At 41.7% G+C, this 69,555-nt stretch overlaps 2 protein-coding genes across 2 annotated transcripts in view; one reads left to right on the plus strand and one right to left on the minus strand.

Moving 5' to 3' along the window:
• Positions 1 to 15,658: 15,658 nt before the first annotated feature.
• Positions 15,659 to 50,699, minus strand: SNCG (synuclein gamma). Its single transcript, XM_070753933.1, has 5 exons — positions 50,466 to 50,699; positions 36,162 to 36,203; positions 33,713 to 33,840; positions 19,715 to 19,792; positions 15,659 to 16,015 (listed from the first exon to the last, which is right to left on the minus strand). Exons 1-5 carry the CDS (start codon positions 50,584 to 50,586, stop codon positions 16,001 to 16,003), a joined length of 384 nt encoding a protein of 127 aa, XP_070610034.1. The 5' UTR covers positions 50,587 to 50,699; the 3' UTR covers positions 15,659 to 16,000.
• A 14,478-nt stretch (positions 50,700 to 65,177) lies between these two features.
• MMRN2 (multimerin 2) overlaps positions 65,178 to 69,555 on the plus strand; it is a 37,879-nt gene continuing 33,501 nt past the window's right edge. The window contains exon 1 of the mRNA XM_070753934.1: positions 65,178 to 65,509. Within this exon, the coding sequence (XP_070610035.1) occupies positions 65,277 to 65,509 (233 nt within the window). The 5' untranslated portion in view covers positions 65,178 to 65,276. The remainder of the gene's footprint in view (positions 65,510 to 69,555) is intronic.

Here is a 69,555-nt window from a genome sequence, read left to right on the forward strand (position 1 = left end):
CAGTGCCTTTTAAAACTAATAAATCTTACTGTAAGGCCCAAGTTGAAAGGCTGGTCTCGGATTCCTTGTTTTTGACTTTCACTAACTAATGCAACTTTTCCAGTTCAATTATGACTGAAGGCCGGATTAGCCCTCATAAACATAGATTTTGGCACAAGGAGTTCACCAGTTATATTTTCTTAAAACAGCTTTCTCATAGAAACATAGAAACATAGAAACATAGAAGACTGACGGCAGAAAAAGACCTCATGGTCCATCTAGTCTGCCCTTATACTATTTCCTGTGTTTTATCTTAGGATGGATATATGATTATCCCAGGCATGTTTAAATTCAGTTACTGTGGATTTACCAACCACGTCTGCTGGAAGTTTGTTCCAAGGATCTACTACTCTTTCAGTGAAATAATATTTCCTCACATTGCTTTTGATCTTTCCCCCAACTAACTTCAGATTGTGTCCCCTTGTTCTTGTGTTCACTTTCCTATTAAAAACACTTCCCTCCTGAACCTTATTTAACCCTTTAACATATTTAAATAGCTTTTTTTCTTTCCCTTTCTGCTTAAGGGTTCATTTTCAGCTTCTAATGTCATTTTTATGCTAGAAAAGCAGTGATTAGGGGCAGTGGTTTGAATGCGGTATTGCAGACTAACTCACTTCTCACTCCAGCAGTTCGATCTTGGCCAGTACAAGGTTGACTCAGCCTTCCATCCTTCCAAGTGTTGTGGTTAGCTCTGGCCCAGCTCCTGCCCCAAGGACTGTGGATGTGGGGGAGACACCCACATGCTGCAGGCCTGTTTTGCCCCCGGTGGAATCTGCTGATGAAGGCTCCTCTGACCAAGAAGACATGAGTGACAGGGAGGAGGAGAGTGTGGCAGACAGCTCAGAAGGTGATCAATTATCCAGCTCCTCCTTGGATTCAGAACAAGAGTTAATGATACAGCCACGCATGCGGAGAGCGATGCATAGGCAACAACAACTGAAAGATTATTATAAAAGAAAATGAGGCCACCTGTGGTTGGGTGGGGCTGTGGTGATTAGTGAGGCTGTTTCGTGACTGCTTTACTGACTTTGACCTTTTGTGTACTGATTTTTCCCCACTTTGAAACTAAACCAGAGCAAAGGGTGTTTCACTTTGTAAAAGAAGAAGGACTGTGAATTGCCTCACAGCTGCAAGATAAGTATCACAGAACTGATAAGGGACTTGTACAAATTACCAGTTTGGTTGGAGACCAGTGCTCTTTGCTGTACCAAAAGAGGGCTTGGGTTAAGTGAATTTTCCTTATAAAGAACATTGTTTTGAATTTTCAAACGTGTGTTTGTCTGAAATTTGTACCTGTGAATTTTTGGGAGGATTCTACCAGAGAGCCCAACAGAACACCAAGGATGGTAAAATGAGGATCCAGATTGTTTGTGGCGATATGCTGATTCTGTCAACCACTTAGAGAGGGCTGTAAAAGCATTATGAAGCGGTGTATAAGTCCAAATGCTAAATTGGTAAATTGCAGTAAATGAGATCAAATGAAGTAAAGGAAATCTGTAACCAAGGAAATTGGGGGGTGGGGTCTCATGGCCACAGAACTGGGGATTATTCCCTCTTGCCTGGGAATGTCCCCGAGACCCATTGCCTGGGGATTCTGGTCCTTTTGGACCAGACCGGATCTCTCCTGCAGGGAGAGTGATGCATGGGACACCGCCAGGGGCCTGGCAGGGGCTGGCATGCCCCGCTGGATGAACTGGCTTGTCTCGCACTGGCTGTGGTGAAGCCGGACAGGCAGCCATGCCTGTTCCGACACAGCTACGGAGACTACGCAACGCTGGGATGGTAGCCGAATGATTCCATCTGGAAAGAGAGTTGGAGGAGTTACCTTCAGAGGGGAAGATGGGATTTCCTGTCTATGGTGGTAAGTGGAGAGTGCCTGAATGGTATTTTAGACTTTTGTTTCTGCGCTTGGTTGCTAGACGGAATTAAAATGGCATGAGATTGAAGAACGCAGCTATCTGTGCGGTATGGCGTTTCAGCAGAAGCTTTGAAAAGTAGCGAACTGCCCAACATTCTATTTTTTCCGAACTACCTAATTGGTTTTCTTTGAAATTCGCCTTTTGGAATTTGGAATTCTAAACTTCTGTTGTGGAATCCTTATCTTTCTTTTCTTCTATAAACAAAGAGGAACGTAAGACCGGAAGAACAAGTCAGCCCCTCCACATATCATTACTTGGAACAATGTCCATGTAGCCCAAGTCAGCCAGGGAATGGAAAGATGAGAAATCCATTTCTACTGTCAATCTAAGTTTCTTGACATTTATATTTGGGGAAACTCTGTTTAGTCCATGTTTTACGAACTAGTATCTACTTTGTAAGTCACAAAACAATTCCTTATGCCTCAAAAGACTGGCTGGAAATTGTTGCAATAATTCAGCTTTAATCTGTAACTTTAAATAGGAATGTGAAAAGACTACAGAATTCTAACTTAGAATGTTAAATAATCAAGAAGACTCAGAATTTTATGATATCTGGCAGAAGGTATATACTTGGTGGGATAAAAAGAAAAAGAGATACGCTTGTTGTTATATTACTTTGAAAATTTGAACTTAATAGTAAAAGCGTATTAGATTTTGATTATCTATAATATAAATGTAACTTCTTTTTCTCTTATCTTCTTTATTTTAGTTTGATTTAATCTACAAATTAAGAATCTCTATATCTATCCTTATAAACTTTTAGATGTGTTTTTATGTAGTGTCTTATAATAAGATCTTTCTTCTTTTTATATAATGAAGACTTCTATTTTGAGCGGAGCGACTGTAGCTCCACTAAATGTTATATGTTGTGTTTGTTATGTTTGTTTGAGAAAAATAATAATAAAAAAATAATGTTACAAAAGTCTGATGTATTGTTGGTCAAATCTGTCCAACTTGATTGTTTTTGCAATCACAACATTATTATCTAAACAAAAACAGCATGATCAACTTACTACCTAGCACAAATAAACACAAAAGGCTGTATCTTTTTTATTTGCTTCTAAGCAGATTCTGACAAAATTGGCAGGCAACATAGAATGGGAAAGAGCTTGCCAAAATTAATCAAATCAGTTCAGGGCTTTAATGGTCCTTTAAACTCTGGATTAAAAAAAGTCTGTAGACAAAAACAGAATAAAACACTTTTATTAAGTGAAGCACTAAGTTAAATGAGATATATCACCCCTACCCAAAAAAAACAATCCTGCAAAAATCACTAAAGCCAGCCATAGGAAGAATTGCTAACAGTTTGCCGACAAAAACAGGAAGAACCCCTGAACTAGCTGATATTAATTGATATTTTTTGTTGTTTGAAGAGAAGTAAATTTGGATCTTTCCTCTTAAAGGGCAGTTATATTAAAATGGGGGTTAAAAACATGAATGAGATGAGTAAAAATATAAGAAATGGACGGAAGCACTATGGTATAGATTTATTTTTTAAAAAAGCAAATAGCCAATAGAATTTTTGATAGCTAATAGCGTTTTGAACTTAAATGAGGACAGAAAACAATCTTTGAAATCCAGATGACAAAATTAGAAAAGGAGGAAGCACAAGATAAATAATGTATATCGGAACAAAATAGATATATAATTAAGAATTTTAATTAAGAATTTGGTGATTGATACTACATTGCATTATATTGAAATCTGAAGGTATGTGATTTTGTAAGGGTGGAGACAAAAAAATAAAAGTTATATCCAAAATAAGAAGAATCCTGTGGCCAAAATCTTATTAAAAACAGTCTTTCGCAGCTTGGGACAACATTGAGAATTGAGTGGGCTGGTACTGTTCACTTTATTAAGTGGACTCATATTTGAGCAACCAAAATCCAATCACTGAAATTTAATCACTACTTATTTATTTATTTATTTATTCATTCATTCATTCATTCATTCATTCATTCATTCATTCATTCATTTGCCCAATACACAATACATATGGAAGAGAACAGACATGAAGTAATATATATAAAGAAAATATGTAAAAATAGAGGAGAAGATATATGAAAGGAAGAAAATATATATGATATATGAGATAAAGGAAAGACAATTGGACAGGGGACGAAAGGCACACTAGTGCACTTATGTACGCCCCTTACTGACCTCTTAGAAACCTGGAGAGGTCAATCGTGGAGAGTCTAAGGGAGAAATGTTGGGGGTTAGGGGTTGACACTACTGAGTCCGGTAATGAGTTCCACGCTTCGACAACTCGATTGTTAAAGTCATATTTTTTTACAGTCAAGTTTGGAGCGGTTAATATTAAGTTTGAATCTGTTGTGTGCTCTTCTGTTGTTGCAGTTGTAACTGAAGTAGTCATTGACCGGTAGGACGTTGCAGCATATGATCTTGTGGGCAATACTTAAATTGTGTTTTAGGCGCCGTAGTTCTAAGCTTTCTAGACCCAGGATTGTTAGTCTATTTTCGTAGGATATTCTGTTTCTAGTGGAGGAGTGAAGGGCTCTTCTGATGAAATATCTTTGGACGTTTTCAAAGGTGTTGATGTCCGAGATGTGGTATGGGTTCCAGACAGATGAGCTGTATTCAAGGATGGGTCTGGCAAAAGTTTTGTAGGCTCTGGTGAGTAGTGTGAGATTGCCAGAGCAGAAGCTACGTAGGGTCAGGTTAACAACTCTAGAAGCCTTTTTGGCGATATTGTTGCAGTGGGCTTTGGCACTTCTTTACTTCTTTGCCGCCTGGGGTCGGAAAGGAATTGGGCGGCTCACAAATCTAATAAATTAAAACAAATTTAGGTTAAAAACAAAGGCTGGCTGCAGAGAATGATGAAATGGTAAAAGGAATGTAAAAAGAGAGAAAGGAATGTAAAAACGTCTCTAATTATCAGTTGTTTCAATAGTGTGCCGAGGTCTGGCATTCACAACTTCAATCTAGTGGAAACTCCCCAATCTTGCTCTTCTAGCAGGTATGCATAACTAGAGGTTGGCTGCATAGCTAGAGGTATCACAAGCAGGAAGAGGGAGATTGTGATCCCCTTATATAGAGCGCTGGTGAGACCACATTTGGAATCCTGTGTTCAGTTCTGGAGACCTCACCTACAAAAAGATATTGATAAAATCGAACGGGTCCAAAGACGGGCTACAAGAATGGTGGAAGGTCTTAAGCATAAAACGTATCAGGAAAGACTTCATGAACTCAATCTGTATAGTCTGGAGGACAGAAGGAAAAGGGGGGACATGATCGAAACATTTAAATATGTTAAACTGTTAAATAAGGTTCAGGAGGGAAGTGTTTTTAATAGGAAAGTGAACACAAGAACAAGGGGACACAATCTGAAGTTAGTTGGGGGAAAGATCAAAAGCAAGGTGAGAAAACATTATTTCACTGAAAGAGTAGTAGATCCTTGGAACAAACTTCCAGCAGACGTGGTTGGTAAATCCACAGTAACTGAATTTAAACATGCCTGGGATAAACATATATCCATCCTAAGATAAAATACAGGAAATAGTATAAGGGCAGACTAGATGGACCATGAGGTCTTTTTCTGCCGTCAGTCTTCTATGTTTCTATGTTTCTATGAACAAGAATGATCAAGGAAATGGAGCCCCTCCCTTATGAAACCAGGTTGCAACGCCTTGGTCTCTTCAGCCTTGAAAGATGGAGTTAAAGAGGTGACTTGATCGAAAGGTATAAAATCATGCATGGGATGGAAAAGGTGGGTAGAGAAAAATTCTTTTCTCTATTATTCTTTTCTAAAATCGTTTTATCCCTTCTATCTTCCAGACCAGGATCTCCAACCTTGGCAACTTTAAGACCTTTGGAATTCCACAGCCAGCTATTCCGAAAAAGAAAAATTCCTTTCTCTATCACACGATACTAGGACGAGGGGGCCCTCCCTAAAGCTCATAGGTAAGAAAGTGAGGACAAACCAAGGGAAATATTTCTTCACCCAGAGGGTCATTGGTTGATGTAATTCACTTCCAGAAGAGGTTGTGACAGCTGCCAGCCTGGAAAGCTTCAAGGCAGGATTAGACAGATTCATGGATGCCAAGTGGTTATTGAAACGGGCTTCCATGTGCCGCCTCTATGTTGGTTGAGGCAGACAGGATTCCCTTGAGTACCGTTTGTTGGGGGTCAAGGGAAAGGGAGGGGTTTGCCTTCTCCTTCTGCTCAAGATCCCCATGGACAATTGGTGGGCCACAGAATGCTGGACTTGATGGGCTTTGGCCTGATTCAGCAGGGCTCTTCTTAGCTTCCTCCCTTCCTTCTCTCCCTTCCTTCTCTCCCTTCCTTCTCTCCCTTATTGAAACGGATGTCCATGTGCTGCTTCTTTGTTGGTTGAGGCAGGCAGGGTTCCCTTGATGACCATTTCTGCTCAAGATCCCCCTGGACAATTGGTGGGCCACAGAATGCTGAACTTGATGGGCTTTGGCCTGATTCAGCAGGGCTCTTCTTAGCTTCCTTCCTTCCCTCCCTCCCTACCTCCTTCCTTCCTTCCTTCCTACCTTCCTCCCTTCCTTCCTCCCTTCCTTCTCTCCCTTATTGAAACGAATGTCCATTTGCTGCCTCTTTGTTGGTTGAGGCAGGCAGGGTTCCCTTGATGACCATTTCTGCTCAAGATCCCCCTGGACGGTGGGCCACAGAATGCTGGACTTAATGGGCTTTGGCCCGATTCAGCATGGTTCTTCTTAGCTTCTTATGTTCTTAACCCTGAAGGCGCTCAAAAATGACACCAGGGTTGACAAGAGGAAAGGATCTAAGACAGGCCTCAATCTAGGAAGGATTCAGAGCCATCCCACTGGGCACAACGATCCTATTGTTGAATTGAATTGCAATGCAGAGTTGGAAACGAGGCAGGATGTTGGCTAGGCCTGTTTTTTGGGGAGTAACCATGGCAATGAATGGGGCCAATGTTTATCCTGGCATACAGAAGCCGAACAAAGCCTGGCCCAGATTTTAGAACAACTAAGAAACAGACGGTGAGGTTGGAAGTGCCGTGGCTGGGAGTGTGGGTGTGGGTTGAATTCAGAAGTGGGGCACAGTATGAGTACATTTCCGGCATGGAATTCTGGGAGTTGAAGTCCAGATATCTTCAAGTTGCCAAGGTTGGGAAACACTGCCTTATAAAATGCTGCTGCTTCATGGAAACTATACCTGCTGCAGAAAAGACTATATACATTTTTGAAATCAGAACAAAAAAATGATTCAGAAAAGTACAAGGTCAACTGCGATGATTGCAAAAAATATTTTTTGTACACCTGTGTTACTGTTCTTTTAATGTCGCCACTATATTTCCTATACCTTATAATAATGATGCTGCCACGTGGAAACTATACCTGCTAGAGAAAAACTACAGTATATGCCAGGGAAACAGAAATAATTCAGCTGCATTTCCTTGTGGAGGTGTGCTCCCTCTTGTGGTTGAAAGGCAAAACTTCAAGAGATGGTTTTTCTCTCTCATGTAATTGCTACTTTTCTTAATTCTACATGTTGGATTGAATTTCTTCTTGTGTTGAAATAGCAGGGATGTAATATTTGTTTGTTTGTTTGTTTGTTTGTTTACTTACTTACTTACTTACTTACTTACATCACTCTACTAAACAAATAATTCCCTCAAAACTGTCAGACTTTTTACTAAATCTGCACTTCTATTCTACTAGTTTTTCTCATCATTCCTATCACCCATTTCCTCCCATGTTGACTGTATGACTATAACTTGTTGCGTATATCCTAAGATTTTTATTAATATTGCTTCTTCATTGCTTATTTGACCCCTATGACAATCATTAAGTGTTGTACCACATGATTCTTGACAAATGTATATTTTATTTTATGTACATTGAGAGCATATGCACCAAGACAAATTCCTTGTGTGTCCAATCACACTTGGCCAATAAAATTCTATTCTATTCTATTCTATTCTTACTTACTTACTTACTTACTTACTTACTTACTTACTTACTTACTTACTTACTTACTTAGTCCAATACACAATGAGGGTTTTAGTGGGTATATATCTATATACACATAGTATAATACATGATGAAGGTTATAGAGGAGATACTCATATATATAAGAAATAATAGAAAAGAAGATATAGGAATAGAACATATCAATGAAAAGAGATATAGGAATAGAAGAAAGATATAGGAGATATAGGAGAGCAATAGGACAGGGGACGGAAGGCACTCTAGTGCACTTGTACTCGCCCCTTACTGACCTCTTAGGAATCTGGATAGGTCAACCGTGGATAATCTAAGGGTAAAGTGTTGGGGGTTTGGGGATGACACTATGGAGTCCAGTAATGAGTTCCACGCTTCGACAACTCAGTTACTGAAGCCAAATTTTTTACAGTCAAGTTTGGAGCGGTTAATATTAAGTTTAAATCTGTTGTGTGCTCTTGTGTTGTTGTGGTTGAAGCTGAAGTAGTCGCCGACAGGCAGGACGTTGCAGCATATGATCTTGTGGGCAATACTTAGATCTTGTTTAAGGCGTCTTAGTTCTAGGCTTTCTAGGCCCAGGATTGAAAGTCTAGTCTCGTAGGGTATTCTATTTCAAGTGGAGGAATGAAGGGCTCTTCTGGTGAAGTATCTTTGGACATTTTCAGCGGTGTTGATGTCTGAGATGCATCACATATCCTGCAGAATAATAATATATACACGTTGTCAAAACTCCCCATCTATCAATGAGACAAAAACACGTTGCTTAGATCCACACATACATTGGGTCAATTGCAAAGCAGTCCTTGACTTACGGCGGCAGCTGAGCCAAGATTTCTGCTGCTAAGTGAGACAGTTGTTCAGTGAATTTTCTCCCCTTTTTATACTTAAAGGCCAATGCATGGATTTCTCCTTCGTTTCCAAGCTGCATAGGCCCGGGTAGAACACCTTGGGAGTCCCATAATAGCTTGTGTGGCTGCATTTTGCACTAACTGCAGTTTCCAAACGTTCTTTAAAGGTAGCCCTGTGATTATTGATAATTAATCAACAATGCTTGTTGGTTTCAGGTAAGCCAAAGCTGAACTTCCTTTTTTTAAAAAAAAAAAAAGTTTTTTAAAAACAAGACAGACATATAAAAACACACAAAAATAAAAGAAAAATACACCCATCAGGGATGATTTACATCCCGATTTTCATCGGATGCACATACCAAGTTGTATACGTTTTTACATCAATTGGGAACATTTTGCCTATATTCACAGTTAGTGTTGTACATTTTATCAAAGAAAAAAGAAATTTAGAGTAGGAAAAATGGAAAGAGAAAAAGACTTCCAAACCCCCCGAGAGAATCTAGTTCCAAATTAGAGAAAAATGGTAAACATATCAATCGTTGATCTTTTAAACCTTGCATTCTATTTCACTTATTTAACCGTTTCTTTGTTTAAATCAATTATAGAATTTATCCCAAACTCTATAATAATTTCAATTGTCCAATTGTCTCTCCTTTATCTCATATATCTTTTCTTCCTTTCATATATCTTCTCTTCTATTTTTATATAATTTCTTCTATCCTTTTCTTTATATATATTACTACATATCTATTCTCTTTAATATGTATTGTGTATTGGACAACTAACTAACTAACTAACTAACTAAATAAATAAATAAATAAATAAATAAATAAATAAATAAATAAATAAATATCTGTTTCTTCTTTCCCTTATAATTTTTTGGTTAACATATCCATTTCGGCACATTCAAATTTTTTAAAAATAATCATTTCTTCTTTTGGAATGTCCTCGCTTTTCCATAATTGAGCATATGTTATTCTAGCCGCTGTTAAAGCTGAACTTCCAATCCAATTCTGTTGGGTTTAGGTCAATGGTCTTTATTGCTTCATCGGCAGCATTGCCAATATTGACTTAGGCAATTGCATTACCCAAGCGGTTTATTTTGGTAAATCAGGCATGCTTTCTCACCATTTAATGCAGCAACAGACTGGCCTTTAATGGCTCAAGTCTTTCGGGCTGGAATTTCAATGAAGAGAAAAGAGCAAATAGTCATTGCAGATTGGGAATTGAACATTAGGTACAGGCCAGATTCAAGGGAATTGGAGACACACATATACACACACACAACTGACAGGTTAATGGCTCAGAAGAGATAAGAAATAAACATGGTAAACTGAACTAAGCCAAATAAGCAGGTTGAACTAAAAAGTTGCAGCGTTTAAGCTAGAAAAGTATATGGTTGTGACATAAATTGGGGATTCTACAGTGAAAGTTTGGATCTAAATTGGATTCAACTGTTTGAAAAATATTGTGTAGTATCCCCTGGCAATATTACTTCAGTGATTCATGATAAACAAAAAAATACTATTTTTTTTTTTGCAGAATACACCTGGATACATGCACGAAGTTCAAACAGTACGGTGGTACCTCTACTTACGAACTTAATTCGTTCTGTGTCCAGGTTCTTAAGTAGAAAAGTTTGTAAGAAGAAGCAATTTTTCCCATAGGAATCAATCTAAAAACAAATAATGTGTGCTATTGGGGAAACCACAGGGATGGTGGAGGCCCTGATTCCTCCCAGGAGATTCCTAGAGGGGCCCCACGGAGGCTTCTCCCCACCTTTTCCGTCCCTATTTCCTCCCAGGAGATTCCTAGAGAGGCTTCTCCCCGCCTTTTCCGGCCCTGTTTTCTCCCAGGAGATTCTTAGAGAGGCCCCACGGAGGCTTCTCCCTGCCTTTTCTGGCCCTGTTTTCTCCCAGGAGATTCCTAGAGAGGCCCCACCGAGGCTAAACCGATACAGACTTCAAAGGATAATTAGAACTGCAGAAAAAACAATTGCTGCCAACCTGCCTTCCATTGAGGACCTGTGTACTGCACAAGTCAAAAAGAGGGCGGGGAAAATATTTACTGACCCCTCACATCCTGGACACAAACTGTTTCAACTCCTACCCTCAAAACGTCGCTACAGAGCACTACACACCAAGACAACTAGACACAAGAGCAATTTTCCCCCGAACGCCATCACTCTACTAAACAAATAATTCCCTCAACACTGACAAACTATTTACTAAGTCAGCACTTCTATTTCTACTAGTTTTTCTCATCATTCCTATCACTCATTTCCTCCCATTTAGGATTGTATGACTGTAACTTGTTGCTTGTACCCTAAGATTTTTATTAATATTTATTGTTTCTTCATTGCTTATTTGACCCCTGTGACAATCATTAAGTGTTGTACCACATGATTCTTGACAAATGTATATTTTTCTTTTATGTACGCTGAGAGCATCTGCACCAAGACAAATTCCTTGTATGTCGAATCACACTTGGCCAATAAAAAATCCTATTCTATTCTATTCTATTCTATTCTACGGAGAGGGGTGGCATAGAAATCCAATTAATAATAATAATAATAATAATAATAATAATAATAATAATAATAATAATAATTCCCAAATTCTGCCTGCGCAGAAAGCAAAAAGAGGGCCAAAAGTTTGAAAAAAATATGGCGCCATGCGATGGACGAGTGAAGAATGAACCATGCAAATTGTGCAATTGACGGGGCCACTACTGAAACGGCGCCCCCTAGCGCACCAGTAGGAGCCCACCACTGGTGTTGAGATGTTCTTGGATGCCTCTGAAAATACATTCAGTAACAATATTCGATTGGGAGAATCTATAGTTTTTATTTTCTCGTCTCCTGGAGCTCACATGCTATAAATATTTCCGGGACCGCCTTCTGCTGCACGAATCCCAGCGACCGTTTAGGTCCCACAGAGTTGGCCTTCTCCGGGTCCCGTCGACTAAACAATGTCGTTTGGTGGGCCCCAGGGGAAGAGTCTTCTCTGTGACGGCCCTGACCCTCTGGAATCAACTCCCCCCCGGATATCAGGGTTGCCCCCACCCTCCTTGCCTTTCGTAAGCTCCTTAAAACCCACCTCTGTCGCCAGGCATGGGGGAATTGAGACTTTCCCTTCCCCCTAGGCTTATAAAATGTATGTCTGTTTGTATGATTGGTCTCTTAAATTGGGGTTTTTAAAATTACTTTTTATATTAGATTTGTTATATTTGTCTTTTTTTACTGCTGTTAGCCACCCCGAGTCTGCGGAGAGGGGCGGAATACAAATCTAATTAATAATAATAATAATAATAATAATAATAATAATAATAATAATAATAATATAATAATAATAATAATAATAATTTCCAAGGCTTCAGTTCTATGTGCCTTTTCACAATTACTACCTCACCCTTCTAAAAACAGGATGCTTTCCGGTTGTTCTTACTGCCTTCCCTTTCCATCGACCCTTAGATGAACATTCGCCGTTCGTCTTCCTGCCTGGAAATTTGGACTACAATAAAAGTTTCCATGAATCCGTTGAGGAAGTTTCTCCTACAGCTTTCTCCCAATGAGCTGACTCTTCTGGCCACAGCAGGCCTCCCCAGAGGGAGCAAGCGACAACTTGTGTGTCCTCACGTCGTCATTAAAAGGTCACGAACTGCAAGCGCGCATCTTAAAAGCATGGAAGAGAGGTCGTTCCAATCATTTAAGGCAGTGTTTCCCAACCTTGGCAACTTGAAGATATTTGGACTTCAACTCCCAGCATTCCCCAGCTGGCTGGGGAATTCTGGGAGTTGAAGTCCAAATATCTTCAAGTTGCCAAGGTTGGGAAACACTGATTTAAGGGATGAGGGCATTGCTAAAAGGAAAATTATTAAATGAGATGGCAACTGTATTTTGTATTTCTATATGATTAAAGAATTGGAAACCAAGACTTACGAAGAGAGACTGATGGAACTGGGCATGGATAGCCTAGAGAAAAGGAGGGCCAGAGTGGACATGATAGCAGTCTACAAGTATACGAGGGGAGAGGAGAGGAGGGGATCACTTTATTCTCCAGGGCACCAGAGGGCCGGACGAGCAACAACTGCTGGAAGCTGACCAAGGAGAGATTCAACATGGAGATAAGGAGGAACTTCCTGACGGTCAGAGCGATCAACCAATGGAACAACCTACCAGCGGACGTTGTGAACTCCAACACTCTGGATATTTTTAAGAGAAGATTGAACTGCCACTTGACTGGTGTGCTATAGGGTTCCTGCTTGGGCAGGGGGTTGAACTTGATGGCCTTCATGGTCCCTTTCAACTCTAACAATAAATAGTGTCCTTTCACTATTATTCATTCCCCCAAGTCCCCATAGTCCAGTGAGGGCAAACCTTTTTTTACCTCGGGTGCCAAAAGAACACACATGTACCCTATCACACATGCACAAGTGCCCACACTCATAATTCAATGCCTGGGGAGGGCAAAAACAGCTTCTCCCGCCTCCCAGAGGCCCTCTGGAGGCTAAAAATGGCCTGTTTCCCAACTTCTGGTGCGGCCAGTAGGCTCGTGTTTCACCCTCCCCAGGCTCCAAAGGCTTCCCTGGAACCAGGGGAGGGTAAAAACGCCCTCCCCTATCCCCCCGGAGGCCCTCTGGAAGCCAAAATCGCCCTCCCAGAGTCTCTGTTGGAGCCAAAAATCAGCTGACCAGCACACACATGCATGTTGGAGCTGACCTAGGGCAACATCTCACGTGCTACCAGATATGGCTCCGCGCGCCACTTGTGGCACCCGTGCCATAGGTTCATCCAATGATGGAAAACCTATGGCACACATTTCATAAGTGGCATGTAGAGCCATCACTCCGAGCATGCCAGCCATCACCCTTTGCTCTTCCAGGCTCCGGAGTGCTGGTCAGCTGGAGACCAGAAGAGCAGTACAGTGTTCCCTCGATTTTCGTGGGGGATGCGTTCCGAGACCGCCTGCGAAAGTCGAATTTCCGCGAAGTAGAGATGCGGAAGTAAATACACTATTTTGGGCTATGAACAGTATCACAAGTCTTCCCTTAACCCTTTAAATCCCTAAATTACAATTTTCCATTCCCTTAACAACCATTTAGATTATTACTCACCATGTTTATTTATTAAAGTTTATTTAAAAAAAATATTTATTAAAGGCGGACGAAAGTTTGGCGATGACATATGACATCATCGGGTGAGAATAACCGTGGTATAGGGGGAAAAACCGTGAAGTATTTTTTTAATTAATATTTTTGAAAAACCATGGTATAGACTTTCCGTGAAGTTCGAACCCGTGAAAATCGAGGGAACACTGTAATTTAAAAAAACATATCAAATACCAGAATTCTTTTAAAAAACATTAAAATTTGTCAAGTTTTGATTGATTTGAACATGTTCAAACATTATGATGCCAAAAAGTCAAGTGTTTCCATTTTTCTGTCCACCCCCTACATTTATTTATTAGAATAGAAAGAGACCTGGCGGGTCATCTAGTCCAACCCCCTGCTCAAGCAGGTGACCCTACACCACCCCAGCCCTATGGCAGTTCAATCTCCTCTTGAATGTGGCATTCACAACCTATCATACTGCATATTGTTATAATTATTTCAGCCACAACTATGGAAACAGGCCGGCTGCCCATCAGATGTAAAGATTATTAATAAAATACTGGAATGTGCTTAAATGTACAAATTGACAATGGAACTACATGAAAGAGATGAATCAAACTACTACAAAGTTTGGAGTAGATGGTATATCTGGTTGGAAAATAGAAATACAAATTAGATAATAACATATGAGTATCTACAGGAGTGGACAAAAAAATGAAAACACCTTGAAAATCCAGATTTGGAATTGAGATTTGTGAAGCTCCCTTCGAACAGTTTTTGTGGAAACTGGGTTCTGTTGGTGTCTATTGAGCTCTGCAGTGATTTTAGGAGCTGTGGTTTTGCAATCCGCTCTCACAATTCGCTTTAGAGTCCGACGGTGTCTCTCAGACAACTTCGACTTTCGACCAGACCTGTGCTTGGCTGAGGACATTTTCCCTTCTCTTTCAAAAGCAGTCATTACTTTTGAGACATGACCTCTTGAAACGCCAAACATTCGGGCACTTTCTGTTACACTAGCGCCTGCCATTCGAGCACCAACAATTTGGCCTCTTTGAAAGTCTGAGAGGTCTGCCCTTTCTAGAAGGTTATAACCAATTTCCTTAAATTTCCGTAAACAAAAAAGGTAGTTTAAAAAACCATATCAAATAACAGAAGAGCCTTCTCTGTGGTGGCCCCGACTCTCTGGAACCAACTCCCCCCAGGTATCAGAGTTGCCCCCACCCTCCTTGCCTTTCGCAAGCTCCTTAAAACCCACCTCTGTCGTCAGGCATGGGGGAATTGAAATTTTCCCTTCCCCCCTAGGGTTATAGAATTTATACATGGTATGTTTGTATGTATGATTGGTTCTTTAAATTGGGGTTTTTTAAGATTATTTTTAATATTAGATTTGTTTACATTGTCTTTTTTATTGTTGTTAGCCACCCCGAATCTTCGGAGAGGGGCGGCATACAAATGTAATAAATAGACAGATAGATAGATAGATAGATAGATAGATAGATAGATAGATAGATGATAGATAGATGATAGATAGATAGATAGAAAGATGATAGATAGATAGATAGATAGATAGATAGATGATAGATAGATAAACAAACAAACAAACAAACAAACAAACAAAATTAAAAAAACACATTAAAATATATCAAGTTTATTTGATGCCCAAAAGTCGAATGTTTCCATTTTTTTGTCCACCCCCCTATGTAAGAAAATGCCCCCAAAAAGAGAAGAACAAGGACTTAGTTGAAACAAGATTTTATTTTGTCTCTTTAAAAAAAAAATATGTCCACCCTATCTAGGGAAACCAAGTGCTGCTGCTGCTAATGAGCTGAAAGGCATGAATCGGTGATTCCAACTCACAAGGGTGTGAAATGGCTGGGAAAACCACACTTTGGAAGATGGGCAAAGCAGGAAGCCAACAAAAGACACACAAGTGCAGAGAATTGCAACCGAGAGTTTTGCCACCCAGCTAGGGTATGTGAGAATTAGGATACGTGAGCGTTTGGCGTGCTGCAGGAAGTTAGTTTAGGAATTGGAGAAGAATTTTTCCCTGCTGCTGCATCCTCTAATAGGTCTGCATTTATTCCTGGTCGTCTCACTTTTCAAAATGTAGTAGGAGTTCTGGAGAAGGTTAATTTCCTTCCATCTGAGAAGAAAAAAAAAGCAAGAAAACAAGTTAATTTACCTTTCCCAAAAGCCACCCATTCCACTCCGGTGTGGATATCAAAATATGGCTGCCCAGTAGAGCCTCCAGTATAAACTCCAGTGAGTTTTTAATTTGTTTAATTGGATTTGTATGCCGCCCCTCTCCAAGGACTCGGGGCGTGTTGTGGTTAGCTCTGGCCCAGCTCCTGTCCCAAGGACTGTGGATGTGGGGGAGACATCCACATGCTGCAGGCCTGTTTTGCCCCGGTGGAATCTGATGATGAAGGCTCCTCTGACCAAGAAGACATGAGTGACAGGGAGGAGGAGAGTGGGGCAGACAGCTCAGAAGGAGATCAATTATCTAGCTCCTCCTTGGATTCAGAACAAGAGTTAATGATACAGCCACACATGCTGAGAGTGAGGCATAGGCAATAAAAACTGGGAGATTATTATCAAAGAAAATGAGGCCACCTGTGGTTGGGTGGGGCTGTGTTAATTAGTGAGGCTGCTATAAAGAGCAGCCTATGGGTTTGGCCATTGTGGAGGATTATCTGATCATTGTGTTTCATGACTGATTTACTGACTTTGACCTTTTGTGTGCTGATTTTTCCCTGCTTTGAACCTAAACCAGAGCAAAGGGTGTTTCACTTTGTGAAAGAAGGACTTTGAATTTATTTATTATTTATTTATTATTTGGATTTGTATGCCGCCCCTCTCCGAAGACTCACAGCTGCAAGCTAAGTATCACAGAACTGATAAGGGACTTGTACAAATTACCAGTTTGTTTGGAGACGAGTGCTCTTGGCTGTACCAAAAGAGGGCTTGGTTTAAGTGAATTTTCATTATAAAGAACATTGTTTTGAATTTTCAAACGTGTGTGTGTCTGAAATTTGTACTTGTGAATTTTTGGGAGGAGTCTACCAGAGAGCCCGACAGAACAGGGCGGCTCACAACATATACAAAGACACAACAGCATAGTAATCCAATCAATATCCATAAAAATAATTTTAAAAATAATCTTTAAAAGTTCTAACTTTGAAAAATTCCATTAGCATTCATTCAATAAAATCATACTAAAAACATTCATAGGTTAGGGAAAAGATCTAGTAACCCTAGGTGGCAAAGATGAGTTTTTAAACTCTTTCAAAAGGCGAGGAGGGTGGTGGCAGTGCGAATCTCCAGGGGGGAGCTGATTCCAGAGGGCCGGGCCCCCCACAGAGAAGGCTCTTCCCCTAGGTCCCACCAGCCACGATTGTTTGGCTGACGGGACCCTAAGGAGACCAACTCTGCGGGACCTCACTGGTCGCTGAGATTCAACTGTGGATTGCGGACCCTCTCTGAGGGGGTCAGTAATCCCCCCCCCAGGGTAATGGACAGATAGATGGGATTATCCTTGGGAGGCAAAACCCACAACCACTCCGTCTTGTTGGGAATCTTAATTATTTGGTGCAGTATAAACATATAATTAAGACTGCCACTATCAAGTAGATACTCCAATTAAGACTGAATTTATGCTTGTATTTATCTGTTTTTTATATTCTCTAATTGATAAAATTGGTTATAAGGGTTTTTAGTCTGTTTTGAGATTTGTACCAAAAGGGAAGAGGGCACTATGGCTTTGATATTAAGATTATTAAGATTATTAAGATTATTAAGATTATTAAGATTATTAAGATTATTAAGATTATTAAGATTATTAAGATTATTAAGATTATTAAGATTATTAAGATTATTATTATTATTATTATTATTATTAATTAGATTTGTATGTTTTTTTAATTAATAGTTTAAGGAATATTAATGATGGACTTAATTAGAGCTTAATGGAGTTTATCTAGATGATGAAATTAGAAAGAATGGAAAAGGGGGTGTGATGATAACTGAAATTAAATAGATGTGATTTAAGAATGCATAATTTGATTGCATAAGATTTTCTTACTCAAGACTATTTTATTGTAATAAAATAGAAGGTATATTGTTTTTTGTATGTTATGATGTGGAGAAAAAATTAAAAAAAATTACTTAAAAAAAAGACTGCCACCACTGTTACGGGCAATGATAACAAGTCCTCGGAGAGGGGTGGCATATAAATCCAATAAACAAACAAACAAACAAACAAAAACAAACAAACAAACAAGAAAAACAATGCACCTATTATGCCATTTGCATTATTTGCAGGTGCCTCGCGCATTTCCGAGTCTTCGGAGTCTTCGGAGAGGGGCGGCATACAAATCTAATAAATTATTATTATTATTATTATAAAATTATTTCCATATTTCTTGAAAGTCCATATTAAGCAAGGCTTAGAATTAATTACCGCAAATGCATTTAAACAACAATAATGAGAGCTTTGTAAAAAACATGACATTATTAAAATGACTGCACAAGTTGAGATTTATATGCGCATGTAAATAAATGCATCCATGCTTTAATGAAGCTGGGGGAAAGGCCATTCTTAGCTATTAACATACTTAACGCAAAGGAATTCTACTAAACCCAACTCAGGAAATGACTTGCCCTTATTATTAATGTTAAGCTAAAACAATATCATTAATTAATGATTCCATTAATAACTGTTGATCCCTGTGGGGGTTAGACAATTATATTGTATTGTTCTTCTTTTTTATGTGTTGTAAGCGGCCCGGAGTCCTCGGAGAGAGATGGGATAGAAATCCAATTAAACAAACAAATAAAAAGACAGACAGACAAACAAATAAATATTGGACTATATCTGGAGGGTAATGAGTGGCTGAAGACAAATAATAATTTTCAATCCATTTTCCACTCTTAATTTTCACTCACAATATCAAAATTGTGTAGAAATTGGGATAATAATTTAATTTAATAATTTAATTTTAATTAAATTTTTAATTTTAATTTTATAATTTCTGACAGTCTCAAAATGGGTGAGCAGTGTGGTCGGGCGGTAGGGAAAGCAAGTAGGATGCTTGGCTGCATAGCTAGAGGTATAACAAGCAGGAAGAGGGAGATTATGATCCCCTTGTATAGAGCGCTGGTGAGACCCCATTTGGAATACTGTGTCCATTTCTGGAGACCTCACCTACAAAAAGATATTGACAAAATTGAACGGGTCCAAAGACGGGCTACAAGAATGGTGGAAGGTCTGAAGCATAAAACGTATCAGGAAAGACTTCATGAACTCAATCTGTCTAGTCTGGAGGACAGAAGGAAAAGGGGGGACATGATCGAAACATTTAAATATATTAAAGGGTTAAATAAGGTTCAGGAGGGAAGTGTTTTTAATAGGAAAGTGAACACAAGAACAAGGGGACACAATCTGAAGTTAGTTGGGGGAAAGATCAAAAGCAATGTGAGAAAATATTATTTTACTGAAAGAGTAGTAGATCCTTGGAACAAACTTCCAGCAGACGTGGTTGGTAAATCCACAGTAACTGAATTTAAACATGCCTGGGATAAACATATATCCATTGTAAGATAAAATACAGGAAATAGAATAAGGGCAGACGAGATGGACCATGAGGTCTTTTTCTGCCGTCAGTCTTCTATGTTTCTATGTTTCTATAATTTAATCAAAGAAAGGGTAATCAACTCAGAAATGGAAGGAAATAAAGCTTTGAGGACTTATTTATGATCTTGGATTGTTTTTTGGGGACACTCCCTGACATCTTTTTGTTCCCACCGAATCAAAGATTCTGGGGCTACCCAAGCTGAGATTTACCTCTATGGCTTCCACCGGGATTTCTTCTCCTCCAACCCCAGCAGGTTGGTCTTCGTGTTGATCTGGATGAAGATCGTCCTACGGAACACACAGGAACAGAGCAAAGTATCATCAGATGCAGTGAAGGAACGCAATATTTTTTACTACAACGCTGCGGGCGTGGCTTGTTTTGTGGGTGTGGCTTGCTGGCCATGTGACCAGATAGGAGTGGCTTGATGATCATGTGACTGAAGGTGGCTTAAAGGCAGTGAAGGGCTACAATTTCTTTTACTACCACGCTATGGGTGTGGCTTATTTTGTGGGTGTGGCTTGCTGGACATGTGACCAGGTGGGAGTGGCTTGATGATCATGTGACAGGGGGAGTGGCTTAAAGGTCATGTGACTGGCTTAAAGGTGGCCAACTTGATGTCACTCATGACGAGGATTAGGATTAGGGTGCCTGGCCTCTCCTTGCCTCAAAGAGATACAATTTCCCCATGTATTTACTATTACTGAACATCCAAAATAACCTATTTAATTCTATGTATATATGCCATATGTGTACATACATGTTACACACAGGCACACAAAAATATACTTTGTCTACTATATAAACTGTATTTACACACTTTATGTATGTAATTCTAAAATTATACACATTCAACCTCATTTACTGCGATAGGAAAAACATACCCAGAGCCCAGAAGGGAAAAAACACACGGGCGCACAAAAAAATACATTATCTACTGTATAAACTGTATTTACACACTTTATGTATGTAATTCTAAAATTACACACATTCAACTTCATTTACTGTGATAAGAAAAACATACCCAGAGCCCAGAAGGGGAAAAACACACGGGCACACAAAAATATACATTATCTACTACATAAACTGTATTTACACACTTTATGTATGTAATTCTAAAATTACACACATTCAACTTCATTTACTGTGATAAGAAAAACATACCCAGAGCCCAGAAGGGAAAAAACACACGGGCACACAAAAATATACATTATCTACTATATAAACTTTATGTGTATGTACACACACGCACACACAGCTTTTCTAAAATTATACACATTCAACCTCATTTACTGCGATAGGAAAAACATGCCCAGAAAGGGAAAAAAACATTGAACATTTTTCTACCAGTTCTGCATATTTGTCCAAATTTTTTCTACTGGTTCTGCGTACCTGACCATACCTGTAGGCGCCCATCACTAAAGATGCCACAAGGACCAGAAGTCAAGGTTTCCCATTCTGTCCAGCTTCCAGATGTGTAAATGTCTATGGAGATTCTCAGTCATGGTTGTCCTAAAAATGCTTTTTCGAGAGGCAACTGGACGTCCCGGCTTTACTTTGAAGAAGTTTTGTTTCTCATCTCAACCCATCCAGTCAGAGCGGAAGAAGCGTCTTGGATGAGAAGCAAAACCTCTTCAAGGAAAAACCAGAAAGTCCAGTTGCCTTTTGAAAAAAAAGCACCTTCCAAATGTGAATGGACTACAGTTCCCAGATTGCTCAGCCAGGGTTGAGTACATTGCATCTGCCTGGACTGAGTTGAAATATGAAGAGTATTCTTCTGCCTCAATGACCAAGCACATTAAGGACTGAAAACCTTACTCAAGTTCCAAACTATTTGCTATATATCGCACGCAACAACACAAGAGCACACAACAGATTCAAGCTTAATACTAACTATTAATATTAAAATATTAACTATTTGCTATATATCACAGGCAACAACACAAGAGCACACAACAGATTCAAGCTTAATATTAACTATTAATATTAAAATATTAACTATTTGCTACCGTATATATCGCACGCAACAACACAAGAGCACACAACAGATTCAAGCTTAATATTAACCGCGCCAAACTTGACTGTAAAAAATATGACTTTAGCAATCGAATTGTTGAAGCGTGGAACTCACTACCGGACTCTGTAGTATCATCCCCTAACCCCCAACACTTTACCTTTAGACTATCTATGGTTGACCTCACCAGGTTCCTAACAAGGGGCACCAGAGTGCACCAGAGTGCCTACCGTCCCCTGTCCTATAGTCGCTCCTATATCTCCTATATCTTCTCTTCTATGTCTTCTATCCCTTCTATCTCTTATATTTCTTATATCTTTTATATCTTTTCTGCTATTCTCTCTAGTTATATTTTACTCTCTTTGATACATTCTACTCGTATATATCTTCTATAACCTTCATTCTGTATTATTGTATATTGGACAAAACAAACAAATAAATAAATAAATAGACAGACATACAATCAATGCAGATCATACGCTGCAACGTCCTACCGGTCAATGACTACTTCAGCTTCAACCGCAACAACACAAGAGCATGCAACAGATTCAAACTTAATATTAACCACTCCAAACTTGACTGTAAAAAGTATGACTTTAACAATCGAGTTGTTGAAGCGTGGAACTCATTACCGGACTCAATAGTGTCAACCCCTAACCTCCAACATTTCTCCCTTAAACTATCCACGATTGACCTCTCCAGGTTCCTAAGAGGCCAGCAAGGGGCATACATAAGTGCACTAGTGTGCCTTTCGTCCCCTGTCCAATTGTCTTTCCTTTCTCTCATATATCATATATATATTCTTTCTTTCATATATCTTCTCCTCTATTTTTACATATTATCTTTATATATATTACTTCATGTCTATTCTCTTCCATATGTATTTGTGTATGGGACAAATGAATGAATGAATAAACAAACAAACAAACAAACAAACAAACAAACAAACAAATAAATATAATCTTCCATCTCATCCTTGCTAAACTTCAAACTCGATTTTGGATGCAAGCTGGTCTCTTGCTTCCTTCTGAGTTTGTTCGCTTTTTAATTTTATTTCCCATACGACAGCTATGATACATGAAGTTCATTATTTACATTTATTTATTTATTTTATTTATTCGTTTATTTTGTCAAAACATGTACAAGATAGCAGGTATTGCTATGAACCTAAACATAAGTAAAGTGGTACAGGTAAATAGGACAATAGGATAGTACAACAGGTTCGGTAGGCACGCTGATGTCCTTATGTACGCCCCTTACAGACCTCTTAGGAATGGGGTGAGGTCAACTGTACACAGTCTAAACTTAAAGTTTTTGGGGTTTGGGGAAGAAACCACAGAGTCAGGTAGTGAATTCCAAGCATTGATCACTGAAGTAGTATTTTCTGCAGTCGAGTTTTGAGCGATTTACATCGAGTTTGAATCGACTGTGTGTTTGTATGTTATTGCAGTTGAAACTGAAGTATTCATTGACAGGTAGGACTTTGTGGCTTTTATGAACTACATTTAGGTCAGATCGAAAACAAGGTAGCTCTAAGCAAATTTAAGCCCAAAATTTCAAGTCTGGTGGAATAAGGTATTCTGTTGGGTTCAGACGAGTGGAGGACTCTTCTCGTGAATATTTCTGGACTCTCTCGATTGTATTAAGGTCCGATATGCGGTGCGGGTTCCAGACAGATGAGCTGTATTCGAGAATTGGTCTGGCAAATGTTTTGTATGCTCTGGTTAAGCAGTGTAATATTGCCAGAGAAGAAGCTACGCAAGATTAGATCAACAACTCTTAGTACCTTTTTGGCAATGTTGTTACAATGGGCTCAGGCACGTAGGTCCTTAGATATGAGTACTCCAAGGTCTTAAATTAGAATAGAATAGAATTTTATTGGCCAAGTGTGATTGGACACACAAGGAATTTGTCTTGGTGCATATGCTCTCAGCCTACATAAAATAAAATATACATTTGTCAAGAATAATGTGGTACAACACTTAATGATTGTCATAGGGGTCAAATAAGCAATGAAGAAGCAATATTAATAAAAATCTTAGGATATAAGCAACAAGTTAAACCCTACAGTCAACATGGGAGGAAATGGGTGATAGGAATGATGAGAAAAAATAGTAGAATAGAAGTGCAGATTTAGTAGAAAGTCTGACAGTGTTGAGGGAATTATTTGTTTAGCAGAGTGATGGCGTTCGGGAAAAAACTGTTCTTGTGTCTAGTTGTCTTGGTGTGCAGTGCTCTATAGCGATGTTTTGAGGGTAGGAGTTGAAACAGTTTGTGTCCAGGATGTGAGGGGTCAGTAAATATTTTCCCCACCCTCTTTTTGACTCGTGCAGTATACAGGTCCTCAATGGAAGGCAGGTTGGCAGCCATTGTTTTTTCTGCAGTTCTGATTATCCTCTGAAGTCTGTGTCGGTCCTGTTGGGTTGCAGCACCAAACCAGACAGTTATAGAGGTGCAGATGACAGACTCAATGATTCCTCTGTAGAACTGTATCAGCAGCTCCTTGGGCAGTTTGAGCTTCCTGAGCTGGCGCAGAAAGAACATTCTTTGTTGTGCTTTTTTGATGATGTTTTTTGATGTTAGGTGACCATTTTAGGTCTTGAAATTTGAAGGTCTCTACTGTTGATACTGTGTTGTCTAGTATTGTGAGAGATGGAAGGGTGGAAGGGTTTCTCCTAAAGTCTACCACCATTTCTACTGTTTTGAGTGTGTTCAGTTCTAGATTGTTCTGGTCACACCGCAAGGATAGCTGTTCAACTTCCCATCTGTATGCGGATTCATCATTGTCTCGAATGAGTCCGATCACTGTTGTATCATCTGCAAACTTCAGTAGTTTAACAGATGGATTGTTTGAGATGCAGTTATTAGTGTATAGAGATAAGAGAATGTCCGATATGCGGTGCGGGTTCCAGACAGGTAAGCTGTATTCGAGAATTGGTCTGGCAAATGTTTTGTATGCTCTGGTTAAGCAGTGTAATATTGCCAGAGAAGAAGCTACGCAAGATTAGATCAACAACTCTTAGTGCCTTTTGGGCAATGTTGTTACAATGGGCTCAGGCATGTAGGTCCTTAGATATGAGTACTCCAAGGTCTTAAATTAGGAATGTAAACTAAGAAAGGGATTGATTTAGCTCTTCCCCTTTCACTTCCCTGCGCTGCCTCCTCACCCACGATTTATCCATGAATGAGGCAAGTGTATGTTTAAGATGCAAACAATTGTCTGTCTGTTTCCTCGGCCTGCAGGAAAACTTCAAACTCATCTCTAATTATGAATGGTGGCTTAAGAATCACATCCTCTGTTTGTTTCTCTTGGATCTGCAGCATCCATGACTTCATGGCTCTCTGACTCATCGGCTATTTTTAACCAGGCAGGAAAGGAGCATCTTGAGACTTGATTATTGCTACTTTCTTTCTGAATCGGAACACAATTACAGGAAGAAGACGTGTTGGGCTGTGTGTGTTTCTTCTCTCTCCAAGCCAATATAAATTTTACAGCTTTGACCTATCGAGAGGCACAAAACGTGGACACAGCCACTCTCAAAATCAAGAACGCCAACCCAAAGCCAACCAGCTTAAGTCTTCAAACTTCAAACTTGGCAACTTTAGGACTTGCAGACTTCAACTCCCAGAATAGAGGTCTTCACACTTGGCAACTTTAAGACTTGTGGACTTCAACTCCCAGAATAGAGGTCTTCACACTTGGCAACTTTAAGACTTGCAGACTTCAACTCCCAGAATAGAGGTCTTCACACTTGGCAACTTTAAGACTTGTGGACTTCAACTCCCAGAATAGAGGTCTTCACACTTGGCAACTTTAAGACTTGCGGACTTCAACTCCCAGAATAGAGGTCTTCACACTTGGCAACTTTAAGACTTGCAGACTTCAACTCCCAGAATAGAGGTCTTCACACTTGGCAACTTTAAGACTTGTGGACTTCAACTCCCAGAATAGAGGTCTTCACACTTGGCAACTTTAAGACTTGCAGACTTCAACTCCCAGAATAGAGGTCTTCAAACTTGGCAACTTTAAGACTTGCGGACTTCAACTCCCAGAATAGAGGTCTTCAAACTTGGCAACTTTAAGACTTGCGGACTTCAACTCCCAGAATAGAGGTCTTCACACTTGGCAACTTTAAGACTTGCGGACTTCAACTACCAGAATAGAGGTCTTCACACTTGGCAACTTTAAGACTTGTGGACTTCAACTCCCAGAATAGAGGTCTTCACACTTGGCAACTTTAAGACTTGCGGACTTCAACTCCCAGAATAGAGGTCTTCAAATTTGGCAACTTTAAGACTTGCGGACTTCAACTACCAGAATAGAGGTCTTCACACTTGGCAACTTTAAGACTTGCAGACTTCAACTCCCAGAATAGAGGTCTTCACACTTGGCAACTTTAAGACTTGCAGACTTCAACTACCAGAATAGAGGTCTTCAAACTTGGCAACTTTAAGACTTGCAGACTTCAACTACCAGAATAGAGGTCTTCAAACTTGGCAACTTTAAGACTTGCAGACTTCAACTACCAGAATAGAGGTCTTCAAACTTGGCAACTTTAAGACTTGCGGACTTCAACTCCCAGAATAGAGGTCTTCACACTTGGCAACTTTAAGACTTGCAGACTTCAACTCCCAGAATAGAGGTCTTCAAACTTGGCAACTTTAAGACTTGCGGACTTCAACTCCCAGAATAGAGGTCTTCAAACTTGGCAACTTTAAGACTTGCGGACTTCAACTACCAGAATAGAGGTCTTCACACTTGGCAACTTTAAGACTTGCGGACTTCAACTCCCAGAATAGAGGTCTTCAAACTTGGCAACTTTAAGACTTGCAGACTTCAACTCCCAGAATAGAGGTCTTCAAACTTGGCAACTTTAAGACTTGTGGACTTCAAGAGGTCTTCAACTTTGGCAACTTTAGGACTTGCAGACTTCAACTCCCAGAATAGAGGTCTTCAAACTTGGCAACTTTAAGACTTGTGGACTTCAAGAGGTCTTCAACTTTGGCAACTTTAGGACTTGCAGACTTCAACTCCCAGAATAGAGGTCTTCAAACTTGGCAACTTTAAGACTTGTGGACTTCAAGAGGTCTTCAAACTTGGCAACTTTAAGACTTGCAGACTTCAACTCCCAGAATAGAGGTCTTCAAACTTGGCAACTTTAAGACTTGTGGACTTCAAGAGGTCTTCAACTTTGGCAACTTTAGGACTTGCAGACTTCAACTCCCAGAATAGAGGTCTTCAAACTTGGCAACTTTAAGACTTGCAGACTTCAACTCCCAGAATAGAGGTCTTCAAACTTGGCAACTTTAAGACTTGCAGACTTCAACTCCCAGAATAGAGGTCTTCAAACTTGGCAACTTTAAGACTTGTGGACTTCAAGAGGTCTTCAACTTTGGCAACTTTAGGACTTGCAGACTTCAACTCCCAGAATAGAGGTCTTCAAACTTGGCAACTTTAAGACTTGCAGACTTCAACTCCCAGAATAGAGGTCTTCAAACTTGGCAACTTTAAGACTTGCAGACTTCAACTCCCAGAATAGAGGTCTTCAAACTTGGCAACTTTAAGACTTGCGGACTTCAACTCCCAGAATAGAGGTCTTCAAACTTGGCAACTTTAAGACTTGCAGACTTCAACTCCCAGAATAGAGGTCTTCAAACTTGGCAACTTTAAGACTTGTGGACTTCAAGAGGTCTTCAAACTTGGCAACTTTAAGACTTGCAGACTTCAACTACCAGAATAGAGGTCTTCACACTTGGCAACTTTAAGACTTGTGGACTTCAACTCCCAGAATAGAGGTCTTCACACTTGGCAACTTTAAGACTTGCGGACTTCAACTCCCAGAATAGAGGTCTTCAAACTTGGCAACTTTAAGACTTGCGGACTTCAACTACCAGAATAGAGGTCTTCACACTTGGCAACTTTAAGACTTGCAGACTTCAACTCCCAGAATAGAGGTCTTCACACTTGGCAACTTTAAGACTTGCAGACTTCAACTACCAGAATAGAGGTCTTCAAACTTGGCAACTTTAAGACTTGCAGACTTCAACTACCAGAATAGAGGTCTTCAAACTTGGCAACTTTAAGACTTGCAGACTTCAACTACCAGAATAGAGGTCTTCAAACTTGGCAACTTTAAGACTTGCGGACTTCAACTCCCAGAATAGAGGTCTTCACACTTGGCAACTTTAAGACTTGCAGACTTCAACTCCCAGAATAGAGGTCTTCAAACTTGGCAACTTTAAGACTTGCGGACTTCAACTCCCAGAATAGAGGTCTTCAAACTTGGCAACTTTAAGACTTGCGGACTTCAACTACCAGAATAGAGGTCTTCACACTTGGCAACTTTAAGACTTGCGGACTTCAACTCCCAGAATAGAGGTCTTCAAACTTGGCAACTTTAAGACTTGCAGACTTCAACTCCCAGAATAGAGGTCTTCAAACTTGGCAACTTTAAGACTTGTGGACTTCAAGAGGTCTTCAACTTTGGCAACTTTAGGACTTGCAGACTTCAACTCCCAGAATAGAGGTCTTCAAACTTGGCAACTTTAAGACTTGTGGACTTCAAGAGGTCTTCAACTTTGGCAACTTTAGGACTTGCAGACTTCAACTCCCAGAATAGAGGTCTTCAAACTTGGCAACTTTAAGACTTGTGGACTTCAAGAGGTCTTCAAACTTGGCAACTTTAAGACTTGCAGACTTCAACTCCCAGAATAGAGGTCTTCAAACTTGGCAACTTTAAGACTTGTGGACTTCAAGAGGTCTTCAACTTTGGCAACTTTAGGACTTGCAGACTTCAACTCCCAGAATAGAGGTCTTCAAACTTGGCAACTTTAAGACTTGCAGACTTCAACTCCCAGAATAGAGGTCTTCAAACTTGGCAACTTTAAGACTTGCAGACTTCAACTCCCAGAATAGAGGTCTTCAAACTTGGCAACTTTAAGACTTGTGGACTTCAAGAGGTCTTCAACTTTGGCAACTTTAGGACTTGCAGACTTCAACTCCCAGAATAGAGGTCTTCAAACTTGGCAACTTTAAGACTTGCAGACTTCAACTCCCAGAATAGAGGTCTTCAAACTTGGCAACTTTAAGACTTGCAGACTTCAACTCCCAGAATAGAGGTCTTCAAACTTGGCAACTTTAAGACTTGCGGACTTCAACTCCCAGAATAGAGGTCTTCAAACTTGGCAACTTTAAGACTTGCAGACTTCAACTCCCAGAATAGAGGTCTTCAAACTTGGCAACTTTAAGACTTGTGGACTTCAAGAGGTCTTCAACTTTGGCAACTTTAGGACTTGCAGACTTCAACTCCCAGAATAGAGGTCTTCAAACTTGGCAACTTTAAGACTTGTGGACTTCAAGAGGTCTTCAAACTTGGCAACTTTAAGACTTGCAGACTTCAACTCCCAGAATAGAGGTCTTCAAACTTGGCAACTTTAAGACTTGTGGACTTCAACTCCCAGAATAGAGGTCTTCAAACTTGGCAACTTTAAGACTTGTGGACTTCAAGAGGTCTTCAAACTTGGCAACTTTAAGACTTGCAGACTTCAACTCCCAGAATAGAGGTCTTCAAACGTGGCAACTTTAAGACTTGTGGACTTCAAGAGGTCTTCAACTTTGGCAACTTCAGGACTTGCAGACTTCAACTCCCAGAATAGAGGTCTTCAAACTTGGCAACTTTAAGACTTGCAGACTTCAACTCCCAGAATAGAGGTCTTCAAACTTGGCAACTTTAAGACTTGTGGACTTCAAGAGGTCTTCAACTTTGGCAACTTTAGGACTTGCAGACTTCAACTCCCAGAATAGAGGTCTTCAAACTTGGCAACTTTAAGACTTGTGGACTTCAAGAGGTCTTCAAACTTGGCAACTTTAAGACTTGCAGACTTCAACTCCCAGAATAGAGGTCTTCAAACGTGGCAACTTTAAGACTTGTGGACTTCAAGAGGTCTTCAACTTTGGCAACTTCAGGACTTGCAGACTTCAACTCCCAGAATAGAGGTCTTCAAACTTGGCAACTTTAAGACTTGTGGACTTCAAGAGGTCTTCAACTTTGGCAACTTCAGGACTTGCAGACTTCAACTCCCAGAATAGAGGTCTTCAAACTTGGCAACTTTAAGACTTGTGGACTTCAAGAGGTCTTCAACTTTGGCAACTTTAGGACTTGCAGACTTCAACTCCCAGAATAGAGGTCTTCAAACTTGGCAACTTTAAGACTTGCAGACTTCAACTCCCAGAATAGAGGTCTTCAAACTTGGCAACTTTAAGACTTGCAGACTTCAACTCCCAGAATAGAGGTCTTCAAACTTGGCAACTTTAAGACTTGTGGACTTCAAGAGGTCTTCAACTTTGGCAACTTTAGGACTTGCAGACTTCAACTCCCAGAATAGAGGTCTTCAAACTTGGCAACTTTAAGACTTGCAGACTTCAACTCCCAGAATAGAGGTCTTCAAACTTGGCAACTTTAAGACTTGCAGACTTCAACTCCCAGAATAGAGGTCTTCAAACTTGGCAACTTTAAGACTTGCGGACTTCAACTCCCAGAATAGAGGTCTTCAAACTTGGCAACTTTAAGACTTGCAGACTTCAACTCCCAGAATAGAGGTCTTCAAACTTGGCAACTTTAAGACTTGTGGACTTCAAGAGGTCTTCAACTTTGGCAACTTTAGGACTTGCAGACTTCAACTCCCAGAATAGAGGTCTTCAAACTTGGCAACTTTAAGACTTGTGGACTTCAAGAGGTCTTCAAACTTGGCAACTTTAAGACTTGCAGACTTCAACTCCCAGAATAGAGGTCTTCAAACTTGGCAACTTTAAGACTTGTGGACTTCAACTCCCAGAATAGAGGTCTTCAAACTTGGCAACTTTAAGACTTGTGGACTTCAAGAGGTCTTCAAACTTGGCAACTTTAAGACTTGCAGACTTCAACTCCCAGAATAGAGGTCTTCAAACGTGGCAACTTTAAGACTTGTGGACTTCAAGAGGTCTTCAACTTTGGCAACTTCAGGACTTGCAGACTTCAACTCCCAGAATAGAGGTCTTCAAACTTGGCAACTTTAAGACTTGCAGACTTCAACTCCCAGAATAGAGGTCTTCAAACTTGGCAACTTTAAGACTTGTGGACTTCAAGAGGTCTTCAACTTTGGCAACTTTAGGACTTGCAGACTTCAACTCCCAGAATAGAGGTCTTCAAACTTGGCAACTTTAAGACTTGTGGACTTCAAGAGGTCTTCAAACTTGGCAACTTTAAGACTTGCAGACTTCAACTCCCAGAATAGAGGTCTTCAAACGTGGCAACTTTAAGACTTGTGGACTTCAAGAGGTCTTCAACTTTGGCAACTTCAGGACTTGCAGACTTCAACTCCCAGAATAGAGGTCTTCAAACTTGGCAACTTTAAGACTTGTGGACTTCAAGAGGTCTTCAACTTTGGCAACTTCAGGACTTGCAGACTTCAACTCCCAGAATAGAGGTCTTCAAACGTGGCAACTTTAAGACTTGCAGACTTCAACTCCCAGAATAGAGGTGTTCAAACTTGGCAACTTTAAGACTTGTGGACTTCAAGAGGTCTTCAACTTTGGCAACTTTAGGACTTGCAGACTTCAACTCCCAGAATAGAGGTCTTCAAACTTGGCAACTTTAAGACTTGCAGACTTCAACTCCCAGAATAGAGGTCTTCAAACTTGGCAACTTTAAGACTTGTGGACTTGTTGAAGTCCACAAGTCTTAAAGTTGCCAAGTTTGGGGACACCCTGTGTTAGAACCATCTCATTTTTTCAGAATATTCCCTACCCAACCAAAAAATAATTTCTGGGCATGGAATCCTACTTCCAAACAAAGCTATATCAAGCTATCAATTTGAAGATTTTTTTAAAAAAAGAATTCTTATGAGATCAAAGGACCTCCTCTAAAATAGTTTGCTATTTTGTGGAGGAAAATTGTTCTTGGTCCCTAAGAATGATCAAACCCTAGCATTATAAACCCTGGTGTTGTAAAAAGGGCTGATTCTCTCTTCTCTTGACGTTCCACAAAGATCTTTGTGGACTTTCTGTTGTGCTTATCAATTCCCCAAAACTGGCTTTTGTAATGTAGGAAGTTAACACCCTACCAGGGGTGGGAGCTCACTTACCTTGCCACCGGTTTGCTTCCTGTCGTGCTGCGTGGTTGTGGGTGCATTGCATGCACAGAAGCCAAAAATTGCCAAAATATCTCTCTTGCGCGCTCCCCTCGCAAGATTTGGCTTCTGCACATGTCAACAAAGCAAAAATACGGGGAAAAAGATGGCAATGGCTATAGGACTGGCACTGTGCAATCTGGTGGTCTCCACCGGTGCACTTTCTCCAGTGAAGGGCTGCAAAAATTTTAACTACCACACTGTGGGCGTGGCTTATTTTGTGGGCATGGCTTATCACCCATGTGACCAGGTGGGAGTGGCTTGACAATCGTGTGACCTGGGGTGGCTTAAAGGTCATGTGACTGGCTTAAAAGTGGCCAACTTGACGTTACTCGTGTCAAGGGTTAGGGTGCCTGGCCTCTCCTTGCCTCAAAGAGATACAATTTCTATCTATTTACTATTACTGAACATCCAAAATATACTCTTTAATTCTATGTATATATACCATATCTGTACATACAATTACAGGTACACAAAAATAGACATTATCTACTATATAAACTGTATTTACACACTTCATGTATGTAATTCTAAAATGACACACATTCAACTTCATTTACTGTGATAGGAAAAACATACCCAGAGCCCAGAAGGGAAGAAACACACGGGCACACAAAAATATACATTATCTACTATATAAACTGTATTTACACACTTTATGTATGTAATTCTAAAATTACACACATTCAACTTCATTTACAGTGATAGGAAAAACATACCCAGAGCCCAGAAGGGGAAAAACACACAGGTACACAAAAATAAACATTATCTACTATGTAAACTGTATGTGTATGTACACACACATACGCATGCATAGCTCTTCTAAATTATACAAATAATTGTATACAAATCTAATAAATTATTATTATTATTATTATTATTATTATTATTATTATTATTATTATACACATTCAACCTCATTTACTGCAATAGGAAAAACATACCCAGACCCAGAAGGGAAAAAAAGAAAAAAAAATAATCAAAATTTTTCTACCAGTTCTACGTACCTGACCATACTCTACTATATCGATAGCAACCCATTACTGCTCCATATGTAGCAACCATCTTTTTCATAGGAGGAATGGGTCAGTGATGGGAAATAACTGTTTAGTTTCTACACATGTTTGACAGTTTCCTGCTTTTCACTGGTCTAAAAACCAGGAAAAAAATATCTGACCAAGAGGTAGGTGTTGTGGTTCAGCCTGAGCCAGATCAAAGACCAGCTGCGTCTCTGCTGGCTCCATGCCTGGGGGAGGCTGAAAGCAGAGAGGAGAGTTCTTGGCAGTCAGACAGTGCAGACAGCAGTCATGAAAGTGAAGGTGATACAAGGCATGGGAGCCCTGGGGGAGGGCTATCTCAAGCAAGTAGCTGTGATTCCCTGGAGTCCCTGGATGATGACGCACAAGCTATCATTAGTATGCGGCAGAGACGCATAGCTCAAAGGAGAAATCAGCTGCGTAGATATTATCAGCGTTCAATGAGGAACACCAGGGGTTTGGGTGTGGTCCTCATTAGCAGGGAAGGGTTTATAAGGCATGAGAACCATTCCAGCAGCGTGGAGTGTTATCAAAGGGGAGTTGGTGTTATCTGCATTTTCTCTCAGCATTTTTGTTCCTGGCTTGTGGTCCAGTAGCCTTGAAGACTGGTGGGAGGTGTGTGTGTGTCTGTTATCTCAACAGCCTCGTCTGGCATTGAGGATCCTGTATTTCTATATGAACAATTGCCTTTGTGTATCTATTTGGAGTTCCAGTGTTTTCCTGACTTGTAAGGACATTTTCTGTTGGCTTCTTTTCTCTTTATCATTATAAAACTGTGTTTGGATTCAACCGGTGTGTCTGGCTTATCTTTTTGGGTTGGTCATAGCTTCCGGAGTGACCCATACAGAACAGTAGGAAGGGATGGTATGGCAGAAGGTTAAAAGCCTCTGGGTGGTTTCCGCTAGCAAGATATCAGCACCTCCTGCACTGGACTTGTCTCACAGGCAAAGGGTTAGGAACACGGTAAGGTGGGGCAAAGAACTCCCACCTACCTTGTTGACCAGACCACTGGTGGTTACAACGGTCTCTGCTCCTTCCACGGTTTGCTTTGCCACGGTGTTCACGCTAGCCACCATGGTGTCTCCGACGAGATTGGCCTGTTCTTTGGTCTTCTCAGCAACTGTAGGTGAAGCAGAAAGAAGATGAGACAGTGGCTTGGTGAGCATGGCAGGAAAGGATACTACAAAATTTCCATTCCCAATACAAAGGAAGGATAGAAACATAGAAACATAGAAACATAGAAGTCTGACGGCAGAAAAAGCCCTCATGGTCCATCTAGTCTGCCCTTATACTATTTTCTGTATTTTATCTTAGGATGGATATATGTTTATCCCAGGCATGTTTAAATTCAGTTACTGTGGATTTATCTACCACGTCTGCTGGAAGTTTGTTCCAAGGATCTACTACTCTTTCAGTAAAATAATATTTTCTCATGTTGCTTTTGATCTTTCCCCCAACTAACTTCAGATTGTGTCCCCTTGTTCTTGTGTTCACTTTCCTTTTAAAAACACTTCCCTCCTGGACCTTATTTAACCCTTTAATATATTTAAATGTTTCGATCATGTCCCCCCTTTTCCTTCTGTCCTCCAGAGTATACAGATTGAGTTCATGAAGTCTTTCCTGATACGTTTTATGCTTACGACCTTCCACCATTCTTGTAGCCCGTCTTTGGACCCGTTCAATTTTGTCAATATCTTTTTGTAGGTGAGGTCTCCAGAACTGAACACAGTATTCCAAATGTGGTCTCACCAGCATTCTATATAGCGGGATCATAATCTCCCTCTTCCTGCTTGTTATACCTCTAGCTATGCAGCCAAGCATCCTACTTTCCACCCCATCCCAGGGGAAGGATACTGCAAAATCCCTTTCCTCCCCCAAATCCAAGAATACTGCAAAATCCCAATTTCCTCCCCAATCTTTGGGGGGGGGGAGGAGAATACTGCAAAATTTAAATTCCTTCCCCACTACTGGGAAAATGATGCTGCAGAAATCACCCAAGAATATGTCAAGTCTGCAGCATCCATTTTCAGAATATAGAATGGCAAAGGCCTGAAGACGAAGGACACTAGTAGATGTAGAAGTGGATTGTGGAACACCGCCTGTTCTTTCCCTCAGAGGATGTTCTTGAGTTGATCTGCTAGAACAGGGGTTCCTAAACTTGGCAACTTTAAGGCTTGTGAGCTTCAACTCCCAAAACATGGACACAGCCATTCTCAAAATCAAGAAAGCTGACCCAAAGTCAACCATCCTAATGTGTTAGAATAGATGTTTTCAAACTTAACAACTTTAAGACTTGTGGACTTCAACTCTGAGAATTCTGGGAGTTGAAGTCCACAAGTCTTAAAGTTGCCAAGTTTGAAGACTTCTGTGCTAGAGGGACTCCAATGGATTATTTTCTCTTTCTGAATCAGGACAACTTTCTGGAAAGCTGCCAAGATACTTTCCCTTTTCTGCTGTCCAAAGAGATGAATCAAGGCTTCCTTGTTCTCTCCATCAATCATTTTGCTCTAGGACTGGAAATTATTCTTCAAACACACGGCAAACTGTTTTGTGGTTTTGCACAAGTGAAAGTGTAGCTTTTGTGCACAAGCATAAATATGAGTCTTGGATAACGGAAATGATCTCTTTTCCAAGGGTTTGTAGCCAGAAAATGGTAGGTAAATACTAGTTCCCATTCAAGATTCAGCCACCAAATAATTTGGCTTATGTCTGGCTTCCTCTTGATGTGCAAATTCACTGGGGCTATAACCTTGTTTTCTCTGTAAACTAAAAATAAATCACATTGTAGCATAATTTTTGTTTGCTTTTGCTTTTATTGATTGACATAGAAACAGAAAGAAAAAAACTTGTAGAGAAAGAAAGAGAAAAAGAAAGAGGAGAAGGAGGAGGAGGAAGGGGAGGAGGAGGAGGAAAAGATGAAGAAAGAGGAGGAGGAATAAGAAAAGGAGGAGGAAAAGAAGGAGGAGGAGGAGAAGGAGGAGAAGAAGAAGAAGAAGAAGAAAAGGAGGAGGAAGAAGAGGAAGAAGAAGATGAGGAGGAGGAGGAGGAGGAAGAAGAAGAAGAAGAAGAAGAAGAAATTAAAAATAAAAATAGAAAACAGAAACAAGATATAAAAAGCATTTCATGGAACAATGGCCACATTTCATTGCAACCCTTCTTTGATAATCTATATTGATAACCGATTTATTGAAAGCAAACAAAAATTATGCTAATACCATCAACATTGGCAGACTTGGTGATATTGTGGCCTTATCTGTATCTTCCCTGTGTTGAAGAAACATTCATCGTATTAATAGATGGATCGATTTTTGGAATACAAGCAAAGTCCCATGCATCTATGCCATGCCTGGGTATAGGAAGACAGGAGGGGATATCTTCAATTCAAAACAGAAAATCCTGAAGCAACTCCATCCACCAGGGCAACTTTAGCATCACTCTTACCGGAAGTTACACTTTGCACCACTCCTTCTTTGGTTTTCGTGCCTGTAAAGAGAGAGAGGGGGGGGGAGAAGAGAGAGAGGGTGGGTGGGTGGGAAGGAAGGAGGGAGGGAGAGAGAGAGAACAAGGGAGAGGGAGGGAAGGAGAGAGGGAGGAAGAGAGAAAGAGAGAGGAGACAAAACAGAGAAAGAGGAACAGAGGACAGAAGAGAAACAGAGAAAGGGAGGAGAGAGAGAGAGAGACAGAGAGAATAATTGATTAGTTTTGCTTTCAAAAACCATCCATTAAGATTTGCAGTGCTGGGGCAGCTTAACAGAGAGTGAGTCACAGGATAAAAGGTTTTGAGTTTCCTTCTTTCAAGATGAAATGCAGCACTTCAGACAAGTGGCTGGTTGAGCATCCATTCAAATGCAAAGCCACAAATAAAAACAGATTTCAGCGGCAGCTCTTTTTCTAATTCTTGCTGGGGGTGGAGAAAAAGCAAGTAGGTGGAGAGGTGGGTTGCTGCTGCTTCGGACCAATTCTATAGAACCAGCAGTGGAAATTTGGCAACCAAACCAGCAGCGATGACTGGCGGTCTATGCTCCCAAACTTGTTCTGTCCCAGTGTCTCACCCCCCCAAAATAAGATGCACGCCAGCGGATTTAGTATTAAAAGTTTATTACTAATAAAAGTCTTAGCAGTTTTGAACCTCTTCTAAAAGAAAGTAAAATCTACAAAGTCTTCACTACGATGCTAATAATGTCTTAGCAGCTGGCCAGAGTCCCAAGATTACGTAAACACAACAGCAATTACAGTGATACCTCGTCTTACAAACGCCTCGTCGTACAAACTTTTCGAGATACAAACCCGGGGTTTAAGATTTTTTTGCCTCTTCTTACAAACTATTTTCACCTTACAAACCCCACTGCCACCCCTGGGATGCCCCGCCTCCGGACTTCCATTGCCAGCAAAGCACCCGTTTTTGCACTGCTGGGATTCTCCTGAGGCTCCCCTCCATGGGAAACCCCACCTCCGGACTTCCATGTTTTTGTGATGCTGCAGGGGAATCCCAGCAGTGCAAAAATGGACGCTTCGCTGGCAATGGAAGCCCGGAGGTGGGGTTTCCCAACGAGGGGAGCCTCAGTAAAATCGCAGCATTGCAAAAACACAGAGGTCCGGAGGTGGGGTTTCGAGGACTTTGGTGGTTTTGTGATGTTGCAATTTCACTGATGCTCCCTTCGCTGGGAAACCCCACCTCCAGACTTCTGTTGCCGGCGAAGCGCTCATTTTTGCGATGCTGGGATTCACCTGCTGGGATTCCCCTGCAGCACATAAGTCCGGAGGTGGGGTTTCCCATGGAGGGGAGCCTCAGGGGAATCCCAGCAGTGCAAAAACGGGCACGTCGGCTGGCAAAAGGGGTGAATTTTGGGCTTGCACGCATTAATTGCTTTTCCATTGATTCCTATGGGAAACATTGTTTCATCTTACAAACTTTTCACCTTAAGAACCTCGTCCTGGAACCAATTAAGTTTGTAAGACAAGGTATCACTGTACTAGATTGTAGCACAGTTCCTTATCATAGACTTACAGAGGTTGGCTGGAAGCCCGGAACTAATTAATGCAGACAAGAATGTGTTTCTTTTAAAATCATAAGCTGAAAACAATACATGCAGCAAGAATCTGGAATGAAATGGTGTTGTCCTCTGTACCGAAGCATTGTGTGACCTTTATATTAATATTATTATTATTATTATTATTATTATTATTATTATTATTATTATTATTATTATTATTTATTGGATTTGTATGCCACCCCTCTCCGCAGACTCGGAATAGCCTGAGGGTGTGGCCCAGAAGCCAGCAGTGCTACTCACGAGTAAGCCTCCTTTTAAGTAACCACTCTTGCCTCCTGTAGGCCCTGTGAGTCCTAGCATCAAGAAGAGGCTCCTCCTCTTCTCCTGAGGTGCAGAAGGCCCTGGTTGCTCTTCAGTCTCTGACATCACATCCTCTTCGCTCTCAGGCTTGGGTACCAGGAACTCAGGCCACTTGTACCGTACCACCACTGTCTCTGGAAACTCTGGATCCATTGCTAGTTTTACAGCATGTGAACGGGCCACCACAGAACTGGTCCTCCAGTCGCCGCAGATTGAAAAAAAAATGCTTCTGCGCATGCACAGAGGGTAATTTCCATGAAGCATACGCAACATGCAACTACGTCACAATGCGGATCGCTGGAGAAGGTTACAGTTACACATCAGTTCTCAACTCAACTCTTCTATGACTTGTGGACTTCAACTCCCACAGTTCCCGAGCTAGCATGATTGGCTCAGGAGTTGAAGTTCGCAAGTCATAGAGGAGCCAACTTTACCTCCCCCTGCTGTAGAAGAGCCCATTACTCTGCTTTTAGCATCTCTGCATCGTTCACAGGATTGTGAAGATGGCACACCTTCTGTTTTTTTGGGAATGTTTAAGGGAATGTTTTTGTATTCCCTTAAACATTATCTATATCAAGTTTATATGTTTATCTGTTTTTGTGTACACCAGTGATGGCGAATCTATGGCACGGGTGCCACAGGTAGCATGCGGAGCCATATCTGCTGGCACATGAGCCGTTGCCCTAGCTCAGCTCCACTGTGCATTTGTGTGCCAGCTATTTTTGGTTCGCACAAAAGCTTTGGGAGGGCACCAGAGAGCCTTTGGGGGGATGGGAGAGGGCATTTTTACCCCCTCTTGTCCAGGGAAGCTTTGGGAGCTTCGGGAGGGTAAAACATGCGCCTACCGGGTCCACAGCATTGGGAACAGGCTGTTTCTGGCCTCCAGGGGGCTGGGGAAGCTGTTTTTGCCCTCCCCAAGCATTGAATTATGGATGTGGGTACTTGCACATGTGCGATAGCGCGCACCCATGCTCTTTCAGCACCCCAGGATAAAAAGGTTCACCATCAGTGTATACATTGTATCATGCTACCTTGTTTCTATCCTCAATCCATTTAATACCAATTTATTTATTTTATTTATTTATTCATTTGTCCAATACACAAATACATAGGAAGAAAGATAGACATGTGATAATATAAAAGAGGGTGAAAGTGAACTTAGAGGAGAGGATATATGAAAGGAAGAGAATATATAGGATAGTTGGAAGAAAGGAAAGACAATTGGACAGGGGACGAAAGGCACACCAGTGCACTTATGTACGCCCCTTACTGGCCTCTTAGGAACCTGGAGAGGTCAATCGTGGATAGTCTAAGGGAGAAGTGTTGGGGGTTAGGGGTTGACACAATTGAGTCCGGTAATGAGTTTCACGCTTCGATAACTCGGTTGTTGAAATCATATTTTTTACAGTCAAGTTTGGAGCGGTTCGTATTAAGTTTGAATCTGTTGCGTGCTCTTGTGTTATTGTGGTTGAAGCTGAAGTAGTCATTGACTGGTAGGACATTGCAGCATATGATCTTGTGGGCAATACTCAAATCGTGTTTTAGGCGCCGTAGTTCTAGGCTTTCTAGGCCCAGGATTGTTAGTCTATTTTCGTAGGATATTCTGTTTCGAGTGGAGGAGTGAAGGGCTCTTCTGGTGAAATATCTTTGGACATTTTCAAGGGTGTTAATGTCTGAGATGTGGTATGGGTTCCAGACAGATGAGCAGTAGTCTAGGATGGGTCTGGCAAAAGTTTTGTAGGCTCTTGTGAGTAGTGTGAGATTGCCTGAGCAGAAGCTGCGTAGGATCAGGTTAACAACTCAATTGTTCCATGTCTCCTCGAATTCTTTATCACTTATTCCCTTAATTTCCATAGTCTTTTTGTCCATTTCTATGAATTTATAGATTTTATCTATGGTGTTGTTTTTTAATGCCGGGTCATGCAAATACAGTATATATATATATATTTAAAAAATCTGGCTTAGTTTAGATCAGGAGGAGCTGTGACCGTTCTTGACGTAAGTTTTTGGCTCAAAGAACATCATCGAAAGAACAATAGTTTAAAAACAATCGTTTAATTCCACTGAGCTGACTGGCATGGTGTTGGCGCAAACTCTCCCTTTTTTTAAAATTCTGCAGATTCTCACGCCTGGTTCCCGGTTCCTTATTCTAAATTCCTGCCTCTTGGATGTGTCTCTGGTCAAAGATTCATTTTCATTCTAATAGAAGCAGACAAGGCTGGAATCCTGGGCCAGCACAATCTCTTTGATCCTGCCACTGTTCTCTCTCCTTGCAATGACTCAACATTATTGGGGCTTGTTTATAGTCAACAGGAGGGGTGGAGAAGGGGAGGGAGGAGACCATACAGAGAGGAGAACATAGAGAAGAACATCTAATAAAGGCAGGAAGAGCTTTCCTGCTAATGAACTACAAAAGCACAGTGCCAAAATTTTGAGAAGTGGACTTGCCTGCTAGATTCTCAGTCTGGCAAAAGGATTGAAAAGTACTGTTTAATCAGGCTGCAAACACTATTTATCCTCTGTACAAATTTATTAGGCTCTGAAACTTTTATTCCACAGTAACAGCAAAGGAGCATTTAATGATTTTTTTTAAAAAAATTATAGTCCTGTTGATTTCAACCCAGGTAAAGAATTTTTTTTAATAGAAACATAGAAGTCTGACAGCAGAAAATGACCTCATGGTCCATCTAGTCTGCCCTTATACTATTTTCTGTATTTTATCTTAGGATGGATATATGTTTATCCCAGGCATGTTTAAATTCAGTTACTCTGGATTTATCTACCACGTCTGCTGGAAGTTTGTTCCAAGGATCTACTACTCTTTCAGTAAAATAATATTTTCTCATGTTGCTTTGGTCTTTCCCCCAACTAACTTCAGATTGTGTCCCCTTGTTCTTGTGTTCACTTTCGTATTAAAAACACTTCCTTCCTGGACCTTATTTAACCCTTTAATATATTTAAATGTTTCGATCGTGTCCCCCCTTTTCCTTCTGTCCTCCAGACTATACAGATTGAGTTCATTAAGTGTTTCCTGATACGTTTTATGCTTAAGACCTTCCACCATTTTTGTAGCCCGTCTTTGGACCCGTTTTATTTAATGTTTCAATTTTTTTATTTTTCTCCACCATGAAATAAAAACAATACATAATTGCAAACACTAAAAACAATGCTTATAATTAAGCATATATACTAGTATTTTTTTCCCTGTTAATCATTCAATGGCGGTTCTTGTCTCTCTGTCTCTTCAACTAAAATGTCTATGAAACTTATACAACATTTTCAATTAATAAACCTCTTAATAAAAATCTTTTCTCCACCTTACAATAAAACATTATATTTCATCAATATAAGCAATGTCAAAAACTCTTTTATGCAAATCTTAATTCAAACTTTCGTTTCTCCGTTAAACTATTTAATCCAACTTATCATATAACTAATAGACATTTTAATTGGATCTAAGATAAAAAAATTGTTTTAACCAACATGGATTTGTGCTGTCAGTAAGTACTGTAATATTGGTAGATAGAAATGTCTAATTACATTTAGGCATCAGCTCATGTATTTATTATGCAAATAGTATACATATCTGTACTATCTACTCAAACAGCTCTGGGTACATAGCGCAACAAAAACATGCACGTAAAATTTAGAAAAGCCAAAATCAATAACTGTCTTCAATCCAGAGAAAAGAAATATGCAAACTGGATTCTTCTGCTCTTAAGCCTGCTCTGTCTGGGTCCCCCCAGAAGCCAACACCAACCAAAAAGAGTAGCCTGACACACTGGTAAAAAGCAAAGGCAGTTTATATAATTCAAAGCAAACACAGGTAACAAAAACTGTTCTTACAGACAGGAACACTCTGAAGCTTCACAGAGGTTTCACGAAGGCCAGGCAATAAAACAGGATTCTTGCTGGCAAAAACAATGCTGGAGATAATAAAACCCATGCCTCCCCCAAGTCTTCCAGACTTCTAGGCCACAAGCCAAGATCAGAGACGCCGAGAATCGAAGCAAGGTCACAGGACTCCCAGTTGATAACGCTCCACAAGACTGTAAGGGCGGGCCTGCCTTTTCAACCCTGCTGAGGAGAACCACACCCAAACCCAGCTGTTGCCAATTCAGGGATGTAAATACCTTTCTAATTGGTCCCGTCTTTGAGCTGCATGTCGCTGCCTCATGTCTATTATAGCCTGTGCGTCTTCATCCAATGAGTCCAGGCTACTAGCTGGGGAGAGCCCCCCCCCGGGGGTCTCAGGCTGCTCTCCCTCCTCCTCTTCCTGACGTGCCTCTCCCCTGTCTGCCTGGTCCTCCCCCTCCTGTTCACTGTACTCCTCCTCTGGGCATGGATCCAGCAGAGATCCAGCCGGTCCCTGAGGAGCCTCAGGCTGAATCACAACAAAGCCTAAGGAAAGAACTAGGTTTTTAAGGACTTCCGAATGGCCCATGAGGTTGGGGTTTAAATCAGGGGCCTCCAACCTTGGCAACTTTAAGCCTGGAGGACTTCAACTCCCAAAATGCTCCAGCCAGCTTTGCTTTGCTGGCTGGGGAATTCTGGGAGTTGAAGTCCTCCAAACTTAAAGTTGCCAAGGTTGGAGACCCCGGATATAAAGCTCAAGGAAGATGTTCTACTGTCAGTTCTTGGGCTGCTTCTTGGCTCAAGGAGGATTCTGTAAGGTGAACATCTCTCAAGATTGACCTTTGTTGACATTTTCCTACCGTCACTGGTACGCTGTCAGCCATCACTGCTGGTTCGCCAAGTAGAGGAAAATTCCTACTACCGGTTGTATAGAACAAGGCCCAAACTGGCAGGAACCCACCCCTGGTAGCTATCTGAGAGAAGACGCTTGGTATATGTTCTGTCTGGGTCACTCCGGAAGCCAATACCAACCCAAAAAGAGAAGCCAAACACACCTGCAAAGGCAGTTTATAAAATTCAAGAAAAACACAGGTAACAGAAAATGTCCTTACAAAAAGGAAAATGCTGTATCTTCAAATGTATCCACGAAGGCAAAAGTCCATGCAGCAATACAGGATTCTTGCTGCCAAGCCGAGGCTGTAGATAGCAGACCTACACCTCCCACGGGTCTACCAAACTGCTGGGCCACAAGCCAGGAACAGAGACGCCGAGAACAAAGCAGGACACGTAACGCCAATTGATAATACTCCACATGGCTGCAAGGGCTTGCCTGCTTTTTAAACCCTGCTGATGAGGACCACACCCAAACCCAGCTGTTTCTAATTCAATGGTGATAATAGTTCTTTAACTGCTCCTTTCTTTGCTCTGAACGTCTCTGTCGCATGTCAATGACAGCTTGTGCATCATCCCCTAATGATTCCAAGCTACTGGCTGGGGAGAGCCCCCCCCCCCCGGAGCTCTCATGCTGTTTATCCTCATCCCATTCCTGGCTGTCCCCTCCCCCGTCCGACTGCTCAGCCCCCTCCTCTTTGCTGTCATCCTCCTCCGGGCATGGAGCCAGCAGAGACACAGCTGGTCCCTGAGCAGCCTCAGGCTGAACCACAACAGTATATAGGATTGAGATCGGGGGGGGGGGCATGGTGGGGGTCGTAGGTTTATGCACTATTTATTGAATACTTAATAGTTTTTTTATTGTCCTTCCTTCTCTAGTACCTCAGTATGATCCTTAATTACTTTTAAAATAGGAAATAATTAAATAGTATGTTTTTATCCCATAAGGGCTTTAATCATTTTAATCATTACCTAGAACCGAACTTTTATAGCAATGAAAGAAAGTCAAGCTACTTGCCTAATCTGTTATCCTACTGAACCTTGTGGGTTCAGTACAAAACCTTAAAATGTTCCTGTGCTCCTCAACAAATAATGCTGTCTATTATTTGTCCTTTTTGTGGCTATTCAAATAATGGGACTTAATCTTGGTCGGTAAGCCACTCCCACCCAGTCACATGATCTTTAAGCCACCCCCCCATGTCACATGATTGTCAAGCCACTCCCATCTGGTCACACGGCCGGCAAGCCACTCCTACCCGGTCACATGACTGCAAAGACGTAGGGCTGGAAAAAAATTACTTCGAAGGGAGTAGGAATAAAAAAAATACTGCAAGCCGGGAAGATCGTTAGCACCTCGTTACGGCTGGAAAAAAACATGGGGGGGGGGGCTTTATTGTCAGAATCGTAGCTAGACATTCTTCCAAACCCCTGTGAACCCCCACCTCCACCTCTGCATGACTCGAGGCTCGACTACTGTAACACTCTCTACATGGGGCTACCTTTGAAAAGTGTTCGGAAACTTCAGATCGTGCAGAATGCAGCTGCGAGAGCTATCATGGATTCCCCAGGTATGACCATGTTACACCAACACTACGCAGTCTGCATTGGTTGCCGATCAGTTTCTGGTCACAATTCAAAGTGTTGGTTATGACCTATAAAGCCCTTCATGGCATCAGACCAGAATATCTCCAGGACCGCCTTCTGCCACACGAATCCCAGCGACCAGTTAGGTCCCACAGAGTTGGCCTTCTCCGGGTCCCGTCGACTAAACAAATGTCGTTTGGCGGGACCCAGGGGAAGAGCCTTCTCTGTGGCAGCCCCGACCCTCTGGAATCAGCTCCCCCCAGAGATCAGAATTGCCCCCACCCTCCTTGCCTTTTGTAAGCTCCTTAAAACCCACCTCTGTCGTTAGGCATGGGGGAAATGAGATATTCCCTTCCCCCTAGGCCTATACAATTTATGCATGGTATATTTGTGTGTATGTTTGGTTTTTAATAAGGGTTTTTAGTTATTTTAAATATTAGATTTGTTATATGTTGTTTTATTATTGTTGTTAGCCACCCCGAGTCTACGGAGAGGGGCGGCATACAAATCTAATAAGTAAGTGTTGTGATTCCGTCTGAGGCCCCTCAGGGAACGGCTGATCCTCTGCCGGCTTCCTGCTCAGAGGGGGAGGATGAGGAACAGGAGGTTCAGGCAGACGGGGAGGAGGAATCTCAGGCTGAGGGAGAGGGAGGACAGCCAGAGTCCCCCGAGGGGGAGCTCTCCCCAGCAAGCAGCCTGGATTCCTTAGATGAAAATGCACCAGCAATCATCCATCTCCGGCAGAGAAGAGCAACACAACGAAGGGGACAATTAGCCAGGTACTTTCAGCACTAAAGAGGCAACAGCTGGGTTTGGGTGTGGTGCTCTCCGGAAAGGCTGAAAAGGCAGACCCACCCTTCCTGGCTTGTGGAGTATTATCTTTGGGAGTCCTGGGACCTGGCTGTGATCTTTGGCGTCTTGGAATTCTGGTTTGTGACTTTGAATACTGAAACCTTGGGGGGAAAAGGTGTGGGTCTTATTCTCTACAGTGGTGGGTGTGCCAGCAAGAAGTCTGCTGTATTGTCTGGCCGTCAGGACTCTGCTGTGAAGTCTCATAGCCTGCCTGTTGGGAAGAACAGGTTTTTCTCTGTGTTTATTTTTCAAACTATAAAGTGCCTTTGTTTTTACCAGCGTGTCTGGCTGTTTTTTCCAGTTGGTGTTGAAGTCTGGGGGCACCCAGACAAAAGTAAGTAAGTAAGTAAGTAAGTAAGTAAGTAAGTAAGTAAGTAAGTAAGTAAGTAAGTAAGTAAGTAAGTGAATAAGTGAATGAATGAATGAATGAATGAATGAATGAATGAATGACTATCCAATTTTATCCTTTTTTTCCTCCTGTTTTCTTTTATTTTGTCTTTTTTCAACTTTTAAAAGCTGAGTCTGCCATCTCAGGAGAAATTGAGTTTAGAGGAATATCTATAGCAGTGATTTTCAACCTTTTTTGAGCTGCGGCACATTTTTTACATATACAAAATTATGGGGCACATTGAGCAGGGAGGGGGGCAGTGGGGGGGGGGCTAAAAAAAGTTTGGACAAAAAAACTATCTCTCTCTTCCTCCCTTTCGCTCTATTTCTCTCCCTCTTTCTCTCTCTTCCTTCCTTCCCTTCTCTGTCCATCCCTCTTTCTTTCTTTCTTTCTTTCTTCCTTCCTTCCTCTCTTTTTTGCTCTCTTTCTATCTCTCCCTCCTTCCCTGCCTCTCTTTCTCTCTCTCTTTCTTTCTCTCTCTCTCTCGCTTTCTTTCTCTCTCACTTTCTTTCTCTTGCTTTCTTTCTCTCTCTCTTTCTCTCTCTCTTGCTTTCTTTCTCTCCGTGTCTTGCTTTCTTTCTCTCTCTCTTGCTGAGCTTCGCGGCACACCTGACCATGTCTCGCGGCACACTAGTGTGCCACGGCACACTGGTTGAAAAACACTGATCTATAGGGACCTTTGTAGTCTTTCTTTTGATATTTCCCAGCAAGCTCATTTCCCAGGCTAATGAGTTATAAGATTTAAGTGGAGGAAAAAATCTTAGGAATTATCCATGCTGAGATAAAAAGCGAAGGTCAGGAGAAAGAGAAAGGAGAATTTTCTGTACTTATGAACGGGAAAATGTTGGTCAAAATATTATACAATGAAGGAAAAGAGAAGAAGAATGCAGAAGAAAGGAGTTTATATAGCAATTAAAGAAAGAGCCAATTTCAATGGCAGATACGGGATTATCCATTTTCCGCACTTGACGTCAATGAAAATTTGTGCTATTGAATAACAGAGGGCTTGAGATTCAAAGGAGATGCAATTCCCCCTTTTTTTTAATTTAGAAAAAACAAACTTTATTAAATACTTAAAACAGAACAAACGAGTAACATTCCATTAACATACTAAATATTGATTGCAATTCTTTTTTTTTTATTATTTTCCGGTAAGTGTCTAGTGATGTTTCCAAGCAAAAGTTATGGGTTTAAATAACTTATTTATTAGATGAAGAAACATTGGTCGACGCTTCGTCTTGGAATTCAGACTGAGAAGGGAATTAAGACTGCCTCCTCGAATGGTGCTTTATGATTTGGTACATTTGCTGGATGTGGGATTTGTTCTGGCTACATCCGTGTCAAAATTGGATCCCTGAATTAACCAGTGGAACAGCTTGCCTCCAGAAGTGATGGAGGCTCCATCAGTGGAGGTTTTCGAGAAGAGACTGGACACCCATTTCTTCAGGATGGTATAGGGCGGAGGTGGGCTCTAACTTATCTCACGCAACACGGTTCGCTTCCTCCTGTGTTGCGTGGGCGCGCCTCACGGGCGCATGGACCCAGGCGCAGTGCCAAAAAAGCCTAATAGTAATAGTAGTAGTAGTAATAATAATAATAATAATAACAACAACAATAATAATAATAATCCAAAAACAAGATGGCGGCCAAATGCACAGTGCTGGAAACTTGGCTTCTGCACATGCCCAGAAGAAAAAAATAAATTATATATATATACAGTAATACCTTGTCTTACGAACCTAATTGGTTCCCGGGGGAGGTTCGTAAGACGAAAAGTTCGTAAGATGAAACATTGTTTCCCATAGGAAACAATGTAAAATCAATTAATCTGTGCAACAAAAAACCCTGCAAAAAAACGCCGCCGCCCGGCTGTCACCTTTTAAAACAGCCGGGGGGCTTCTCAGCGTCCTCCTGAACCCGAACGCCAAACCCCAACTTCCGGGTTCGGCGTTTGGGAGGCCGCCGAGAAGCCCCCCGGCTGTTTTAAAAGGTGACAGCCGGGCGGCGGGGCTTTTCAGCGGCCTCCCGAACGCCGAACCCGGAAGTTCGGGTTTGGCGTTCGGGTTCAGGAGGATGCTGAGAAGCCCCCCGGCTGTTTCAAAATGTGACAGCCGGGTGCCGGGGCTACAGGGGTGAGCTGGGCTGTGCTAGCCAGGAGTGGGATTTGAGGGTTCTCCAAACTGTACAGAATCGTAGCTAGACATTCTTCCAAACCCCTGCAAACCGCCATCTCCACCTCTGCGTGACTCGAGGCTCAACTACTGTAACGCTCTCTACATGGGGCTACCTTTGAAGAGTGTTCAGAAACTTCAGATCGTGCAGAATGCAGCTGCGAGAGCAATCATGGGCTTTCCTAGGTATGTCCATGTCTCACCAACACTCCGCAGTCTGCATTGGTTGCCGATCAGTTTCCGGTCACAATTCAAAGTGTTGGTTATGACCTATAAAGCCCTTCATGGCATCGGACTAGGATATCTCTGGAACCGCCTTCTGCTGCACGAATCCCAGCGGCCGGTTAGGTCTCACAGAGTTGGCCTTCTCCGGGTCCCGTCGACTAGATTTTAATTATTAGATTTGTTACCAAGTATTGTTTTTATCACTGTTGTGAGCCGCCCCGAGTCTACGGAGAGGGGCGCCATATAAATCTAAATAATAATAATAATAATAATAATAATAATAATAATAATAATAATAATAATAGATCACTCAGGCATACAAGCATGATTCATTTTGATCCTGACCCGCTCAAGGTCGACTCAGCCTTCCACCCTTCCGGGGTTGGTAAAATTGAAGGATCCAGATTGCCGTGGGAAAGAGGCTGACTCTATAAAGTGCTCAGAAGGGGCTGTGGAAGCACCATGATATATATATATATATAAATGCTACTTGCTATTTCTATTGAGGAGCTCTCTTTTGGTGGCCAACTGTAAAATAAAAGGAGGAACTACACCAGGGAACTCTGAGCAAAATAACGGATGGGCGAATGGCACACTAATTGAGTTAGGAGGGGAAAAATAAGTCAAAATTCTCTTTAGATGCAGATTGTGGCAAATGCTCCGTGCAGTTGCCTTTTGCAGGGAATGAAGAGTGAGTTTGTGTGAGCCTGGATGTAGGCACGTAGTTTTGGTGCAGCTCTTAACGGATGCTGCCATCCAGTTTCTGGGAATCAGCCAAAAGAGATTTTTACCTCTCTGAGAGCTTTTTTTCCTTCTCTTCCCTCCTTCCCAGAGGAATTGCAAAGAGATTGAATGCGAGAAGAAAGGAAGGCTGAGGAATCGTAAGGAAGGGAATTCTTTGATCCTCAATTCAGGCCTTTGGGGGTTTATTCTCGCAAAACAAGTCTTTGGGGAAAGGCAAAAGGTATACCAGACGTGACTCAGGCCTATAAGCCTTGTCCTTCACCAGCTCCCTAGTGTAGCGCTTCAACGAAATGGGTAGCAAAGGAATTTAAAAAGAAAAAAAACCCCAAATAAATCCACAATCAAAGTTTTATTTGCCTCCAGCTTTCCTTCCCCAAATCAATTTTCCAACCAAGGCAGAAAAGATTTGCCTCACATAACCCTTCCTTCCTTCCTTCCTTCCTTCCTTCCTTCCATCCATCTTTCTTTCTTTCTTTCTCTCTCCTTCCTTCCTTCCTTCCGTCTTTCTTTCTTTCTCTCTCTCTCTATCTCCTTCCTTCCTTCCTTCCTTCCATCCATCTTTCTTTCTTTCTCTCTCCTTCCTTCCTTCCTTCCTTCTTTCCTTCCTTCCTTCCATCCATCTTTCTTTCTTTCTTTCTTTCTCTCTCCTTCCTTCCTTCCTTCCTTCCGTCTTTCTTTCTTTCTCTCTCTCTCTATCTCCTTCCTTCCTTCCATCCATCTTTCTTTCTTTCTTTCTTTCTCTCTCCTTCCTTCCTTCCTTCCTTCCGTCTTTCTTTCTTTCTCTCTCTCTCTATCTCCTTCCTTCCTTCCTCCCATCCATCTTTCTTTCTTTCTTTCTCTCTCCTTCCTTCCTTCCTTCCTTCCTTCCTTCCTTCCTTCAATTTCTCTGGAACCCAGAGCAACTAATAGGTCAAACTAGAGTTTTCATCAGAGTATACAGTATTTCATAGGAGAAAAAGACATGCTTTTCTAACAGGATGCCTTCAAATTATCCAGAACTACAAACTCCATATTGACAGTCCCCTATTGGTCAACTCAGGGGGCAGGAGGGATTAGTAGGGTGGCATTCTTCAGGGAAAATAATTTCTTCCTTCCTTCCTTCCCTGACTCCCTCCCTCCATCTCACCTACATTCCTTGCCTTTATTTCTTCCTTCCTCCCTTCCCTCCCTGCCTCCCTCCTTCCCTGCCTCCCTCCCTTCCTTCCCTCCCTTCCTTCCCTCCCTCCCTTCCCTCCCTCCATCCATCCCACTTTTCCTTCCTTCCTTCCCTCCCTCCATCCCACTTTTCCTTCTTTCCTTCCTCCCTTCCTTCCCTGCCTCCCTGCCTCCTTCCTTCCCTCCATCCCACTTTTTCTTCCTTCCTTCCTTCCTTCCTTCCCTGCCTCTTTCCTTCCTTACTTCCTTCCTTCCTCCCTCCCTCCCTCCCTTCCCTCCCTCCCTCCTTCCTTCCTTCTTTCCTCTTTCTCTTTCTTTCTTTCTCTCTCTCTCTCTCTCCCTCTCTCTCTCTTTTCTTTCTTATGAGAGAAACTTCCCCCCCATCCTCCCCTTGCCCCGATGATCTCAAGACCCTCACTCTCCAAGGTCACACACACACAGATTTCTTCCCCCTGGGAGGGGAGGGGGGTTGGGGGACGGCTGCAGAGCTGGCTGCCTGTGCAGAAGGGGACCTGGTTCAACCTACCTACGTACATCACCCCTTCTTTGGTCTTCTCGGCTGCTTCGGTGACTCCCTGCTTGGTCTTCTCGGCTGCGGCCACCACTCCCTCCTTCGCGATGGAGAAACCCTTTTTAAAGACGTCCATGGTGTCCCGGCTGGCTGGCCTTGGCAAAGAGGGTCTGCTGATAACAGCCTCTACTACTGGTTGCTCTCCTGCGCTTCCTTCAGGGCTGGCTGGGTGGCTCGTCCTCCCTGGCTCTTATTGAGGCTGCACATCCGAGGACAGCCAATGCCTGCGAGATGCTGATGTTGAAATATTAATGGCATGGATTTGCCTGTAAGGTTTTAGAGAGAGAGAGAGGGAGGCACAGCAGAGAAAGGGAGGGAGGAGGAGGAGGGTACCAAGGTAAGGGAGAGGCTTGGTTTGGAAAAGCTCCAGAAGAGGCTTAGGTGCCCTTTAAAAGGGATGCAGCAAGGCTTACTCAAGGTCACAGAGCCTACAAACCTTTTGCAGCAGGGGAGGAAGCATTTAGCAGCCCAATGCGTTTCGCTTTTTCTACTTATGGAAGCAAATATATTCCAAGAAGGGAAATGGGGAACATCAAAAAGAGATTAGGGGCAGAAAGAGAAACCATCCGACCATCACACCTTTCAATACAAGTTGAATCTAGGCGGCCTTTTGCTGCAAGGTAGCTCTTTGTAAACCTCAAACAAATAAGAGTTATCAGAAGTAATTTTGTGCCTGGGCTTGGGTGTGTAGGCACGTATGTACATACATACCTATGTGCATATGCATGTGTGTATAGAGAATAAATTACTGTGTAAACAAGAGGAATATGCAATTGAGTTTTTGAGTTGTCTTGCAAAAAATCGGTGTTAAAAATATGACTTTCTTTTCCTTTATACAGGAAGTTATCAAAAAAAATATCAGCTCTCCCAAGGACATTTGAGTGAGGTTTAAAACTCAAATACACCACTTACCTTATTAATGGAGCTGTCCATACCTAGGAGAGGTAGATATCCAGCATGACTGCTAGCCATTTGGGGAAAAAAATCTTCCTGATCTTGAAATTTGCAGAAAAGATTATTAAGAATGGGGGAGGGAAAGGGGGGGACAGAGAGAAAGAGAGAGAGAAAGAGAATGGAAGGAGAGAGAGAAAAAGAGAGAGGGAGAGAGAAAGAGAGAGAGAGAGAGAGAAAGAGAGGAAGAGAGAGAAAGAGAAAGAGAGAGAAAAGAGAGAGAAGGAGAAAGAGAGAAAAGAGAGAGAGAAGAAAGAGAGGAGAGCGAGAAAAGAGAAAGAGAGAGAAAGAGAGAGAAAGAAAGAGAACAAAAGAGAGAAAAAGAGAGAGAAAGAGAAGAGAGAAATAGAAGAAAAAGAGAGAGAGAGAAAGAAAGAAAAAAGAGAACAAAAGAGGGAGAAAGAGAGAGAAAGAGAAGAGAGAAATAGAAGAAAAAGAGAGAGAGAGAAAGAAAGAAAAAAGAGAACAAAAGAGGGAGAAAGAGAGAGGGAGAGAAAGAGAAAGAGAAAGAGAGAAAGAGAGAGAGGGGAGAAAGAGAAAGAGAAAGGAGAGAGAAACAGAGAGAGAGAAGAGAGAATGGGAAAAGAGAAAAAGAGAGAGAAAGAAAGAAAAAAGAGAACAAAAGAGGGAGAAAGAGAGAGGGAGAGAAAGAGAAAGAGAAAGAGAGAAAGAGAGAGAGAGAGGAGAAAAAGAAAGAGAAAGAGAAAGGAGAGAGAAACAGAGAGAGAGAAGAGAGAATGGGAAAAGAGAAAAAGAGAGAGACGGAAAAAGAATAGAGAGGAAGAAAAAGGGAGAGCGAGAAAAGAGAAAGAGAGAGAGAGAGAGAAAAAAGAAAAAAAGAACAAAAGAGAGAAAAGGAGATAGAAAGAGAAGAGAGGAAGAGAAGGAAAAGAGAGAGAGAGAAAGAAAAAATAGAACAAAAGAGGGAGAAAGCGAGAGGGAGAGAAAGAGAAAGAGAAAAAAAGAGAGAGGAGAAAGAGAAAGTAGAGAGAGAGAAGAGAATGAGAAAAGTGAAAAAGAGAGAGAAAGAGAGAGAGAGAAAGAGAAAGAAGAGAGAGAAAGAGAGAAGCTTTTGTATTAATCCATTAAATAAAGGATAACTTACTATTTTGCTTCATTTTCGATGGAAGATCAAATCATTCAGTACAAATGACAAGGAGGTACCAAAAAAACCCTCCACCCCAAACCAACAACCCACAGTTGTGATCCGAGAAAGATACAATCCTTATTCAAGCAAGTGCCTTCCAATGAACTTGTGTGATTTAATTGGATCGATCTTTCGCCGTCAAGTCAGGGTTTATTCTTAGTGACCGCATAGCTTTTCTCCAGGAAAATATAGGCAAGGCAAATGCAATCCTAACACTTGCCTGCTGTTGAACAAAGAGGCCTTTGCGCTATTGAGATGCCACTATCATCGAAGTTCCCAGGTGATAACAGAGAGAAACAATGGGGGAAAAATGGACTGCGAGAAAATAGTCATTTTGTCAACAAATAAATACCGTCAATCATGCAGATTGGGAAAGAACGCTAAAAAGGGGTAAACCGTCAGATTAACTATTTCCCTAGAAATAGTTAATAAATAGTTAATAGATATTTCACCAGAAGAGCCCTTCACTCCTCCACTCGAAACAGAAGACCCTACGAAAATAGACTAACAATCCTGGGTCTAGAAAGCTTAGAACTACGACGCCTAAAACACGATTTAAGTATTGCCCACAAGATCATATGCTGCAACCTCCTACCTGTCAAAGACTACTTCAGCTTCAACCGCAACAACACAAGAGCACGCAACAGATTCAAACTTAATATTAACCGCTCCAAACGTGACAGTAAAAAATATGACTTTAACAATCGAGTTGTCGAAGCGTGGAACTCATTACCAGACTCCAGAGTGTCATCCCCAAACCCCCAACACTTTACCCTTAGATTATCCACGGTTGACCTATCCAGATTTGTAAGAGGTCAGTAAGGGGCGAGTACAAGTGCACTAGAGTGCCTTAATACGAACCGCTCCAAACTTGACTGTAAAAAATATTGACTTTAACAATCGAGTTGTCGAAGCGTGGAACTCATTACTGGACTCAATAGTGTCAACCCCTAACCCCCAACATTTCTCCCTTAGAGTATCCACGATTGACCTCTCCAGGTTCCTAAGAAGTCAGTAAGGGGCGTACATACGTGCACTAGTGTGCCTTTCGTCCCCTGTCCAATTGTCTTTCCTTTATCTCATATACATCTTCTTTTCATATATCTTCTAATCTATTTTTATATATTTTCTTTATATATATATCCTTTCATATATCTTCTCCTCTATTTTTATATATTTTCTTTATATATATTACTTCATGTCTATTCTCTTCTATATGTATTGTGTATACGCTCTCTACATGGGGCTACCTTTGAAGAGTGTTCGGAAACTTCAGATCGTGCAGAATGCAGCCGCGAGAGCCATCGTGGGGCTTCCTAGATTTGCCCACGTTTCTGCAACACTCCGCGGCCTGCACTGGCTGCCGATCGGTTTCCAGTCACAATTCAAAGTGTTGGTAATGACCTTTAAAGCCCTTCATGGCATTGGGCCAGAATACACCCGGAACCGCCTTCTACCGCACGAATCCCAGCGGCCGATAAGGTCCCACAGAGTTGGCCTTCTCTGGGTCCCGTCGACCAAACAATGTCGTTTGGTGGGCCCCAGGGGAAGAGCCTTATCGGTGGCAGCCCCAGCCCTCTGGAATCAACTCCCACCAGAGATTAGAACGGCCCCCACCCTCCTTCTCTTTCGCAAATTACTCAAGACCCACCTTTGTCGCCAGGCATGGGGGAGTTAGGATATTTATTTATTTTATTATTTATTACTTAGATTTGTATGCCGCCCCTCTCCGAAGACTCGGGGCGGCTCACAACATGTAGAAACAAATCATAAGCAATCAGACAAATTTAAAATATTTAAATATTCCTTCCCCTAGGCCATTACAAGTTATGCATGGTATGTTTGTGTGTATGTTTGGTTTTTATAATTAGGGCTTTAGTTGTTTTATTAAATTGGATTGTTACATGATGTTTTTTTATCATTGTTGTTAGCCGCCCTGAGTCTCCGGAGAGGAGCGGCATACAAATCCAATAAACAAACAAACAAACAAACAAACAAACAAACAAACAAACAAACAAACAAACAAACAAATAAATATTTTCTTCCTTTCATATATCTTCTCCTCTATTTTTATATATTTTCTTTATATATACAGTATTACTTTATGTCTATTGTCTTCTATATGTATTGTGTATTGGACGAATAAATAAAAAAAAAATAGATTAAATGATAACATCTCCTGAGCCCCCTGGATAAAGAGGAAGGACTTAGATGCTTGAGTTCTCATAATGCTCTTCATAGTTGCCCTTGAAAGTGCAGGTTGTTGGCAGCTTCACAGAGAAAGGGGGAAGGGAAGGAACACAAGAAAGAGAAAACCCTTTTATCATAAATGAGACCTGGTCAATAGCAATAAAATCGATGACTGCAATGCAGCATAAATCAATTATTTTATTTGGGCATTGCAGGGATGATGGGTGTGGATTCCTAACCTGAAATCCAGGAAAGAGGGAGAGAAAGAGAAACCCATTTAAGAACATGCTCTGGGCTATACAGTGGTACCTCTACGTAAGAACGCCTCTACTTACGGACTTTTCTAGATAAGAACCTTCAAGATTTTTTTGCCTCTTCTCAAGAACCATTTTTCACTTACAAACCCGAGCCTCCGAAACTGTAACCGGAAAAGGCAGAGAGAAGCCTCCGTGGGGCCTTTCTAGGAATCGCCTGGGAGGAAACAGGGCCAGAAAAGGCGGGGAGAAGCCTCTGTGGGGCCTCTCTAGGAATCTCTGTTGTGGTTAGCTCTGGCCCAGCTCCTGCCCCAAGGAATGTGCAGGTGGATGTGGGGGAAAGATCCACATGCCGCAGGCCTGTTTTGCTCCCGATGGAATCTGCCGACGAAGCCTCCTCTGACCGAGGAAGCGTGAGTGACAGGGAAGAGGGGAGTTTGGCAGACAGCCCAGGAGGAGATCAATCATCTGTATCATCCCTGGATTCTGAACAAGAATTAATGACACATCCACGCATGTGTAGAGTGATGCATAGGAGACAACCACTGAAGGATTATTACAAGAGAAAATGAGGCCACCTGTGGTTGGGTGGGGCTGCTGTAATTAGTGCTACAGATAAAAGTGCAGCTTGGTGTTTTAGTCTCATGGCAGTTTATCTGATTCATTGTTTCGTCAAGATCGTGGTTTTTGTGCTGTTCAAGATTGCGTGTGGACTCTCTGGACTTTAGAATTGGACTCAATTTCCCAGTTATTGGATGAGCATTTGGATTGCATTTAACCTGTGCCTTGTGTGTACCAGAAAATCCCTTTGACATTTAAAAAGGGAGCTGTTTCTGTTTTTCTGTTTATAAAAACTTTTGGGTTTTCCTTTTATTGTGTGGTGTGTGTCTTCCTGGACTAATTACCCTGTAATTACGGGCGGTTGAAACACGCCGACAGAACAATCTCCTGGGGGAAAACAGGGCTTCCACCCTCCCTGTGGTTTCCCCAATCGCATGCATTGTTTGCTTTTACATTGATTCCTATGGGAAAAATTGCTTCTTCTTACAAACCTTTCTACTTAAGAACCTGGTCATGGAGCGAATTAAGTTCGTAAGTAGAGGTACCACTGTATTTGCAATGTGATCTACGAAGCAGCGGAAATAAAGGTTGCTTAGAGTTAGGGTTCCCAGCCTAGTGTCTCCTGGAAGCATTGCCTATAATTGCCTATTGGACATTGGATAGCAATAGCATTTAGACATATTTATTTTATTTATTTATTTATTTTATTTATTGGATTTGTATGCCGCCCTTATCCGTAGACTCGGGGCGGCTAACAACAGTAATAAAAATAGCATATAACGATCCAATATTAAAACAGTTAAAAACCCATTATAATAAAAACCAAACAGACATACAGACATACCATGCATAAAATTGTAAAGGCCTAGGGGAAAAGAGTATCTCAGTTCCCCCATGCCTGGCGGCAGAGGTGGGTTTTAAGCAGCTTACGAAAGGCAAGGAAGGTGGGGGCAATTCTAATCTCTGGGGGAAGTTGGTTCCAGAGGGCCGGGGCCGCCACAGAGAAGGCTCTTCCCCAGGGTCCTGCCAAGCGACATTGTTTAGTTGACACGACCCAGAGAAGGCCCACTCTGTGTGACCTAACTGGTCGCTGGGATTCGTGCAGCAGAAGGCGGTCCCTGAGATAATCCGATCCGGTGCCATGCAGGGCTTTATAGGTCATAACCAACACTTTGAATTGTAACCGGAAACTGATCGGAAACCAATGCAGACTGTGGAGTGTTGGTGTAACATGGGCATATTTGGGAAAGCCCATGATTGCTCTCGCAGCTGCATTCTGCACGACCTGAAGTTTCCGAACACTTCACAGTGCTTTCCAGCCCTCTCTAAGCTTTACAGAGAGTAAGCACATTGCCCCCAACAATCTGAGTCCTCATTTTACCAACCTCGGAAAGATGGAAGGCTAAGTCAACCTTGAGCCTACTGAGATTCCATCTGGCAAACTGCTGGCAGCCGGTGATCAGCTTGCAGTACTGCGCTCTAACCACTGCACCACTGAGGCTCGGATGAAGAACCGATGCCCCAGGGACCACTTCAAGATGAATGTAACTTTGGGGGCAGGTAGTCCTACAGGTGTTTTTCCCAACGGCAACTGGACTTCTTTGTTTTCTTTTCTTTTGAAAATATTTCGCTTTTCATCCCAGGAGCTTCCTCAGTTCTAGAACTGAAGTTAGAACTGAAGAATCTTCTCGGATGAGGAGCAAAACATTTTCAAAAGAAAAAACCCCCACACAAGGAAGTCCAGTTGTCTCTTGAAATAAGCACCTTTTGGGACAACCATGACCTGGATGACTAAGAATCTCCATAGACACTCATGGGCAGGTACAGCAATGTTGTGATCCTGTGATTTTTTTTTCTGGTGGTCTCCCTCCAAAATACCTGTCTCTGCTTAGCTTTTGTAACCAGATGAGATTGTGGTTGTCCATTGGGGGGGGGAATGCAATATGGCAACACTCATTCTGACATGTGGGGATCACACTGTCCCTTTCCAGATATTTCCAAAATGACTTCATGATCTTCTCTGCACTCTTCCCAGATGCCAATCAGACTATGGAAAGCTGGAGATACCTGTATTGAGATATTGAAACTGAAGATATAGAGGCTGGAGTTATTGAGATACAGAAGCTGGAGATATTGAGATGTTGTGGTTAGCTCTGGCCCAGCTCCTGCCCCAAGGAATGTCCAGGTGGATGTGGGGGAAACATCCACATGCCGCAGGCCTGTTTTGCTCCCGATGGAATCTGCCGACGAAGCCTCCTCTGACCAAGGAAGCGTGAGTGAAAGGGAAGAGGGGAGTTTGGCAGATAGCCCAGGAGGAGATCAATCATCTGTATCATCCCTGGATTCCGAACAAGAATTAATGACATATCCATGCATGCCTAGAGTGATGCATAGGAGACAACAGCTGAAGGATTATTACAAGAGAAAATGAGGCCACCTGTGGTTGGGTGGGGTTGCTGTAATTAGTGCTACAGATAAAAATGCAGCTTGGTGTTTTAGCCTCATGGAAGTTTATCTGATTCATTGTTTCGTCAAGATCGTGGTTTTTGTGCTGTTCAAGATTGTGTGTGGACTCTCTGGACTTTAGAATTGAACTCAATTTCCCAGTTATTGGGTGAGCATTTGGATTTCATTTAACCTGTGCCTTGTGTGTACCAGAAAATCCCTTTGACATTTCAAAAGGGAGCTGTTTCTGTTTTTCTGTTTATAAAAACTTTTGGGTTTTCCTTTTATCGTGTGGTGTGTGTCTTCCTGGACTAATTACCCTATAATTACGGGCGGTTGAAACACGCCGGCAGAACATAGAGGCTGGAGATATTGAGATATGGAAGCTGCAGATATTGACATATGGAAAGCTGGAGATATTGAGATATAGAGGCTGGAGATGTTGAGACATGGAAAAGCTGGACATATTGAGATATGGAAAGCTGGACATATTGAGATATGGAAAGCTGGACATATTGAGATATGGAAGTTTGAGATATTGAGATATGGAACCTGGAGATATTGAGATATGGAAGCTGGAGATATTGAGATATGGAAGTTTGAGATATTGAGATATGGAAGCTGGAGATATTGAGATATTTAAGTTTGAGATATTGAGATATGGAAGTTTGAGATATTGAGATATGGAAAGCTGGAGATATTGAGATATGGAAGCTGGAGATATTGAGATATGGAAGTTTGAGATATTGAGATATGGAAGTTTGAGATATTGAGATATGGAAAGCTGGAGATATTGAGACATGGAAAGCTGGAGATATTGAGATATGGAAGCTGGAGATGTTGCGATATGGAAGCTGGAGATATTGAGATATGGAAGCTGGAGATGTTGAGATATGGAAGCTGGAGATATTGAGACATGGAAGCTGGAGATATTGAGATATGGAAGCTGGAGATATTGAGATATGGAAGTTGGAGATATTGAGATATGGAAGCTGGAGATATTGAGATATGGAAGTTGGAGATATTGAGATATGGAAGCTGGAGATATTGAGATATGGAAGCTGGAGATATTGAGATATGGAAGTTTGAGATATTGAGATATGGAAGCTGGAGATATTGAGATATGGAAGCTGGAGATATTGAGATATGGAAGTTTGAGATATTGAGATATGGAAGCTGGAGATATTGAGATATTTAAGTTTGAGATATTGAGATATGGAAGTTTGAGATATTGAGATATGAAAGCTGGATATATTGAGATATGGAAGTTTGAGATATTGAGATATGGAAAGCTGGAGATATTGAGATATGGAAGCTGGAGATATTGAGATATGGAAGTTTGAGATATTGAGATATGGAAGTTTGAGATATTGAGATATGGAAAGCTGGAGATATTGAGACATGGAAAGCTGGAGATATTGAGATATGGAAGCTGGAGATGTTGAGATATGGAAGCTGGAGATGTTGAGATATGGAAGCTGGAAATATTGAGATATGGAAGCTGGAGATATTGAGATATGGAAGTTTGAGATATTGAGATATGGAAAGCTGGAGATATTGAGATATGGAAGCTGGAGATGTTGAGATATGGAAGCTGGAGATGTTGAGATATGGAAGCTGGAAATATTGAGATATGGAAGCTGGAGATATTGAGATATGGAAGTTTGAGATATTGAGATATGGAAGCTGGAGATATTGAGATATTCAGATAAAGTCTTCCAAAGCTAAACTTCACTTCTGAGAACCATATGAAAGTGTTCCCCATTACTGCCTAGCCCCACATTTCCAAGTATTAAGTGGCTCTATCTCATTAAAAAAATCTGGAAAAAAATCCAGGTTATTAAGGAACCTTGTTCTAACATCATCCTGCTTTCAAAATGGAAGGAAATGTACACATCTTTGACGTTCAGATCTCAGAGGCTTCTGGAGACGGTTGATCTATTTTTGGGTAAGTCTATGCGTGCATATACGAAGAGGATGTTTTCTTCCGAAAGCATATTATTTTGGATTTTCTATAAAACCTAATTATAGAAATTATATTTTGTTTTCCTCCCATTAGAGAAAAACAGTTCAGAGTTTGTTGGTTTAAGAAAACATATTTGAGGATGTGCATTGCAGTGCACCTAATGAAACACCTCCCTTCCTGAGTTAAAGTCAAATCTGAGCATTTAAAAGAGCACTCCGGAAATTTAAAATATGTTTTAGCATTTATTTCAAGAGGGGAGTGTACGTCCTGTGTTGTTGTTTTTTTAAAGCCCAATATGTGATGAGATTATCGAAATATTTTGCACAATTGGCAACTTTTTTAAAAAAATAAAAGTTTTCTTTTTTAAAAAATAATTTTTATTTACATATATATAATGAGACAATAACGACAAACAGTACATTTACATAAAATACAGAAAACAGAAAAAACAAGCAAGAGATATATTTCTTCTCTTCTCCTGTAGTAGAGACTGTTGACAGCGTCCTCTCTTTTTTTTAAAAAAAATTCTTGGCGGTGTTAAGACCAGTGGTTTGAGTTGTATGTTGTTATAGTTGGATTCTTATGTCATAAGTTCTTATCAAATAAGCAAAACAAAAACTATATTGACTTTTTAAAAAGATTGTTCTTTAAATTGTTTCTTTATCTCGCAGCACTATAAAGGGGTGTTCTTTTATATAACCAAATGTAAAATTCTTCCCATATTTGGTAGTATTTCGTTTTTCCTTTTTCTTTTAGTTCCATTGTTAGTTTATCTGTTTCAGCACAATCTAACATTTTTTTATTAAATTCCGTTCATTTGGCATGTTTTCATTCTTCCAAAATTGTGCGATAGCTATTCTCGTTGATGTTATTAGATGTTGTATTAGGTAATAATGTTCCTTATTCATCTGATTTTCAATAATGCCAAGCAAAAAATAAAAGTTTTCTATTTTTATTACCATACAGACATTTTCTCATATGCATCATCGCATTTCTCATTTCATTCTTTTACAAAATTTGTACAAATATAGTCTATATTTATCTTATTGCTTTATTAGTTCAAGGTTGCTTTTTTACCATCCTCTCTTTTGTATCTCATAAATCCCTTCCTTCTTTCTTCTTTCTGGCCACGCAATGAGGCAGTGTACAAACACACACACAGACTGAGGATTATGAAACTCAAAGATATATTTCTGTACAAAATGGGCTAAGAGCCACAATGACTGCAGAGGAATGTTGGTTTATGATCCAGGGTTAACAGCTCAAGAAACAAATGTCTCTTGAGCGAGCTTCTGCCAACTTCTCACTTGACTGGGTTTCAGAGTTCTAATGTTCTCCAAATCGCATGATAAACAATGAGGGTTAAAGGTCACCAGATTCCAAAAGTAAGTTGAGGAACTCCTGTATCTTTGTTTCTGTGAACTGCCGAACGATAACTCCCACACAGCCTTTTGCCAGCCCTCCCTTTTTGAAGCCTGCTGCAGCTTTCCTAATTGCTTCCAGCTGTGCTTTAGAATTTTCACCTGTATCTGCGCAGCTGCTCCTGGTGTCCCAGCATTCTACGCACCCTAACATTGAGGATGGGGTCATCCATCACTCCTTCCTCATTTGACCCAGGTGAGGCTCTGACTGGGGATTCTACAGGCTCTGCAGAAGCCTCTGCCTCTCCGGCACCTTCCACTTCCACCTCTCCTTCCCCCTCACTGTCTGACTCTTCTGCAAGCCAAACAGGTCTCCTCGGATCCGACGGACCCAGCTCCTCTGATTCAAAATCAGTGACCAGAGGAGCTGGCCATGAGCCAACCACAACACTTCCCTTCCTCCTTCTCTTTCTAAATCTAATTTTTCTCCCTCCCTCCTTTTCTTCTTCCCTACTGAAGGCAAGCCTTTGCACTGGTTACCGTATTTTTCGCTCCATAAGACGCAGTTTTTTTCCTCCCAAAATAGGATGAAAAATCAGCCACGTCTTATGGAGCGAAGATGCAGGCAGGGAGGGGGGGGAGGCGCTGGAGCAGAGGGGGGGGGGCGGCGATATACTCATCTGCAGACCGCCACCTCTGTCGCCGCCTCTCCTCTTCCCAACCCCGAAGAGAGCCGCGCCTTTCGGCCTCCGGAAGTGCTGGGCCGGGGGACGCCTCCACCCCGCAGGTTTAGGAGGCGGAGCGGCACCGGAGGAGCGTTGGCGGTTCCGAGCCTTTGGGAAGGCTACGGGAATCGCTTCAGGAGGCGGGGAGGTCTCGAAGACCCAAAACCCAGCCAGTCGCTCGCAGCCGGCCGCCGCCTGTGCAAAGTTTGGCTGCGAACTCGGCTGGCTAGCTGCTGCCTGGCCCCCTCCCTCCCGGAGGAGGGTCTCCCTTCTCACCACCAGCGGCGCTCCCCCCGCCAGCCAGCCAGCCAAGCCCCGCGCCCGCCGGAGCCGGCTCTTCGCTCTCCCCCCGCCGCCCGCCGCGTTTGCAGGAGGTGGGGAGGGTCAGGCGGCCCGCCAAGGCCAGGAGGGACGCCGCTGTCCCCCCTTCCCTCTCTTCGCCCGCCGCTGCGCCTCCTGCTGAGCCCCCTCGGCCCGGCGCGGCGCCTGTCAGAGGAAGCTGCCCTGTCCCGGCCAGGATCCGGGGGCGAGGTCGTCGGGGTTTGAGGGCCCCTAAACCGCCCACAGCAGAAAAACAGAAAAAATAAGGGAGAAAGAAAGAGAGAGAAAGGAAGAGGAGAGATAGAAAGGGGGAGAGAGAAAGAGGGAGAGATAGAGAAGGAGAGAGATACAAAGAGAGTGAGTGAGAGAAGGAGAGATAAGAGAGAGAAAGAAAGAGGGACAGAGAGAAAGAAAGAGAGGGACAGAGAGAAAGAAAGAGAGGGACAGAGAGAAAGAAAGAGGGACAGAGAGAAAGAAAGAGGGACAGAGAGAAAGAAAGAGAGGGACAGAGAGAAAGAAAGAGGGACAGAGAGAAAGAAAGAGGGACAGAGAGAAAGAAAGAAAGAGAGGGACAGAGAGAAAGAAAGAGAGGGACAGAGAGAAAGAAAGAGAGGGACAGAGAGAAAGAAAGAGAGGGACAGAGAGAAAGAAAGAAAGAGAGGGACAGAGAGAAAGAAAGAGAGGGACAGAGAGAAAGAAAGAGGGACAGAGAGAAAGAAAGAGAGGGACAGAGAGAAAGACAGAGAGGGACAGAGAAAGGGAGAGAGAGAAAGAGAAAGAAAGGTAGAAAGAGGGAGACATAGAAAGAAAGAGAGAGGGGGGCTTGTTTGTATATTTTCCCAATTCCCCTAGGGCAGTGTTATTGTAATAAATATTTTAGCCTACTTTTTGGCTCAAAATATTTTTTTTCTATTTTCCTCCTCTAAAAACTAGGTGCGTCTTATCAGCAGGTGCGTCTTATAGAGCGAAAAATACGGTAATTGTTCTAGAGTCCCAAAAATTTATCCTTAGTTCTAGATTGGATTCTCTCCTTGAATAGTTTGCATCCATTGCTTCAGGTGCTTTGGAGAATAGCTTGACTCCCTCTTTCTTGTGGCAACCCCTGAGATATTGGAAGACTGCTTTCATGTCTCCCCTGGTCCTTCTTTTCATGAAACTAAACATATCCAGTTCCTGCAACCATTTTTTGCAGTACTGTATGTGTTTTAGCCTCTGCTTCCTTAATCAGCTTTGATGCTCTTCACTGCATTCTTTCTGGAGTTTCATCAACTAGACAATGTCGTTTGGTGAGGCCTAGTGGAAGAGCCTTCTCTGTGGGGGGCCCTGTCCTCTGGTATCAACTCCCCCCTGTGATTCATACTGTCCCTACCCTCCTAGCCTTTTGTAAGAGTCTAAAGACTCATCTGTGTCGCCAGGCTTGGGGGTCATTAGACTCTAGCCCCCTGACCGATGAGTGTTGGTATGTTTGCTGTTGAGTGGGAATGAGTGATTTTTAAATGTTGTTAGGTTTTTTTAAATTTAATTAGTTAGATTAATTGGATTTTAGATGTTTTGTACTGTATACAGTGGTACTCTACCTAAGAACGCCTCTACTTACGAACTTTTCTAGATAAGAACTGGGTGTTCAAGATTTTCTTGACTCTTCTCAAAAAATATTTTCTACTTACAAACCCGAGCCTCTGAAACTGTAACTGGAAAGGGTGGTGAGAAGCCTCTGTGGGGCCTCTCTAGGAATCTCCTGGGAGCAAACAGGGCCGGAAAAGGCAGGGAGAAGCCTCCGTGGGGCCTCTCTAGGAATCTCCTGGGAGGAAACAGGGCCAGAAAACGTGGGGAGAAGCCTCCATGGAGCCTCTCTAGGAATCTCCTGGGAGGAAACAGGGCCCCAACCCTCCCTGTGGTTTCCCCAATCGCACGCATTATTTGCTTTTACATTGATTCCTATGGGAAAAATTGCTTCTTCCTACAAACTTTTCTACTTAAGAGCCTGGTCGTGGAACGAATTAAGTTCATAAAGTAGAGGTACCACTGTATTGTGCTTTCCAATATGTTGTAAGCTGCCCTGAGTCTTCAGAGAGGCGGCGACATATAAATCAAATAAATAAATAAATAAATAAATAAATAGATAGATAGATAGATAGATAGATAAACAAACAAACAAATAAACAAATAAATAAATAAATAAAATTTTTACTCTCTTTATTATTACTATTATTTATTATTATTTATTGGATTTTTATGCCGCCCCTCTCCGCAGACTCGGGGCGGCTAACAACACTGGTAAAACAACATGAACAATCCAATTAATAAAAACAACTAAAAAACAACTATCCCTTTAGAGGGATAGACTTGCCTGGTAAGTTCCTGCTACCAAGGGCCAGGATATATACGTATATATTTTAACGATATCCCTCTTGAGAATTTGCTCCAGCCCTCAATATTTACTTTTCCTTGCCTGCTAGTTAAAGTTAACATCCTTTTCCTGTATCCCTGCATGAAGGCAGCTGATAAAAAAAAAGAGAGAGGCTGTGTTTCTCTGTGTTTGTTGATAAGCCCAAAGAAAGTCAAAAGTAAGATTTGTCCCCCTCGAATCGACTGCGGCTCCTTCCCTTAGAATTCACGTACCACCGTCATCGCTCACACGCAGGTCCTCTGAGCTCTCTCACATTGTCATCTGACCCCTGACATTTCCATCGTGGCTGGGAGGGCCCAACACCATAAGTTTCCGCCCTTTGTTAGCTGTGCCATTCCTTGTTCCTCAGTTAAAGGAACAAGGACCAGGCAGGTTGAAAGAACAGGCGGACCTGAAGATCCGAGAGGTTTCAAGGAGTTTGAGAAGAACTTGAAGATGCTGACTACACTCTTATTGCTTTGTGGGGCTGTTGGGTTGCTGAGATCAGACCCACATTCAAGGCATCCTGGTTATCACCATCAGAGGCAAGAGCTAGAAGTTCCTCAGATGCCTTCACCTCCACAACTATCTTCTCCACCAGATGAATTCTGGAGAAGAGAGTCCATCCAAGAGGAAACTGAAGAAGAGATGGAGGAGTCTTACCCTACAAGTCACGAATCCAGAAACGAGTAAGTATTTTACCCAAAAAAAATCCAGAACCTCCATAGTATTGATCAGTATTTTATTTTATTTATTTATTTATTTTGTCCAATACACAATGAGGGTTTTAGTGGGTATATATCTATATACACAATAAAATACATGATGAAGGTTATAGAGGAGATACTCATAGTAAAATATATCTAAGAAATAATAGAAAAGAAGATAAAATAATAGAACATATCAATGAAAGAATAGAAGAAGAGATATAGGAATAGAAGAAAGGTATAGGAGATATAGGAGAGCAATAGGACAAGGGACGGAAGGCACTCTAGTGCACTTGTACTCACCCCTTACTGACCTCTTAGGAATCTGGATAGGTCAACCATAGATAATCCAAGGGTAAAGTGTTGGGGGTTTGGGGATGACACTATGGAGTTCCACGCTTCGACAACTCGTTTACTGAAGTCATATTTTTTACAGTCATGTTTGGAGCGGTTAATATTAAGTTTAAATCTGTTGTGTGCTCTTGTGTTTTTTTGGTTGAAGCTGAAGTAGTCGCCGACAGGCAGGACGTTGCAGCATATGATCTTGTGGGCAATACTTAGATCTTGTTTAAAGCATCTTAGTTCTAAACTTTCTAGGCCCGGGATTGAAAGTCTAGTCTCATAGGGTCTTCTGTTTCGAGTGGAGGAGTGAAGGGCTCTTCTGGTGAAGTATCTTTGGACATTTTCAAGGGTGTTAGTTGTTGCAATGGTACCCAACCCTTCTTTCTGGAATTACGAAGAGAATAACAGAGTTGGAAGAGATCTTAAATCAATCACTAGCTTGTCCATGTGTCCATGTGTAGGATTGACTAGTATGTATGCTGTTGAACTGTCCTTAGTTTTAATTAGGATTGTAGATATTAGTTCCTTTTTCTTGACTTCTTTTTATTGTTGCTGTTATTGTAATTTTATAGTGTTGTAAGCCGCCATGAGTCCTTCGGGATTGGGAAGCATAAAATTATTAAATTAAATTAAATAGATAAATCAATAGATAAATCTTGGGCGGGGGTTCTTTTAGTCCAATCCCCCACCCTACTCAGGCAGGAAACTCTCTACGTATTGCCCACAAGATCATATGCTGCAACGTCCTGCCTGTCAAAGACTACTTCAGCTTCAACCACAACAACACAAGAGCTCACAACAGATCCAAGCTTAATATTAACCGTTCCAAACTTGACTGTAAAAAATACAACTTTAGTAATCGAGTTGTCAAAGCGTGGAAATCACTACCGGACTCTGTAGTATCATCCCCTAACCCCCAACATTTTCCCCTTAGATTATCCACGATTGACCTCTCCAAGTTCCTAAGAGGTCAGTAAGGGGCGTACATAAGCGCACCAGAGTGCCTTCCGTCCCCTGTCCTATAGTCTCTCCTATATTTCCTATATCTTTTCTTCTATACCTATATCTTGTTCTGCTATTCTCTCATAGTTATATTTCACTCCTTTATTTTCTCCTCTATTCCCCCTTTAATACATTCTACCCGATTGTATCCTCTATAACCCGCATTGTGTATTATTGTGTAATGGACAAAACAAATAAAATAAAAAAAATAAAAATAAATAAAAATAAATAAAAATTTCAGACAAGTGTCAGTCCAGTCTCTTCTTTAAAAACTTCAGTGTTGGAGCAGCCACAACTGGGTAGACTTAAATATCACAATTTTTTTTATTTTGGAGAAGGCATGCTGTTAATTCCAGAACTTTGATTGTATTGCATATCCATAGAGTAAGTACAAACATATTGTAGTATGTCAGTCTTTTGGTTTTGTAACTGTATTAGAAACTCAACACGAGAAAATAGGGACCCTATTGCATTCAACCATGTGGTGTCTTGTGGAATGGAGTGGAATGGAATGGAATAGGATAGAATAGAATAGAATAGAATTCTTTATAGGTCAAGTGTGATTGGACGCACAAGGAATTTGTCTTTGGTGCATATGCTCTCAGTGTATATAAAAGAAAATATACATTTGTCAAGAATCATGAGGCACAGCACTTAATGATTGGCTTAGGGGTCAAATAAGCAATGAAGAAACAATCGATATTAATAAAAATCTTAAAGATACAAGCAACAAGTTACAGTCATAAGCAGGAGGAACTGGGTGAAAGGAATGATGAGGAATGAACTAGTAGTAATAGAAGCACAGACAGTAAATAGTTTGACAGTGTTGAGGGGATTATTTGTTTAGCAGAGTGATGGCGTTCAGGAAAAAACTGTTCTTGTGTCTAGTTGTCTTAGTGTACAGTGCTCTGTAGTGAAGTTTTGAGGGTAGGAGTTGAACCTTTTTATGTCCAGGATGCGAGGGGTCAGTAAATATTTTCACAAGTGTCTTTTTGACAGGTTCTCAATGGAAGGCAGGTTGGTAGCAAATGTTTTTTCTGCAGTTCTGATTCTCCTCTGAAGTCTGTATCGATTTAGCCTCGGTGGGGCCTCTCTAGGAATCTCCTGGGAGGAAACAGGGCCGGAAAAGGCAGGGAGAAGCCTCTGAAGTCTGTGTCGGTCTTGTTGGGTTGCAGCACCAAACCAGACAGTTATAGAGGTGCAGATGACAGACTCAATGATTCCTCTGTAGAATTGGATCAGCAGCTCCTTGGGCAGTTTGAGCTTCTTGAGTTGGTGCAGAAAGAACATTCTTTGTTGTGCTTTTTTGATGATGTTTTTGATGTTAGGTGACCATTTTAGGTCTTGAGATATGATAGAACCTAGAAATTTGAAGGTCTCTACTGTTGATACTATGTTGTCTAGTATCAACAGCACGAATCACAGCGACCGGTTAGGTCCCACAGAGTTGGCCTTCTCCAGGTCCCGTCGACTAAGCAATGTCGTTTGGCGGGACCCAGGGGAAGAGCCTTCTCTGTGGTGGCCCCGACCCTCTGGAACCAGCTCCCCCCAGATATCAGAGTTGCCCCAACCCTCCTTGCCTTTCGCAAGCTCCTTAAAACCCACCTCTGTCGTCAGGCATGGGGTAATTGAAATTTCCCTTGCCCCTAGGCTTATAGAATTTATACATGGTATGCTTGTATGTATGAGTGGTTCTTTAAATTGGGGTTTTTTAGATTATTTTTAATATTAGATTTGTTTACATTGTCTTTTTATATTGTTGCTAGCCGCCCCGAGTCTTCGGAGAGGGGCGGCATACAAATCTAATCTAATCTAATCTAATCTAATCTAATCACGAATGAATGAATGAATGTGAGAGCTGGTAGCATGGGAGGGTTTCTCCTAAAGTCTATCACCATTTCTACGTTTTTGAGTGTGTTCAGTTCTATATTGTTGTGGTTGTACCACGAGACTAGTTCTTTAACCTCTTGTCTGCATGCAGTTTCATTGTATAGAAGAAGAACCCAGCAAGGTGATCGAGGATGAAACTAGTCTTCTGATGAATGACTATGCCCTTTAGGATATTTGTGTGGGATCATTGGCTAGGCTGCATGCCTCTTAGATAGAAATGATGGGTGCTTGCAGTGAATTCTGGATAAGAGGTTGAAGCTCCAACCTTTTTGTTTATGGGACTCTTCCAGTGAAAGGCTGCAAAAACGTTTACTACTACACCGTGGGTGTGGCTTATTTTGTGGGTGTGGCTCTCAGCCATGTGACCAGGTGAGAGTGGCTTGATGGTCATGGGAGCTGGGGTGACTTAAAGGTCATGTGCTGCATGAATCCCAGCGACCAGTTAGGTCCCACAGAGTGGGTCTTCTCCGGGTCCTGTCAACCAAACAATGCCACTTGGCGGGACCCAGGGGAAGAGCCTTCTCTGTGGCGGCCCCGGCCCTCTGGAGCCAACTCCCCGCAGAGATTACAATTGCCCCCACCCTCCTTGCCTTTCGTAAGCTGCTTAAAACCCACCTCTGCCGCCAGGCATGGGGGAATTGAGATACTCTTTCCCCCTAGTCCCTTACAATTTTATGCATGGTATGTCTGTATGCATGCTTGGTTTTTATAATAATGGGTTTTTAATTATTTGTAGTATTGGATTATTATTGTATGCTATCTTGTTATTGCTGTTAGCCGCCCCGAGTCTTCGG

This window comes from Erythrolamprus reginae, chromosome 5 (genome assembly GCF_031021105.1).
Source record: "Erythrolamprus reginae isolate rEryReg1 chromosome 5, rEryReg1.hap1, whole genome shotgun sequence".
NCBI classification, from domain to species: domain Eukaryota; kingdom Metazoa; phylum Chordata; class Lepidosauria; order Squamata; family Dipsadidae; genus Erythrolamprus; species Erythrolamprus reginae.

Excerpts from the sequence above, each read along its gene's own strand:
- SNCG (XM_070753933.1), bottom strand. The coding sequence starts at position 50,586 with ATGGACGTCTTTAAAAAGGGTTTCTCCATCGCGAAGGAGGGAGTGGTG. Across the intron at positions 33,841-36,161 it reads GGTGCAAAGTGTAACTTCCG|TTGCTGAGAAGACCAAAGAA; the intron begins GTAAGAGTGATG and ends CTTCACCTACAG. Across the intron at positions 19,793-33,712 it reads CCAGTGGTCTGGTCAACAAG|GACGATCTTCATCCAGATCA; the intron begins GTAGGTGGGAGT and ends TGTGTTCCGTAG.